This window comes from Aquarana catesbeiana, linkage group LG03, assembly GCF_042186555.1.
Source record: "Aquarana catesbeiana isolate 2022-GZ linkage group LG03, ASM4218655v1, whole genome shotgun sequence".
Classification (NCBI taxonomy): domain Eukaryota; kingdom Metazoa; phylum Chordata; class Amphibia; order Anura; family Ranidae; genus Aquarana; species Aquarana catesbeiana.
This window is the reverse complement of record NC_133326.1, coordinates 488,318,414-488,390,502: the sequence shown is the minus strand read 5'-3', so window position 1 is coordinate 488,390,502 and position 72,089 is coordinate 488,318,414.

Here is a 72,089-nt window from a genome sequence, read left to right as displayed (position 1 = left end):
TATTCTATTCTGCAATGTTTTATTGTTATTATGTTTTATCATGTTTGCTTTATAGGTATGCATTTTTTTTATACTTTACTGTTTACTGTGTTTTATTGTTAACCATTTTTTTGTTTTCAGGTATGCCATTCAGCTGCAGAGCGGATTTATTTATCTTGACAGCAACAGTGTTTGCTCCCATGATACATAAAGCCGTGACTCCAGTGCTGTTGGAGGTGATTTCACCACCACAGTTAAAAAAAAGAGCATATATGCCGAAGCATGGGGGCAGCAGGGGAGGAGGAGTGATTTGCTCCTACCTTTTGCGGGTGGATGACCCCATGCTTCGGCATATATATATTTTAGGCACAGGTTGCGTTAAAAAATGTTTTATTTTTTACTATGTTTTTTTGTATTTGCTTTGCAGGTATGGCAGGTCTTACTGTTATACTGTAATGTTACTTTGTTTTATTGTTAACCATCATTTGCTTAGCAGGTACGCCATTCAGTTGCAGCGTGGATTTATTTATCTTGACAGCAACGGCGTTTTCTCCTACTATACACAAAGCCATGACTCCAGCGCTGTAGGAGGTGATTTCACCACCATGGTTAAAAAAAATAGCATATATGCCGAAGCATGGGGGCAGAGGAGCAATTTGCTCCTACCTTTTGGGGCGGATGCCCCCATGCTTTGGCATATATAAATGGTGCATGTATGCCCATCATTAGAAGTAGGTGGATGAAGGGAGGTATTTTAATGGTGGGCATACCCACCGATCAATCTCTTTTGTTCGTTCAGCCCACAGGCTGCATGTAAAAAAAGTTTACAATATATGCCCAACAAGGACCAGCAACATACTGGTATGTTGCTGCACTTTGAGTGGTTATACCAGAATGATGCCTGCAGGTTTAGGTATCATCTTGGTATCATTCTTTACAGCCAGCAGTCGGCTTTCATGTAAAAGCAATCATGTAAAATCCTAGTGGCTAATTAGCCTCTAGACTGCTTTTACAAGCAGTGGGAGGGAATGCCCCCACCGTCTTTCATGTTTTTCTCTGGCTCTCCTGTCCCAACAGGGAACCTGAGAATGCAGCCAGTGATTCCGCCAGCTGACCATAGAGCTGATCAGAGACCAGAATGGCTCCAATCATCTCTATGGCCTAAGAAACCGGAAACTACGAGCATTTCATGACTTAGATTTCGCCGGATGTAAACAGTGCCATTGGGAAATTGGGAAAGCATTTTATCACACCGATCTTGGTGTGGTCAGATGCTTTGAGGGCAGAGAAGAGATTTAGGGTCTAATAGACCCCAATTTTTTCAAAAAAGAGTACCTGTCACTACCTAATACTATCATAGGGGATTTTTACATTCCCTGAGATAACAAAAAAAATGATTAAAAAAAAATATGAAAGGAACAGTTTAAAAATAAGATAAAAAAGCAAAAAAATAATAAAGAAAAAAGGCGAACGCAAGCGTCGGTCTTGCGTCAAATGTAAACAGCAATTGCACCATGCATGTGAGGTATCACCGCGAAGGTCAGATCGAGGGCAGTAATTTTAGCAGTAGACCTCCTCTGTAAATCTAAAGTGGTAACCTGTAAAGGCTTTTAAAGGAAATTTGTGAGAAACAAATTGTCACGATCAAGGGATCAAGCTCGAAGACCAGTTGCTACAGCAGTGGGAAGCTCACACAGAAACCAGGAGGATAGGAACACAGGTAGGTCACCCTGGCGGATGACACGGGCTCATCTGAGGTGCGTAGTCTAAGTACTAACTGGTGTTTACCAGAGCTCCTGATAGTGGAGATAGATTTTGCTGCGTGTAGCACCAGGTCGTGATCCTCAGGATCGCCCCACCAGGAGGTAAGCAAGTCGGGGTCCAGTCGCAGATTAAGCAGGTAAGGATCAAACAGAATTGTAAGTAAACAAGCCAAAAGGTCCGTAACAAGTAGTTGCCAGGTGGGATCCGGCAGAAAAAAAGTCGGGAAAAAAAGTCAAGGATCGATAAAGAGTGGTAGCAAAATATGGACAGCAGCAGACAAGAGCAAGATATTGGCTGGAGAGAACACAATATCTGGGAAACTGGAAGTGCAGAGACATGGCTTAAACCAGGAAGTTCATGGGAGAAACAAAGAGTTCAGGGTTTAAGACAAACACGGTTTAAGACAAGATCATTCAGGGAACTGTCCAGCATTCCAGGTAGCTTGGTAGGAAGAGACATTGCCTGACGCAGCAGAAGTTCCAGGTTCAAATACAGACCCTGACACAAAGGCCACCATTGCCTACTCCTAGCATGTTCAGAGGGAGGCCAGCAATGGCAACTGCTGTTTTTCTGCTATGTTTACTTTAAATATTGAGGAACACAACATTCAACACAAGCTGGACATCAAGTCTGGACTTTTTTGCAGATCTTTCCTATGTAGTTTGACATTCTGCTTTATTTGAGTCTGATCTGCTTAGTCTACATGGTTATCTTTCCCCCAAACTGAGCATGATGGAGTTAACTGATTAACATTTACAAAGTCGGAAAGAATTTATATTTGAGAACCTCTACAAATAATCTTCACATTTGTGTGGATTAGACTTCTGTTTGCACTGATTAACTTATTTTTTACAGTGTAATTTCTCTCTGCATTGCAATCTAGATTCCTTGCCCAGAGCATTTAGAATGTGGAATCTGACGAACCGACATTCCCTCATTGAGATATATGCAGGTGATTAAACATTACACTCATCCTTTACATCTACTTTACTTGAAAATTCTCACCTTGGATTCAGGCTGAAAACAGCACTTATAACACAAAATAGAAAGTTATATTTGCAAAAATCCCATAACTGACATTTTCTAAAAATCCTCAAACCTTTTACTGGAATATAACTGGAGAGGGATTTGCCGGTCGATTTCTTCTCCAATTTATTTAATTTGCACAGAAATACTATGAATTACAAAATATACAGTATATTATAAACGGTACAAAAAAGAAGGTATGGAAGTCATGCAGACACACTTGTTATGTGTGTTAATATGGGGGTAATAAAATGTTGTGTTCTATTTAAAGTGGAGTTCCACCCAAAAGTGGAACTTCCACTCATCAGATTCCTCCCCCCCTCCGGTGACACAGTTGGCACCTTTCAGGGGGGAGGAGGGTACAGATACCTGTATATTACAGGTATCTGTACCCACTTCCGGCATAGATAGCCGCAGAATCTGCGGTTATTTACGCCACTTCCTGCTCCCTCCCCGCTGCCTGCTGGGAAACACACGGGTCCCAGAGGCAGCAGGGACCATCCGTATTGCGCTGCGCGACTCGCGCATGCGCAGTAGGGAACCGGGAAGTGAAGCCGCACGGCTTCACTTCCTGATTCCCTTACCGAAGATGGAGGCGGCAGCACCCGAGGACGGAGAGACGCTTCGGCCTCGGGTGCCGACATCGCGGGCGCCCTGGACAGGTAAGTGTCCATGTTTTAAAAGTCAGCAGCTGCAGTATTTGTAGCTGCTGACTTTTAAAAAAAAAATTTTCGGCGGCGCTCCGCTTTAATCAAATATATTATGAGGTGATACAGTTCTTGTACTCCACATTCATAATGCATTGTTTGCAGGTATTTTAATAAACCACATTCCTATATTATTTAATTGAACCAGCTAATCGTGAACAAAAACGGGTCCCAATAAGCCTATTGCAAGGCATGGTTTACTTTTTTTTTTCTTTGTAACTCTATTGAAGTATCACAAAATAACTTTTCATTTATTTTCTATGCAACACAGCTGGGGTGTGGTGTCCGACTGAGACTCTCTGCAGCAGCATGGAGGAGCGCAGGATTTGGTAATGGAGTTCTGTCCTCCCCAAGGTGGGGGCAAACAAAGGGGTTGCTGCAGCCGCAGGAGATGTGCACGGGCCACATGAAATGGCCTGGTGGGCTGAATTCAGCCTGCGGGTCTTGTGTTGGACACACGTGCCCTAGAGGATACCAAAATTCTGACACCATGAAAGAAATCATTTGTTTTGATATTCTGCAATTTCCTGGAAGTAAACAGCCAGTTTGTGTCTGTAACAGTAATGGGGCGTACACACGGTCGGACTTTTCAGCTACAAAAGTCCGACAGCCTGTCCGACAGACTTTCGACGGACTTGCGGCGGACTTTCTAACGAACAGACTTGCCTACACACGATCACACAAAAGTCCGTCGAATTCTTACGTGATGACGTACACCGGACTAAAATAAGGAAGTTGATAGCCAGTAGCCAATAGCTGCCCTAGCGTGGGTTTTTGTCCGTCAGACTAGCATACAGACGAGCGGATTTTTCGACCGGACTCGAGTCCGTCGGAAAGATTTGAAGCATGTTTCAAATCTAAAGTCCGTCGGATTTGAGGCTGAAAAAGTCCGTTGAAAGTCCGGAGAAGCCCACACACGATCGGATTACCAGCCAGCTTTAGTCCGTCAGCGTCCGTTGGACTTTTGTAGACGAAAAGTCCGACCGTGTGTACGCGGTATAAGACTAGACTAGTAAAACTAGAGTGGGTTGTTAATACCAGCAAAGTTTAAAGGGTATATAGTAAAATCCCTTTTGAGGAGAGCCCAGATGTAATTGGTTTGATCAGTCAGTTACTGAAACTCAATAACTACTCATTGGGTGCTATCCTATAGCTGTGAGTAGGGATGAGCTCGATATTCGCCTTTTCGCCGAACAGCGAACATTATGCGGTGTTCGCGGCAAATTTGAAAGCCGCAGAACACCGTTAAAGTCTATGGGACGTTAACATGAAAAACCAAAAGTGCTCATTCTAAAGGCTTATATACAATTTATTGCCATACAAAGTGTTTGTGGTCCTGCCCCAGGGGACATGTATCAATGCAAAAAAAAGTTTTAAAAATGTCAGTTTTTTTCAGAAGCAGTTATTTTAATAATGCTTAAAGTGAAACAATAAAAATGAAATATTCCTTTATATATCATGCCTGGGGGGGTGTCTATAGTATGCCTGTAAAGTGGCACAGTTTTCCCGTGTTTAGAACAGTACCACAGCAAAACTACATTTCTAAAGGAAGAAAAGTAATTTAAAACTGATCGCGGCTGTAATAAATTGTCGGGTCTCAGCAATATAGATGAAAATCATTGAAAAAACACATGGGTTCCCCCCCAGTCCCTTTCCAGGCCCTTTGGGTCTGGTATGAATATTAAGGGGAACCCCGGACCAAAAATTGGTGGCACGTGGCATCAGAGGGGGGCAGGGTCACCCGTTTACGTCACCGGGTCGCCCTGCCCTCAGCTATATAACAGCTGTCACCGAGAAGATGTGTCACTCGGCGGGAGCCTCCCATGGAGGCGGAGCTGCTACAGCTTTTTTTTTTCTTTTTTCGGCTCGTCGGCGGCGTGAGATGGATTTACATTGCGGCACATTTTTATTATTTATCTTTTAATAAAGGACTTGTCCCAAAGTGTCTCCTATCTTTTTTACTATTTTTGACACTTTTTTTGTGAAATGGTAGGGGTACAATGTACCCGCTAACAATTCACATGGGGGAAGGCCTGGATCTGGGGGTCCCCTTGTCCCCTGGGTGTCCCCTTCTGATAAGCCCCCAGCCCGAATACTCCCACAACCACTGGGCTAGGGTTGTGGGGATGAGGCCCTTGTCCCCATCAACATGGGAACGAGATGCTTTGGGGGGCTACTCCAAAGCACCCTCCGCATGTTGAGGGCATGTGGCCTGGTACAGTTCAGGAGAGGGGGCGCTCTCTCATCCCCCCCCTTTTCTTGTGGCCTGCCAGGTTGCGTGCTCAGATAGGGGTCTGGTATGGGTTTTGGGGAGACCCCTACCCCTTTTTTTTTCATTTTGGCACAGGGTTCCCCTTAATTTCCATACCAGACCTGAAGGGCCCGGTATGGATTTTGGGGGGACCCCCACGCAGTTTATTTTTAAATTTTTGGTTTGGGGTTCCCCTTAATATTCATACCAGACCCAAAGGGCCTGGTAATGGACTGGGGGGAACCCATGCCATTTTTTTTCAATGAGTTTTATCTATATTGCAGAGACCCGACAATTCATTACAGCCGCGACCGGATTTAAATTACTTTTTTCCTTTCGAAATGTCATTTTGCTGTGGTACTGTTCTAAACACAGGAAAACGGTGCCACTTTACAGGCATACTATAGACACCCCCCAGGAACGATATTTAAAGGAATATTTCATTTGTATTGTTTCACTTTAAGCATTATTAAAATCACTGCTCCCGAAAAAACGGTAGTTTTTAAAACTTTTTTTTGCATTGAAACATGTCCCCTGGGGCAGGACTCATGTCCCTAAACACTTTTTATGACAATAACTTGCATATAAGCCTTTAAAATGAGCACCTTTGATTTTTAATGTTCGTGTCCCATAGACTTTAACGGTGTTCGCGTTTTCGTCCACATTTTTTGCCTGTTCGCATGTTCTGGTGCGAACCGAACCGGGGGTGTTCGGCTCATCCTTAGCAGTGAGTAATCAAAAGAAATAAAGAAAGGCATACCCCTCAGTTTCAATCACTGTTTATTATGTGGAAAAATGCTATGAATTCAAAATTTGAGACTGGGTAACTAAGTAGAAAAACTCTCTACCTGTGCAATGACTAATGATAAACTGTGATTGCAGGAAACTTGTTGCATGATTTGTATGCCTTGCTTTTCTTTTGAGTTCAGATTTTCACATTTTTAAATCTTGCAAAGGTATAATAAAATAACAGACATTAACACAGGCCTAATAATGATGTAGCAGGGAGCTGGCTATCTTACCTGCAGTATCAAAAGACACTCTGCAACATTGTTGCAATGAGACTGTTTCCCTCTAGTGCCAGCTATCACTGTGTCATCACATCCTGCCAACAGAGTGATTAACACCAGGAAGCAAAGCATACAGGAAAATGTAGTTCCAGGACTCAATTTTCACATTAAAATTTAACTGTATGGAACTACAAAAGACCGGCATGCTCTAAAAGCAGGAAAGGAGAGACTCCATTTTGATTTCCTGAGGAGAATTCAGACAGCATGAGGCAGAGTTAGAGATCAGACCTGAGGGAGAGATGATGTCTCACAGGTGATTTCACCATGCGATTTAGGCCTCCGCCACCAGTCAGGACATCCAGCGTGAGAGAGGGGGATCCCAGGTGCACATTCAGGCGCACTTGCATCGATGGTAAAGCGTTCCAGTGTGAGGTGACCAGTCGGAGCCTGCTGTTCCAGGACCTTCGTTTGGGCATTGACCACAGGGTTGGATGAGAGGGCTTTTGCCCATTTGCAAGAAACAGGGACACTGCACCACAGAAGAAGTTAAATGGACACTGTATACAGACATCATTGCTGTTAGCCATCTTGCTGACACTTGTAGTGCCACAGGGCTAAAGGATGAGGCCATCCATTTCCAGGGACACTGTATACAGACACCATTGTCCTTTCACCTTGCTGAGAAAGATCCCGCCTTCTTCACTTGATAATCCGGGCAAGTTGTGTTGTTTGGCCCTGTTATTCAGGAGTTTAAGTGCACCAACGAAAGTGGCTAGCTGCAGACACAAAGTTTTATCTGTTCTTCATAAAGACTGAAGCTACTAGTGCCATATGGACCGGAACACAAATATTCAGGGCTCTGTATATGCAGTGGGTGTGTGGGACAGTTTATCTAGGTAGTTAAGCCATTACATGTTGATTTAAATAAAGTGTTTAAAGTTGGGCCTGTGGTGTCAGGGGACAGAAGAGAGGCCTGATACAAAGAGGGTCATTCCTCTGCTCTCCTCCTGCCTGGACTCATAGAGCCAACCTGAGTAAAGGTAACCAATCTGATACGGATTGCCATATTGTGATTTATTTGCCATGAAAGTGTGCCTCTGCACTTGAGGTTATTCTTAGGTTTTGAATTCCCTGAAAGCAGCCTAAATATAGTATTAAGCTATATTGCTCATAACCTCAGTTATTACTCTCCCATTGCATTCCTTGAACAAATATATTGTTATTGTGTGTTACTTTTCCACAGAAATATTGCGGTAAAGACAATTTCTGTGTTTTATCATAACATGTGTGTTTCTCACTGGTTATTGCACTTACACTATTGCCAGGTGTGCCAGAGGGGGCAGAGACTGTTACTGGGATTGAGATGCAAAGTAACAGACTGAACAAACGTAAGCAGCTCCTCCGGGGGTAGCGCTACATGTGGGGGACTCGTCCAGGATGATCTCGCTCTCTGCAATCAACTCCTCAAGACAGCACCCCTACAAGTGCCAAGATGGACCCCACTGCTGCGGCCCAGTGGTGTAATGAAGAAGGCACTCCCCCAGAGTTGAGTGTAGTGATTGAGCTTCCTGGGAATGCCTAGACGGAAGAACAGATCAGCCAGGAGCTGAAGACATTGATTCCAGACCAGAAGGCGTGGTTGATTGCTGTCAGACCAGACCAAGATGCCTCTTGCACCAATGCGCTGCTAGAATGGAAGCAGGGGATCCCAGACCATTTCCAAGGGTCTAGTGTACAGTCTGCTGACCAGGCTGAGTTTTGTTTAATTCAGTCACGGACACCTGAGAGGCGCCCGGCAAGTACTAGCCGAGTTAAGGTTACAAAGGAAGAGGTCCATTCCACACAGTCCTTGGCCACAATCGGGCTGGAGTTTTTTGCTGCTTTGGGAGACTTTGAGTCAAAATTTCCAAGGGAATTGCTCCTATGTGCTTTGGACATAAGTACCACAAACTCAGGCCTTTCTCTGGAAGACAACCAGTACCGACAGGGGAGGACAGTTTTAAAGAGTGACTGTACCAAGACACCCAGGTTCTGGATGAATGGGATGTCTCTAAAACACCCACAAGAAGCAAAGAATTACAGAGAGTGTAAGGGGTCCCGTATCAGAAGCTATACGCAATCTGAAGCTCAGCCAAAGGGATTGTGTTGCTCAGGACTACCTGAATATTTTGCAAGATGCGTTTGGCAGCACTGAAAAGGCCTCCAATCTCTTGTACTGGTTTGAGCACACTTACCAGCACAAAGGGGAGAAATTATCCAATTTTGTAAGGCGTCTGGATAAGATTTTGCATCAATCTTACTTAAGAAGGGTTTGGACCCCCATGAAGTGGATGTGGTCCGTGCACAACAAGTCTTGCGGAGTGCCCAGCCATTAGACCCCATCACCATTTTTTCTAAGGACTGGGCAGGATGGTGGCATATTGAAGTATCCAGATCTGATTCGGATTGTGCAGGAAAAGGAGGCAATGTTGGAAAACAAGAAGTCAGGAGTAGATGTCAGGATCAGGGTGGACAGTGTAGATGATGGTAACTCAGAGTCTAGGCTCTTCAAGACTCAAGTTGCCAAAGTGGACACCATTGCTACCTCCAGATCATGCAAGGAAGAAGAGTTGTTGGATCTCAGGTCTGAGATAGCTGCATTGAAGATGCAGGTATCCCAGATGTTGGAGGTGATGAACCGGCTGAAAGCGATACGTACTGAGTCATCCGATGAGGGTGCTACGGGGCAGAATGTACCTCCGGTTTTGCCTGCTGTGCCTGGTCAAAGGGCAATAATTCCAGATGTCCGTTTAAATTGTGGAGGTGTAGGTCACTACCAGCGAGAATGTCTTAGTCCACTGAGGTGGACAGAAGACTGGCATGGACCAAAGAGAAGTGACCCAAGGATGGAGAGAGGGCCTGGGCATTCAAGAAGAACCTTCACTGATTCCACAAGAGCACAATGGAGGATGCCTGCAGTTTATGCTGTTTCAGTGAGGGATGCCTATCAGCCTAAAAAACGACGCCAGAAACAAAATTCTCAACGTAGGAAGCTAAGGGAAGCACAAATCCAGTCATGCAAACCTGCTGTTCCAGACGCTCCCACCAAGCCTCCTGCCCAGTGGGTAGGCCCTTTGCCTGTAGTGCCTGTTTTGGTGGAAGGAATCTATACAAGATGACAAGAGACTTTTACAAGAGGTATTTGTCGTATATGCCCCCGCAAAAGTTGGAAGATATAGAGATCCAGGGTATTCAGATGGAGGATTACCCTTGTGATAGCTACCTGCGGATCAAGTTATCGTGTGATGCATTGAGGGTTGGAAAGCCTCAGAATTTTGAGACACTGGTCATTGTGTGTCCTTGGCTGTCAGGGTCTACAAGAATTTTGTTGAACATAGGGACGAGCACAGATCTGGTGAAGCGGTTGCTAGTCCCTGTTGTCCCCAGATGTGATCTCTTACCCTCAGTGTCTGCAGGAGGGCCAGAAGTTTCTCCCTCTCCCACAGTGGATGAAGAAGGATCCACAGCAGAAGAGAAAGACACTGATCTGTAGAAGGCGGAAACAGTCAAACAGGAATAAAGTGAGCCTACTGTTCCAGAGCCAGTGGAACAGAGGAAACAACATCATTTCCCATTTCAGGAGACTGAACTGTGACGCGTTGGGTGAGAGCTCCAAAGAAATTGTCCTCTCCCCACAAGGGACTCTTGACATTCCTGACCTGTTCACCGCTGCTTTAGTGAAGGGCAACCCTGACTCACCCCTTGGTACAACTGGTAGGGTCATCCCTATAAAGGGCGACCTGTGGGCAGGACAACCTCCCTTCCTATGTTAATTGGTGGGAGCTTCCTCTGCCAGGTTCTTGCGAAAGTGTAAATTGTTGTTTCATGTTTACATTAACCTTTTTCCTTCCGCATGTGTTTGAAAGCATGTACCAGATCGAGAACTGTTACTTCCTTTGGAGGGACCAAAGGTTCTTTAGTGGGGAGAGGATGTAGCAGGGAGCTGACTATCTTACCTGCAGTGTCAAAAGGCACTCTGCAACTTTGTTGCAATGAGACTGTTTCCCTCTAGTACCAGCTAAGACTCTGTGTCACCACATCCTGCCAACAGAGTGATTAACACCAGAAAGCAAAGCATATAGGGAAATGTAGTTCCAGGACTCAAGTTTCACATTAAGATTTAACTGTATGGAACTACAAAAGACCAGCATGCTCTGAGAGCAGGAAAGGAGAGACTCCATTTTGATTTCCTGAGGAGAATTCAGACAGCATGAGGTGGAGGAAGAGATCATACCTAAGGGAGAGATGCTGTCTCACAGGTGATTTCACCATGCGATTTAGGCCTCCGCCACAAGTCGGGACATCTAGCGTGAGAGAGGGGGATCCCAGGTGCACATCCAGGCGCACCTGATCCAACGGTGAAGTGTTCCAGTGTGAGGTGACCAGTCAGGTCGCCAGGAGAGCCACACCACAGAAGAAGTTAAATGGACACTGTATACAGACATCATTGCTGTAAGTCATCTTGCTGACACTTGTAGTGCCACAGGGCTAAACAATAAGGCCACCCATTTCCAGGGACACTGTATACGGACACCATTGTCCTTTCACCTTGCTGAAAAATATCCTGCCTTCTTTACTTAATAATCCAGGCAAGTTGTGTTGTTTGGCCCTGCTATTCAGGAGTTTAAGTGCACCAACGAAAGTGGCTAGCTGAAGACACAAAGTTTTCATGTTGATTTGAATAAAGTGTTTAAAGTTGGGCCTGTGGTGTCAGGGGACAGAATGGAGAGGACTGACACAACGAGGGTCATTCCTCTGCTCTCCACCTGCCTGGATTCATAGAGCCAACGTGAGTAAAGGTAACCAATCTGATACAGATTGCAATATTGTGATTTATTTGCCATGAAAGTGTGCCTCTGATTTTGGGGTTATTCATAGGTTTTGAATCCCCTGAAAGCAGCCTGAATATTGTATTGGGCTATATTGCTATGTGTGTTTCTCATTGGTTATTGCACTTACACTATTGCCAGATGTGCCAGAGGGGGCTGAGACTGCTACTGGGGTTAAGAGGCAGATTAACAAACCGAACAAACTTAAGCTGCTCCTCCTGGGGTAGCGCCACAATAATAATAGTAATTGTAGAATTGAATAAAACCTTGAGTTCCTTAATGATAGAGCTGAACTGGCATAACCCTTCACCTGATGCACAATTGATGCATAAAGAAGTATAAAGCTTCAAATTCTTAAACAAGGATCACATCTATATGGTCAGCGGCGTATTGGACAATGTATGTTTTCTAACCAGTTCATATGACGTTCTCCTCGAATACACCTGCTGCCCAGTGGCGTGATCTGTCACCGGCTGTGTCCACCGGACACTGCCAATGACTGATCACTATACTGGCCTGCTGCCAGTACCATGTGATCACTGTGACCAATCACAGCAAATCACAGGAAAAACAATGGATGGCTTCCTTTCAGGGCATCAATTGTATACAATTGTGTTGCTAGCTGTGATTGGTCAAAGTGATCACATGGTACAGACAGGGCCAATCACAGCCCATCTGTACCATGTGATTAGCTTTGGCAAATCACAGCTAATCACACCAAAATACTCTGAATCCATTTTATTCAGTAAAAATGGTTGCTTATACTAATGAAATTCACTGGTATAAGAAATCATAATGTTAAAACAAATTCTGATCACTTCCCCAGAGTAGTACAGTGTTACTATGGTAACACTGTATTGCTCTGGTAACAGTGTGTTAAAAAAAATCGTAAAAAAAAAAAAAAAGATTTTAATAAAAAATAAATAAAAATTTGAAAAAAAATTTGCATTTTCTTGTTTTACATACTGTCACACGTCAGTGTCCCTGATCACCCAGCACTGTACTGCACTGGTGACAGTACGAAAAAAAATTGTGAACGTTTTTTTTTTTTTTTATTAATTCATTTTCCAAATAATTGTGACAAAAAAATTACAACTTCAAAAACTCGCCATGCCTTTTACTAAATACCTTGGACTGTCTACTTTCCAAAAATGGGTCATTTGGGGGTATTTGTACTTTTTGGGCTTCAAGAAATTAGATAGGGTGTCAGTACATCATAACTGAGCAATTTTCAGATACATACATTTGTGTGGACTGGTACAAAGAGGACTTTACAAATAGAAAAAAAATGTTTATTACAAATATGCTTAAAAAAACAGCTGAAAAGCATTCAGAAGTTGATCATATGTATATCAAAGAACCACTGACTATTATGTCCAAGAGGTTGACACGTTTCACATTACTTGCTTCTTCAGGACCTTAGTTCCTTGGTGGCAAAGATGAACAGTCTAAACATGACTTCTAAATCACAGGAAATGGCAGCGGGCTTGTGGCGGGTATCCCTAGTCACCAGGCAGCTACTTGTCACTAACTAGTCCTTATCCAAACATATGGAACACACAGGTATAATTCTGTTAATAACAATCACAATGACCATCGTTGCTGGCGTACCAGGAGGGGCTACTTGTAGCAGGCTACAGTGATGACTCTTCCGTCCAGCGTAGGAGCCATAGTTGTGGCTACATGTTGATTGTCTCTTGGCTAAATTAATCTCTTAACCCATTCTAGCAAATTGCCAGTAGTAAAGAGCTGAGTGGAGATCTATTTAACTAGCTACCAGATGGTCTTTTTCAATTTCTGGGTTCTCCTCATGCTGGATGTTCTGTAATGTTGTTCCACTGTAATGTTGGCCCCCTGCCGGAATAGTCATTGTGATTGCTATTTACAGAATTATACCTGTTGGTTCAATATGTTTGGATGAGGACTAATTAATGACAAGTAGATGCCTGGTGACTAGGGCCACCACGTGTGTGTGTGTAGTATATATACATACAGTACAGAAAGAAAGAGAGAGAGAGAGGGAAAGAAAAAAGTCAAAGAGAGAGAGAGAAAGAAAAAGTATGAAGAGCCCCCTTTACATCAGAGTCCCTCTTACATTAGAGTACTCATTGGAGGCAGGAGAAAGAAGGGAGAGGGGAGACTTCATCCACAGTGGATGGATTGGCAGGCTGCACCTTTCTTCTTCTGGCTGCTGGGCTTCAAACTCTTTGAAGCACAACACTGCAGGGGAGTGTGGGCAGGGCAGACACAAAAGGAGAGAGGAAGGAAGAGGAGCAGAACCAGCTAAAGTCTTGCAGGAGGTGCAATGTGCCCCCTTGGAATATGATCAGGCAGCATTTTCTATTTATTTGATCAAGTTTGAAATATACTGAGATAACTTTGAACATATTACAGGTAGTTGGTACCTTTATGCCCCCTCCCTCATATGTCCCTTCCCTTTCCTTGGCACACCCTGGTGATATTCTGAATGTCATATCCACATAATGGGTTGCTGATTGTTATGTTGTAATAATTGCATAATCATATGATTTTGTTCAGACTATCCAATGTAAAACATTAATGGCTCCTGAAGAAGTGGACTAAGTCCAAGAGACCCGTCGGCCCACATGAATTACTACTCAAGGATATAATTCAATATATTATTCTAATGGTTTTAGAATTCTGTACTTAAGTATATTATATATAGATTTTATTGTTATGAAAACGTTTTGTATAAAGTCTTGTTAAAGATGTACTAAATAAAAGATAGTTTTTTAGAAAATGGTGTGCCTCAAAAGTCCAATTTCTCCACTAGATGAATGTTAATAATCCTTGTAGAATGTACAACTTATAGAGATGTGGCACTTTATTTTTATTTTTTAAAGCTCCATATCTTCTGAGTTGTTATTGAAAAAGAAAGGGGGAGATTGGGACTTTATATGAGGCATCGAACATAATGGAACAGATGCCTCCCTGTTACATGAAGAGCATGGGGAAGGTTTGGGACTTTATATTAAGCATGCAGCCAGGGAGATGACACAACCAAATTGTGTCTGGTGGGTAGTAGAAAAAAGATAGAACCACATATGTTACATATACATAATTCATAACAATTTGGTTGTGTCATCTCATCTCCCTGGCTGCATGCTTCATATAAAGTCCCAAACCTTCCCCATACTCTTCACCCCTTGAGTTGTACCCTGTTACATTTGAAAGGAAACCAGGCACCCAGGGGAAACACACAAATACAAAAAGAACAAGCCAACTGCACATGTGCTGCCACTGCAGCCTATTTTTTAAATGTATGTTTGTGTTTTAGTATGCTTCTCTCCATATGCCCAGTTCATTCTTAGCACAGCCTTTAGCTACTTCACCTCCAGTCTCAAAATGCTGTTTAGTTTACTTTCCCTTTAAGACTGCAGAGAATGGGTTGGGAAAGACACTGTTTTCTTAGACTGGAATAACATTCTCTTCATTGTACTGATTTGAAATAAAACTGCATGTGATTCAACTTCTGTGTTTTCCTGAAGAGTTAAACTGCCTTTGGATCTTGTCAAGTCAGCTAGTGCCACACAGCCTGGTTTTTAGGAGGTATGCGTTTGTGCATATTGGCATTTGAAACAGAAAAGCACACAAACAGTGTCCTGGTTATGACATAAACCCAGGGCTTTATTACTCAAAACACATGCATTAGCACTACCTGACTTTCATGTTCAAAGAGGGCTTGGACTAATGCATGGAGAGTGATACTAGCTACCAATTGTTGAGTGTCATTTGGGTCCTTAGGAGCTGCTGACACTCTGATAATAATATCTATAATAATAGTAATAATATCTGTAATAATAATGAACAACTTCATAAATATTCCCAAAATATTAATATTTGATTTTGAAAGCTGAACAAGCCCAACTGCTTCAATGTGAAATGTTGGAATGTGACAATCTTTGAATTAAGGTCAGTTTAGCAGAGACAGTGTTAAATTTGCATGCGTTCCTCCACTCCATCCACTCCCCACTCCTGCTCCCTTTTTTCTCTGGGGCTATAAATCACTGTCTCGGCAGAAGCACTGGCGGCACATCCTCATTTAGGGTATGTATGTATTTGTGTATTTCTTTTGACATTTTTATTATTACAAGATAGTTCCCCTGAAGGGGAAATGAATAATGAAACATAAGCTTTTGCATTTATGGAAAACTGTAAGCAAATTTGGAAAGTGATCCCGTACAGTAGGTGAAGAAAAAAAAAAACACTGGGAAATAAATGGATCCCATCTATTGTTTTACTCTTTAGTCACCAAGGGATTCTGAGATACGCTTTAAGTAATTAAAAGCCTTTGGAAATGTACACTGGACTTCAAAGAATGAAATACGTCTAGGATTAGTCAATGTTACAGTCTAATAACAATCACTTACCAGTCTTTCTAATGATGCCCAGACACCCTGTAAAATAGCCAATTGACGTAATTGCTAAATAAATCGGATCACTGAGCAATTCGGTCACACATGTAGATGGACAAACTGTACTCATCCATTTGGTTTTGTGTTTGCCAAAATAGCCGTAATGCAAACCGAGCTTCTGTGACAGATACTAACCCTGTGTCAGTATAATAGTGACCTTTGGCAGGCATGGCAAGGATTATTTCTTCTTTTTAAAACCCAGAAAATCCAACCCAGCAGGGTAGACTTGTCATAGAGAATTAGAAAAATATAACTGTCCTTTGGGAGCCAACAAGAGAGTGAACTTTCTGAATAAAAGGATAGATAAAGGAATTTGACTGCATTTTTTGTTACTAGCGTCGGAAATAATTTATGTATGTGTTAATTGTTTATTGCTATATTTGTTGACTTTTTAATGTACAGTATTTATCGGCGTATAACACGCACAGGTGTATAACACGCACATTCATTTTAAGAGGGAAGTTTCAGGAAAAAAACTTAAATTTTTAATAAGGAACTTTGAAGCAAAATAAGGGTCAGTGCCCATCTGCAGCCTCACCAATGCCATCAATGCAGCCTGATCAATGCCCATCTGCAGCCTCACAAGTGCCATCAATGCAGCCTCATTAGTCTACATCAATGCAGCCTCACCATTGCCATCAATGCAGCAGCCTCACCACTGCCATCAATGCAGCAGCCTCAACACTGCCATCAATGCAGCCTGATCAATGCCCATCTGCAGCCTAGAGGGGACAGGGAGGGGGGCGGGACAAGCGCCGACAGATTACATACAGTGAGAATCTCCTATGATAGACAGAACAGTGGCCCAATGGCGGCCCAGGAGACGGGACTTCCTATTACAGAGGCCACCAAGTAAACAGGAGATTCTCACTGTATTTAATCTGACGGCGCTCATCCCGCCCCCCTCCCTGTCCCCTCAGAGGCAGCTAAAATTGAAGTATTGGCGTATAACATGCACATGCTATTTGCATCTGATTTTCATGGTGAAAAAGTGAGTGTTATACGCCAATAAATACAGTACTTTATTAATTTATATAGCAATAACTTTTCAATGTTTTTCCATTATTATGTCTGTGAAATAGAATAATCCAAGAGTTAGGTTTTTTTTTCTTTTTTGGAAGATGCTGAAGAGATTGAACTACATGCAAACCACTGAATATATAGATATAACAATACATATACATGTGAGCTCTTCTACCTGCCAAAAGATTTTTATTTCTGTTTGTCCAGTCCTGGGAATTTACACAACTTGTTGAAAGTGGGCTGAGTTGGTGACTTTACTTTTCTCTGCTGCAGTTAAGTAATACAACCTGGTCACCTCCCTACTCCTAGGCCTGTGGTTGGACAGTATAGGAGCAACAGACTGAGTCCACCCCTCTGTTCACTCTGCAGTGTGTTTTATGTTAAAATACATTCAACAACTTTTAACTTCATTGCATTGGTTGGTGTTTCCTTTGAAAGTGAACTGGAGTTCAGCTTTAAACTATCTGACATTTTTTTATCTCTGAAGAATTCTGTTGGTGAGATCTCTACTCCATATTTCCTCGTCTGCACATCTGCTGTGCCCATTATGGGGGTTGGCCGGAAGTTGCCACTTTTCCCTTTTGGATATTTCAATTATTTTATATCATACGCAGTGTACCAGGAGGTCCTTGTAGGGAGAGAGCAGGTGTTGGATTGTTGCCCCCTAGGGGCAACTTATGCCCCTACAAGCCATCTTTAAAGCACTTTACTCTGATCCATCACAGAAAGACACACTGGGGCTGATTTACTAAGCAGAATGCGTTGCGCCAGTTCATACCTTAATTGGTGCGCTGGAAAAGTCATTAACCGAACGTGCGAACTGGCGCACTTTGAAGCACAAAACAATAATAAATATGTAAACTGCAACTGCTGCTAGAGTAACTGTGGTTTTCTCATTGATAATTGCGCAGGCCCAATACAATTGGTTAATTTCATCTCATTGGATGTGTCTTGTTAGACAATGAGTAGGTGTTCTCAGTTAATTAACCCTTTTGATGCTAATCTCATTCCTATCTTTGAAATGTGTTTTTTTTTTTTTCAATTTTTACCTAAATTTTTCAATACATTACAAAGAACAGAGAAGTGTTTCTAAACCCAATAAATTAATATTTTCAGATCTTGATATTTAAAGGTGACCATACACTGCAATCAGTTATCAGGGGTCTCAAACTAGTGGCCCTCCAGCTGTTGTGGAACTACAAGTCCCATCATGCCTCTGCCTGAGGGAGTCATTCTTGTAACTGTCATCCTTGCAATGCCTCATGGGACTTGTAGTTTCGCAACAGCTGGAGGGCCGCCAGTTTGAGACCCCTGAGTTAGATCTTAAAAAATTAGATTTAGAGCAAGAGCTTGTTTGATTTCCTATTATTTGAGTTAATTGTTCAAGTGCATCTTCCTTTTACCTATTTTGCTGAAATATCAAGTTGTACAGAGATTGCAATCAGATTGCATAGTGCATGACCATCTTAAAGCAGGGGTCCACCTATCTATCGTTTTTTTTTTTTGGAGTTCATTCACAAACTTTTCTTCTCATGATTATCTACTCACATGTTCTGTGTAATAAGTCCGCCTGTGTCCGATTTCGTTGTAAAGAATAACTTATAAAATTCACTGAAGGCGGTTTCCATCTTCATTGTGGGCATTTGAAGCCCATAAGCATGTATTTCCTGGATGCGGTGAATGCTGTGCTCCCAGCATTCACCGAGATGTTGTGATGACGCTGTTGCACAATGCATGCTGGGAAGCCTGAGTCTAGCTCCCAGGGGACTGTGGGAGGTCTGAGAGAGGCTAGAAACACGCCTACTCCCATGGGAGGAAAACCAGGAAGTGCTAAGAAGATTAGAAAAAAAAAGGTAATTACTGCTTTTTAAATTTTTTTACACAGCATGTCAGCATCTAGGCAAGGAAGAGAATGCATAGAGATAATGTTCAAAATTTGGGTGGAACCCCGCTTTAAGTGCCAAATTTGGAATGTAGATGTGTCATGACTAGGGATGAGCCGAACACCCCCCGGTTCGGTTCGCACCAGAACCCGCGAACGGACCGAAAGTTCGCACGAACGTTAGAACCCCATTGACGTCTATGGGACTCGAACGTTCGAAATCAAAAGTGCTCATTTTAAAGGCTAATTTGCATGGTATTGTCCTAAAAAGGGTTTGGGGACCCGGGTCCTACCACAGGGGACATGTATCAATGCAAAAAAAACTTTTAAAAACGGCTGTTTTTTCGGGAGCAGTGATTTTAATGATGCTTAAAGTAAAAAAAAAAAGTGAAATATTCCTTTAAATATCGTACCTGGGGGGTGTCTATAGTATGCCTGTAAAGTGACGCGTGTTTCCCATGTTTAGAACAGTCCCTGCACCAAATGTCATTTTTAAAGGAAAAAATCTCATTTAAAACTGCTTGCGGGTTTAATGTCATGTCGGGTCATGGCAATATGGATGAAAATCAGTGAGACAAACGGCATGGGTACCCCCCAGTCCATTACCAGGCCCTTTGGGTCTTGTATGGATATTAAGGGGAACCCCGCACCCAAATTAAAATAAGGAAAGGTGTGGGGCCACCAGGCCCTATATACTCTGAACAGCAGTATACAGGCGGTGCAAACAAGACAGGGACTGTAGGTTTGTTGTTAAGTAGAATCTGTTTGTAATTTTGAACATTTTTAACGTGTTTAGCTCCAGCCAAAAAATCTTTTCTAAGCTTTTTGGAAAACATAGGGAAGGGTTATCACCCCTGTGACATTTGTTTTGCTGTCTTTCCTCCTCTTCAGAAGATTTCACCTCACTTTTTTGTCCCAATGAAAAATGTTTTTTGAAAATTTGGGTTTTTTTGTGGAACAAGGATTGGAAAGCATCAGTGGAAAGGAGAAATTGTTTTCCCATATTAACTCTTACAGGAGAGAATTTCCCTTCCTAGGGGTAGATTTCATCTCACTTCCTGTTGTCTCCTTCCGTTTGCAAGTAGGAGTCGTTTGTAAGTTAGATGTTTGAAAGTAGGGTCCTGCCCTATATACTCAGCAGAAATTTGGGCCTTAGGTGTTGCTGTGGCCACAACACTGTAAGCCCTCACAGGGCCCTGCTGTGAAATATTAGATCAAGAATTGTAATTACATGCCCCTGTTGAACAGGAGCTGAAAAATTAGGCCTTAGGCACTGGTGCTGGTGCCACAACACTGCAACCCCTCACAGACACTCTAGTTGGAACGCAGGAACGAGCCCTGCTGCAAATTATTGCTTCAAAAATTGTAATTACACGCCCCTGTTAGACAGGGGCAGAAAAATTGGGCCTTAGGCACTGGTGCTGGTGCCACAACACTGCAACCCCTCACAGACACTCTAGTTGGAACGCAGGAACGAGCCCTGCTGCAAAGTATTGCATCAAAAATTGTAATTACACGCCCCTGTTAGACAGGGGCAGAAAAATTGGGCCTTAGGCACTGGTGCTGGTGCCACAACACTGCAACCCCTCACAGACACTCTAGTTGGAACGCAGGAACGAGCCCTGCTGCAAAGTATTGCATCAAAAATTGTAATTACACGCCCCTGTTAGACAGGGGCAGAAAAATTGGGCCCTAGGCACTGGTGCTGATGCCACAACACTGCAACCCCTCACAGACACTCTAGTTGGAATGCAGGAACGAGCCCTGCTGCAAAGTATTACATCAAAAATTGTAATTACACGCCCCTGTTAAACAGGGGCTGAAAAATTGTGCCTTAGGCACTGGTGGTGGCGCCCAGAACCAAAAATGTTCTTACAAGCTATCAGCGTGATGATTGAGGAGGAAGAGGATAATTACTCAGGGATAGTCACTCAGCATCAGCATAGGCAGTCTTTGAAGGGATCTGAGATTTCAAAAAAAATTATTCGGTTACATCAGCATCAGGTGCTTGGTAGCTGGTGGTGATCCAAGACTCATTCATTTTTATGAAGGTCAGCCGATCGACCGAGTCGGTGGACAGACGCACCCTGTGATCGGTTACCACGCCTCCAGCAGCACTGAATGTGCGTTCCGAAAGAACGCTGGATGCAGGACAGGCCAGTAGCTCAATTGCATACTGTGCAAGCTCTGGCCAGTGATCCATCCTCAAGACCCAGTAACCCAGAGGATTTTCGGTGGGAAAGGTGTCCAAGTCTGATCTTGCCCCTAGGTATTCCTGCACCATGTAAAACAGACGCTGGCGATGGTTGCTGGAACCAATCATACCTTGGGGCTGCGGACCAAAAAATTGTCTGAACGCATCGGTCAGACGGCCACCTTCTCCACCGCTCCTTCTTTGACTGACCGAAGCCTCAGCAACACGTTGTCCAGAAACAGGAGTTTGTAACCTCCCAGTCTCTGGGAACGCGTTGCACAGACCTTTCTGCAAGGCCTCCCGAAGATGTTTCATCCTCTGCTCCCTCTGCGATGGCAAGATAAGGTCCGCAACCTTACCCTTGTAACGTGGATCAAGGAGGGTTGCCAGCCAGTATTGGTCCTTCTCCTTGATACCACGAATACGAGGATCCTTACGCAGGCTTTGCAGGATCAGGGAGGCCATGCAGCGTAGGTTTGCTGAGGCATTCGGTCCGGAGTCCTCTGGGTCACTAAGAACGACATGGTCCACAGCCACCTCCTCCCAGCCACGTACAAGTCCATGTGTTTCTTGGGACTGATCCCTTAAAGACTGCTGCTGATGCTGAGTGCCAGGCTCCACCTCCATACTGACACAATCTTCCTCCTCCTCCTCTTCCTCCTCGTCCTCTTCCTGTGTGATCGGCGGGCACGCAGGAACACTGTCTGGATAAAGGGGGCCTTGAGAGCTAAGGAAGTCCTCCTCTTCCTGCCTCTGTTCTGCCTCAAGTGCCCTGTCCATTATTCCACGCAGCGTGTGCTCCAACAGGTGGACAAGGGGGACAGTGTCACTGATGCATGCACTGTCACTGCTCACCATCCTCGTGGCCTCCTCGAATGGTGACAGGACAGTGCATGCATCCCTGATCATGGCCCACTGGCGTGGGGAAAAAAAACCAAGCTCCCCTGACCCTGTCCTGGTGCCATAGTCGCACAGGTACTCATTGATGGCCCTCTGCTGCGTGTGCAGCCGCTGCAGCATGGCCAACGTTGAGTTCCACCTGGTGGGCATGTCACAGATTAGGCGGTTCTTGGGCAGGTTAAACTCCTTTTGGAGGTCCGTCAGCCGAGCACTGGCATTATATGACCGGCGGAAATGCACACAGACTTTCCTGGCCTGCCTCAGGACATCCTGTAAGCCCGGGTACCTGCCCAAGAACCGCTGCACCACCAAGTTAAGGACGTGAGCCAAACAGGGCACATGGGTCATTTGTCCCTGTCGGAGGGCAGAGAGGAGGTTGGTGCCATTGTCGCAAACCACCATTCCTGCCTTAAGTTGGCGTGGCGTCAACCACCTCTGAACCTGCCCCTGCAGAGCTGACAGAACCTCTGCCCCAGTGTGGCTCCTGTCCCCCAAGCACACCAGCTCAAGCACCGCATGGCATCTTTTGGCCTGCGTACTTGCGTAGCCCCTTGAACGCCTACGGAGCACCGCTGGTTCCGAGGAAGAGGCCATGGAGGAAGAAGAAGAGGAGGGGGTGGAGGAGAGAGGTGTGTCACAATCAGCATTTTGGAGGCGTGGTGGCGGAACAACCTCCAACACTACTGCACCTTGTCCTGCATCCTTCCCAGCTGCCAGCAGAGTCACCCAATGCGCCGTGAAACTTAGGTAACGTCCCTGTCCATGCCTGCTGGACCATGAGTCAGCGGTAATATGCACCTTACCGCTGACCGCCCTGTCCAGCGAGGCATGGACATTGCCTTCCACATGCCGGTAGAGAGCCGGAATCGCCTTCCGTGAGAAAAAGTGGCGTTTGGGTACCTGCCACTGAGGAACCGCACATTCCACAAACTCACGGAAGGGGGCAGAGTCTACCAACTGAAAAGGCAGCAGTTGAAGTGCTAGCAATTTTGCCAAGCTAGCATTCAACCGCTGGGCATGTGGATGGCTGGGAGCAAACTTCTTTCGGCGGTGCAGCAGCTGGGGCAGGGAAATTTGCCTGGTACAATCTGACGTCGGTGTACCAAAAGCAGATTGCCCACAAGTACTTGGCTGTGACACACCTAATTCTACACCTTCATTCCTCTCACTGCAGGTCTCAGAGAGGACTGAAGGTCTAGTGGGGTTGGAAATCTCAGCTGATGAGGAGCAAGGAGAGATCCTCTTTGTTCTTTGGTGTGGGTCTTTTAGATACGCTTGCCAACGAACTGCATGGCAGGTCAACATATGTCTGGTCAAGCATGTGGTACCCAAGCGGGAGATATTTTGGCCACGCGAGATACGCTTGAGACATATGTTGCAAATAGCAGCGGTGCGATCTGATGCACTCGTCTCAAAAAAGGCCCACACCAAAGAACTTTTTGAATAACGCGCAGAGACTGCAGCGCCCTGCACATGTGGAGCTTTGGGGTGTGATGCAGTCAATGTGCTGCCCTTAGGCTGGCCCCTGGAGGGCATCCTGCCTCGTTGGTGATGTGCTGCCGCCTCCTCCTCCTCCTCCTCCTCCTCCTCCTCCTCTCTCCTATCAGGCACCCACGTTGAGTCAGTGACCTCATCATCCCCTCCCTCCTCATCACTGGAGCAAACCTGGCAGTATGCTGCAGCAGGGGGAGCATGACTGCCAGATTGCTGTCCTTCTTGGGCACCCCCTCTGTCCGCGCTCATGTTACTGCCTTCATCGAGCTCAGTATCGTCATCAGAGCCTTCCAAACGCTGGGCATCCTCCTGGAGCATGTACCCAACACTGTGGTCAAACAGTTCGAGGGAATCCTCATGAGGACATGGTGGAGCTAGGGAAGGAGTCACTGATGACATTGAGCTGAGGGAAGAGGCCGGTGCTTTGCCAGACAAAGCACCCTGGGCATGGGTGAGAGAGGATGAGGAGGATGAGGACGGCTTGGTCATCCACTCGACCAAGTCTTCCGCATGTTGCGGCTCAACATGGCCAGCTGCCGAAAAAAAGGCCAAGCGTGTCCCATGGCCACGTGCTGATGAGGATGCACCGTCTCCACGACCAGCACTAGACACAGAGCCTGCTTGCCCTCTCTTATTGGCTTGTGACTGTCTGCCTCTCCTTCTTGGCCTTCCAGACATACTAATGGCCTGTAGCTGCACTAAGCTGGGATAGAACACCTGTAATTTTCTTCAAGTAGCTTTATATACTGTAACCAGACAAGCCTGCCTGTCAGTAGGAAGATAACAGGAACGGATCTAGCTGAACACTGTGAGCAGGACGCACTGTACTAAATGTAAATAGTCTAGCTGCCTGACCGTGGTACTAATAGGATCAAATAGAACACCTGTAATTTTCTTCAGGTAGCTTTATATACTGTAACCAGACAAGCCTGCCTGTCAGTAGGAAGATAACAGGAACGGATCTAGCTGTACACTGTGAGCAGGACGCACTGAACTAAATGTAAATAGTCTAGCTGCCTGACCGTGGTACTAATAGGATCAAATAGAACACCTGTAATTTTCTTCAGGTAGCTTTATATACTGTAACCAGACAAGCCTGCCGGTCAGTAGGAATTTAACAGGAACGGATCTAGCTGAACACTGTGAGCAGGACGCACTGCACTAAATGTAAATAGCAGGAACGGATCTAGCTGAACACTGTGAGCAGGACGCACTGCACTAAATGTAAATAGCAGGAACGGATCTAGCTGAACACTGTGAGCAGGACGCACTGCACTAAATGTAAATAGCAGGAACGGATCTAGCTGAACACTGTGAGCAGGACGCACTGCACTAAATGTAAATAGCAGGAATGGATCTAGCTGAACACTGTGAGCAGGACGCACTGCACTAAATGTAAATTGCAGGAACGGATCTAGCTGAACACTGTGAGCAGGACGCACTGCACTAAATGTAAATAGTCTAGAAGATAACAGGAACGGATCTAGCTGAACACTGTGAGCAGGACGCACTGCACTAAATGTAAATAGCAGGAACGGATCTAGCTGAACACTGTGAGCAGGACGCACTGCACTAAATGTAAATAGCAGGAACGGATCTAGCTGAACACTGTGAGCAGGACGCACTGCACTAAATGTAAATAGCAGGAACGGATCTAGCTGAACACTGTGAGCAGGACGCACTGCACTAAATGTAAATTGCAGGAACGGATCTAGCTGAACACTGTGAGCAGGACGCACTGCACTAAATGTAAATAGTCTAGAAGATAACAGGAACGGATCTAGCTGAACACTGTGAGCAGGACGCACTGCACTAAATGTAAATAGCAGGAACGGATCTAGCTGAACACTGTGAGCAGGACGCACTGCACTAAATGTAAATAGCAGGAACGGATCTAGCTGAACACTGTGAGCAGGACGCACTGCACTAAATGTAAATAGCAGGAACGGATCTAGCTGAACACTGTGAGCAGGACGCACTGCACTAAATGTAAATAGTCTAGAAGATAACAGGAACGGATCTAGCTGAACACTGTGAGCAGGACGCACTGCACTAAATGTAAATAGTCTAGAAGATAACAGGAACGGATCTAGATGAACACTGTGAGCAGGACGCACTGCACTAAATGTAAATAGCAGGAACGGATCTAGCTGAACACTGTGAGCAGGACGCACTGCATTAAATGTAAATAGTCTAGATAGAAGATAACAGGAACGGATCTAGCTAAACTGAATACAGTGTATATATATATATGCAACACCTGGGATGCATATATATACACAATACACTGTAAGTGCAGCTAACTGACTGACTGTTCTGCCTAATCTATCTAACTCAAATCAAATGACACTGTCTCTCTCTCTCTCTCTATCTCTCAGCACACCGGAACACACACTACACAGGGCCGCCGTGCAGGCGGCCTTATATAGTGTGGGGTGTGTACTAAATCCCCTGAGCCATAATTGGCCAAAGCCACCCTGGCTTTGGCCAATTACAGCTCTCTCTACTGACGGCGCTGTGATTGGCCAAGCATGCGGGTCATAGTGCATGCTTGGCCAATCATCAGCCAGCAATGCACTGCGATGCCGCAGTGAATTATGGGCCGTGACGCGCCACACGAATTTAGCGCGAACGGCCCATAACGTTCGCAATTCGGCGAACGATCGAACAGCCGATGTTCGAGTCGAACATGGGTTCGACTCGAACACGAAGCTCATCCCTAGTCATGACCCACTTATTTTCCTAACAATATTTCTCAGGCATTATACAAGGCACATGAAATATCACCTTTTTTCAAGACATGCTAGAGTGATCAGCAATCTTCCAACTACGGCTCTCCAGCTGTTGAGGAACTACACATCCCATGAGGCATTGTAAAACTCTGACATTCACAGACATGACTAAGCATGATGGGAATTGCAGTTCCTGAACAACTGGAGGGCCATAGTTTGAAGACCCCTGTGCTAGACCATTATTATGCCTCCAGAATTGGGAGTGTGGCATCTACCCAACTTCTCTCTTCTCTACAAGAAACTACATCTCTAGCTATATATTTGGGCAGCACAGTGGTGTAGTGGTTAGCAATTTCACCTAGCAGCAAAAAGGGTCACTGGTTCAAATCCCACCAGTGACAATATCTGCCTGGAGTTTGCATGTTCTGCCTGTGTGGGTTTACTCCGGTCTCCTCCCACTCTCTAAAAATATGCTGGTAGGTAAACCGGATCCTGTCTAAATTGGCCCTAATATGTGTTAGGGACCCACACACATAACACCCCATGTTAAAAAAAAATGTTTTTCTTAATTTGCAAATAAGGATCATCACTTCCTTAGAGAACAGTGAGCGGGGCATGGTGGTGGGAAGAAATTAGCAGCAGTACAAACAACTTCCTGGAGGGTCGGGATGTCATTCCTGTGCTGGCCACCGCTCACGGGAACCAGATATATGCCATGGGTACATACCTCCGTGCACACAGCAGTTGCGCATCTCACATACACAGCAGTCACGCATCTAGATGCATTTGGGGCATCTAGCTGCAGTAATCCAATTTTTATGGAAATTAATAGTAAAGCAGATGCAGATTTCCAGGACTGGACTAACAAATGTGAAAGGCAACTGGTGTTTTCTATTAAACAAGGTCTAAATGGGCCATTGACATGCATCAGTTGATCTTAGGAATGTGTCTTTGCAAAGTTAAACAAAATGAAATCCTTTCTTTATTTTGGGGATAGAGGGATTAGAAATCTTATCAGTTTTTGGGGATGGCTGCACCCCTGATAGGGTGAAGACACCTCACAAATTTTGCCACTTTCTCCTTCAAATTGATTTACCTCCTGTCACATAGGAAAACAGAAAGTGAGGGTAAAACCCAACCAATGTTTTTCCTTGGGGACACACAGGTCAATCTAAATAACTTCCCCATTAGGTAAATTGCACTCTAGCATTTTGCTCTGTACACCCCAAATTGTTAGGCATCTTGGACTTTGGGGTTTATTTACTAAAGGCAAATCCCATTTGCACTACAAGTGCACTTGGAAGTGCAGTTGCTGGAGATCCAAGGGGGACATGCAAGGAAAATAAAAAACAGCATCTTTGCGTCTACATGATTGGATGATAAAATCACCAGTGCTTCCCTTCAGATTTACAGCGAGTACACTTGTATTGCAGAGTGGATTTGCCTTTAATAAACCCCAAAATACCTAATGTGGGGTGTATACAAAGTGCTAGAGTGCAATTTGCCTAATGGAGACACTAGTTAGACTGACCTGTGTGTTCCCAAGGAAAGACATTGGTAGGGTTTTACCCCCACTTCGTGTTTGGCTATGTGACAGGAAGGGAAGCCAATTTTAAGAAAAGGGACACAAAGCCCAACCTAAAAAAGACAAGCAGGGGTTCTAACATTCACTTGGTTTCCCTCAAATGCCCATAATTAGAATAGGATTGTCTTGAGGTCGATTTTAGCTCAGTGCTCTAAATCAGTGGTTCTCAACCCTGTCCTCAAGTACCCCCAACAGGCCATGTTTGCAGGTTTTCATTCATCTTGCACAGGTGCTTTAAATCAAAGTCAATGGCTTGGTATTTTGGACAGCTATTTTAGCTAAGATAAATTCCCAAAACATGTCCTGTCAGGGAAACTTGAGGACTGAGGCTGAGAAGCACTGTGCTAAAATGGAAAATTGAATACTTACCGCTCTAATTTTCCTTTCCTGGTGACTATCCATGGCAGCATACGCACAATCCATGCGTATGCTACCATGAAGGCACCAGGAAAGTAGCTTAGACAAATCACACCTTTTTTTGTTTTGCCATGCTAATCAGAATAGTTAACCACTTCCCACCTGCCGTATGCAGAATGATGGCCGGGAAGGGGCTCTGTTATCCTGACTGGGTGTCAAATGACGTCCAACAGGATAACATGCCGGCACGCACCAATCACGAGTTCGGAGGGTCATTCTGACTCCCCGCATCTCCGATCATGATAGAAGCCTCTGTCAGAGGCTTCTTACCACGTGATTAGCTGTGACCAGTCACAGCTGATCATCGCATGAACCTGAACCAGGAAGTGCCGGTAAATGGCATTTCTCGGTTTGCGCTGACAGAGAACCGATCGGCGGCTCTCCACTGATAATCAGCACATTGATTATCAGCACAGTCCCCTCAGATGTGCCACAACACCTTTTAAAATTTGCCCATAAGCTGTCAGTCAGTGCCCCATAAAACCACAGCTCACAGTGCCAATCAGTGCCCATATCAGTGCCCACCACAGTGCCAGTCAGTGCCCACCAGAATGCCCAGCAGTAAAACCTGTCAGTATCTCAGCATCAGTACTGCCCATCAGTGCCGCCTGTCAGTGCCCATCACAGCCACCAGTCAGTGCCCATCACAGCCGCCAGTCAGTGCTGCCTATTGGTGCTCATTAGTGCTGCATATCAGTGCTGCCTATCAGTGCCCATTAATTCTACATATCAGTGCCCATCAGTGTTGCCTCATCAGTGCCCGTCAGTGAAGGAGAAAACAAAATTTTATAACCGAAACGAATAAAAACTTTTTTTTTTCAAAAATGTTGTTCTTTTTTCGTTTGTTTAACAAAAAATAAAAACCGCAGAGGTGATCAAATACCACCAAAAGAAAGCTCTATTTGTGGGAACAAAATGATAAAAATTTTGTTTGGGTACAGTTTAGCATGACCGCGTAACTGTCATTCAAAGTGCGACAGCGCTGAAAGCTGAAAATTGTCCTGGGCGGGAAGGGGCGAAAGTGCACGGTATTGAAGTGGATAAGCTGCAGCTGGGAAATCTGTTCCATGAAAATTAACAAATCACGTAAAACATAAAAATTTGCTACAAATTTTATTGGTCAACAAAACAGGACTTAGAAAAGAGCAAGGAAAGCAAAAAAAAAAATGTATGTTAATTTGAGACACTAACAGAATATGGTTTTGAGGTCTGACCATTTTGCAAAGGAAATTAACAGGAGTGCGCCCACAAATGGAGACATCTATTAAGGATTTAAACATTTAAACATTAGTCACAACATCTTGGAGGCAGATATTGCAAAATAATGCAGAACAGACAACTAAATCAAAGTGAAACAACCTACAAACGAGACACATTGACAACATCAAAAAATATTTCAGGGGAAAATATCCCACCCCCAAATAAAAATACAATAAACCAAAGTAAAAAAAACTTGCTCTAATACACATCTGTTTTGCAAAGACATAACAAACAAAATACAAAGAGAAAATACGTGTTACAAACTCTATAAGGACACCCAAATGTACTCTCTTGCTGGCCCCACAGACAATCATGGCTCTTTTCAGAGCAAGGTAAAGAATGCTATCTGCGAGGGGCATGGTCAGGACAGGCATGTGAGAAGACGTGTGTCTCACAGCTCCTACACAGCAAAGTCTATTGATCCTCTCCCAGCAGCAATCAATCGGTGAGAAACGGCTATCCAGCTGGCTACCGAACAGGGCAACCTCCCGGACCACCCGCCGGCCCTCTGTACCAGAGGAAAAGCTAAAAAGAAGGAAGATTCCATGAGCTCCGAAATCCAAGATGGCACCGCCGCGGCCCTGGCTCAGCGCACACCAAGAGGAGCAGACAAATTCAAGGGGGATCCCAGCAAAAGACTACAAAAGATTTAGGGTAAGGAATACCCGAGGGACATGCTTTATTATGCACAAAAGCTGGGGGGTTCCCTGGAGCAGATAGCAGAGGGGGGCTCTGTACAAACTCTTGTGCCACCACAGGGCCCAGCAGCAATGGGCGCCATGAGGCAATCTGCAGGAGAAACAGAGGGACAGGGGGAGCAGGACTATATAACTGAGCAACCTCATCCCCTGCACACAGAAACGGCAGCAGATGACACTGAGCAACCAACAATGGCAGAGATACATGTCTGCACTGCCTCAGTGAATACCCTCAAGGAGCAATTTGGGGGTCTAAGAGAAGACGTTTCCCTACTGAGACCTGCAAAAAATTTGTGAACGCACGACAGCAGTGGAAAGCAGGGTGAGCGAGGTTGAAGACAAACTCCCCCCTGTTGCTCGGTAACCCATGTCGCACATCAGCTGGCCAAAGATACCAACAATAGAGCATATGACATCGAAAACCGTCTGAGACGGAATAATATACGCATTGTGGGGTTACCGGAAAAGACTGAGGGGAGAGACCCTACCACCTTTGTAGAGGGATGGTTGCAGGAGTTATTTGGAAAAGAGGCTTTCTCCCCGTTCTTTACTGTGGAGAGGGCCCATCGTACACCAGGACGCCCACCACAACTGGGCGCCGCCCCCAGGCCCATCCTTGCTCATCTTCTACATTACAGAGACAGGGAGGCTGTGCTGAGACAAGCCAGAGAAAAGGCTAATGTTCAAGTGAATGGGGGCCGGGTGTCCTTCTACCCAGACTTTCCTGCGGAGGTGCAGTGATGCCGGGCCAAGTTCTCGGATGTGAAAAGGCATCTGCGATCATTGCAACTCCCCTACACCATGTTGTACCCTGCCAAGTTGAGGGTTACTGCAAATCGTCAAACTCATTTTTTTGAATCAGCTCAAGATGCTGCACTATGGCTAGATCGTAATGAACAGGCCCTACGACATCGAGATGAAGAGGTGGAAGGCAATTGATTTGTTAAAAGCTGTGGAAAGGCAACACAATGAAAGCTGGATGTCCTAGAAATGCTGGCTGATTATACACGGAGAGCTCATTTTTTGTTCACTTTTTGCCCCTTTGTTTTATCCCCCTTTTTTAGTATCCTTTACCCCCCATTTTTTCTTTTATATTTTTGAGAGGGGAAACCTATACCTTGTTCTACTGGGAGGAATTATATTAACATGTGAACCTTGAGCTATCTTGTGAAGGTGCAAGAAAAATGTGTTCTATCTACATGCGTTGTAGAAAAGCAGTGCTGAATATGTTTTTGTTCCGAGTTGGATCATTCTGTCCTGTCCTGTTGATGGTCTGGACTTGTGTTTGTTTTTTTATGTTTAACTCTTACTCCCCACAGGCTTCGACATAAGGGCATTAAGTTATGGAACTGTCGCTATGCAAATTTTGGTATATTGATTACATTTGTCCTATGGCTTACAGTAACTACCGTGTGCTGGGGCTTACCCTGGCAGATGATGGGTTGGCCTAGCGTCCCTGATAGGGGTCATCTAGTCTCACTTTTCATATTGATAAGCTTCTATATATATTATTGGTTTATATGCACCCTGATGTTCCCAGATATCATGGTCCCAAATGGCTGAGGTACACGTGGTGTCTTGGAACGTTAGGGGGTTAGGTTCCCCACTTAAACGTATGATGATCTCTACTTGCCTGAAAAGCTGCATCCAGCAATATTGTGTTTTCAGGAAACACACCTAACTTCAGAGACACAGATCTGTTTAAAATATTCTTGGGCAGGGAAGGTGTACCATTCTACACACACCTCCTTTTCTAGGGGGTGAGTGTACTGGTACACAATGCCATAGACTTTCAGGAGTTTGACAAGAGTATAGATTCTGAGGGGCGATATATTTTCTTGCATTGTCACATTGGGTCTCTACATTGTATTTTGGCATGTATATATGTTCCTCCCTCGTTCACAGCGGAGGTGCTCAGGACTCTGTTGACCTAATTGGCGGGTAGACCTGACTTGCCATTGCTGATAGTTGGAGATTTTAACTGCTGGCAGAGTCCCTCCATGGACAGACACCCCAGTTTGGGGGGGTCTGCTTCGTCAAGGGAGTCGCCATTGCTGAGGTTGATTAATGAGGTGGGCTGGGTGGATGTTTGGAGACACAGAATCCTCTGGATAAGCAGTTCTCCTGTTTCTCCAAGACGCATGGGACATTGTCCAGGATTGATTTGGCAATATGTGACCCTACCATGCTCCCATCCATCTCGGAGGTGATGTACAAACCGCGTAGTGTATCTGACCACTCCCACATGGTGCTTAAGCTAATCGTGGGTCCGCTATCTGGGTTTCTCAGGGCACCCTGGAAATTTAATGCCTTCTGGCTGAAATTGTTTCTGTCTCCGACGGACCTGGAGGGGAGCATGCGGGAATTTCTAGCCAGACAGGATTTTTCTGATTCTCCATTGACCCAATGGGAAGCTTTTAAGACCCACTTGAGGGGTCTATTAATTGCAGAAAAAACAAAGGTTAAGAGGCACTCCTCTGGGCAGAGGGAGGAGCTGGAGAAACTAGTGCAGGATTTGGAGGAAAGATTTGTTCAGGACCCCACAGACTCTGCCAGGGAGTCATGGCAGTCGGCTCAATCTGTTTACGAGCGGCTGCTGTCCTCCATGGCAGAGAAGAAAAGATTCTTCTCAAAGGCGGCATTTTTTGAAGAAGGGGAGACCACTGGCCGTCTTTTGGCTAAGATAGCAAACTCACAGCAATGGTCCCCGGTAATAGGGGCAATTAGAACATCGGAGGGCAGCTTAGTGAGCTCCCCTGATCTGATTTTGCAGGAACTAGCGGGATTCTATGAGAGATTGTATCTCCCTACTGGGGAACATTCTGTGGAGGAACTTATGGGATACCTGCAGGGTATTAACTTCCCACAACTTACTAATGAGCAAAGGAGGGACTTGGATGCTCCACTTATAGTGGAGGAGCTACAAATAGCGCTGGCTAACTGTAAGGCCCCCGGGTCGGATGGGCTTCACATGGAAATCTATAAGCAATATGAGACAATCCTTCTCCCAAACTCTTAGTGGTCTTTAATGCAGCCAGGGAACAAGGGGCTTTGCCCCCTTCTATGTCTACAGCTAATATTGTGCTAATTTGCCTGGGAAAGATCCTGTCGACCCCGGTTCATATCGACCCATTTCCCTGCTACAGAGCGATATCAAGCTCCTAGCCAAAATTTTAGCGATTAGACTTAATAAGGCAATCACATCTATTATACACCCAGACCAAGCAGGGTTTATGCCAAATAAGTCCACGGCAGTAGATCTCAGGAGACTATATTTGAACATCCAGTCCCAGGCAGACAACAGGGGATAAAGGGCTCTGCTTTCGTTAGATGCTATGAAGGCCTTCGATAGCATTGAATGGCAGTATTTATGGGGTGTCCTCCAGAGGTTTGGATTTGGGAAGATATATGTCTCCTGGGTCCGTCTGCTATATTGCTTCCCCCAGGCAGCTATTAGGGCATTGGGTAGAATGTCTCACACTTTTGCGCTGGGACGGGGTACGAGACAGGGGTGCCCTCTGTCTCCCCTTCTCTTCGCGCTAGCTATTGAACCCTTGGCAATTACAATTAGGGATCACCCGGGTATTACTGGCTTCCGTTGTGGAGACAGACAAGAGAAGTTGATGCTCTATGCGGATGATACTATGATTCTGCTGGGGGACGTTGAAGGTTCCCTTCGGGAAACTATGTCAACCATAATGGAATTTGGCACTTATTCAGGGCTCCAGATCAATTGGACAAAATCCTCCCTAATGCTTATAGATGAGGAGGGCAGGAAGGCCTCACGACAATAATTCCATACCCTTGTCCACATCCTTTGGGTACCTGGGAGTCCAGGTAACGCCCACGGTAAGAGACTATGGGAGATTGAACATCTCCCCACTACTGCAGAAATTCCGAGACCGAATTAAGACATGGAATTAATTGTGCCTGTCGATAGCTGGTAGGGTGAATCTGATGAAGATGATCCTCATGCCTCAGCTCTTATACGTACTCCATTATTCTCCAGTAGTGGTTCCTCTAAAAACGTATAGTATAGTAAACTCCTTATTCCGTCTGTTAATTTGGAAGAATCATCCCCCCAGGATCAAACTCAAACACTTACAGCGCCCTAAAGATGAGGGGAGACTAGCCCTACTGAACCATTGGTTATATTATTTAGCAGCGCAGCTCCAACACCTAATAGGGGTTATGGGTGGGGAGACAGATAGGACGAGTATTACGTGTAGCTCTTCAGAGACTGTGATGCTACACACAGTAAAACAAGATTCAGTGCCAGCAGCACTTGAAGCTCTAGCCTTTGGGAAACCAAATAAGAAATACCCAACCTATAATCTTCTACAGAAAACCTGGAACAAAATTAGATACTTACAGGGAGTGACAGGATACATGGAATTCAGTCCGATATGGTCCAATGGGACATACCCTGAAATAGCGCAGTTACAGCATGGGGCCTTATGGAAAAGATTTGGAGTGATATACATTAGAGACATTTTTCAGAATGGTATTCTATTACCCTTTGAGACTCTGCAATAAAGGCACTGTTTGCCATCCCATATGCGATTCCACTATATGCAATTGAAACATGCTGTGAAGGCTCAGAGCAATGCTTCAGAATGGTCCCCTTCACCAACACCATTATTTAACCTAGTTATGAGAGCCACAAACACTAAAGGTTTCATTTCTCAATTTTATAATATGCTCTTGCAGAGCTTCTTGATTAAACATCTCTTGAGAATGATGGAAAAGTGGGAAAAAGATGTGGGGCAGATAGATGGAGACCAGTGGGAGGAGATTCTACAAGCGGTGCCCATAAGCTCGTTGAATGTGTCAAAAAGGCTAACACAACTGTACTTAATTCTGAGAGTGTACTATACTCCACATAAATTACACAGAATGGGTCTTAGATCTACTCCAATGTGCACCAGATGCAAAAGGGACCATGGGGATCTGATCCATCTACTGTGGAGGTGCCCGAAGCTTCACTCCTATTGGGGTGGAGTGGTGGATACCATAAACAGGGTATTTCAGATCTCTATGCCCACTGACCCAAGACAATGCTTATTAAATGTGCTGGAGGTCTTTGAATGGGAGGAAAGCATTAGAATAGCAGTTACCAGGACCCTATTATTAGCACGTAAGATGATAATGCTCCACTGGATATCAGAGGACCCTCCCATAGTTAAGGAATGGATTTCCGCAGTTGGGAACATGATCAGAATGGAGAGAGTGGTATATCAGCACAGGGAATGCATTTAAAAGTTTGAGAAACTCTGGGGCCCGTGGTTGGATGTAACTGGACTAGCTTCGGTGGATCTGGTGATGGGGAGACTGTTGGGTATAAATGCTGATTAACTACACTTATATAGTTTATTGTTTTGTACGAAAGACCCCACTTAGGCAGGGAATTCTGCCAATTAGGGATGAGAATGTAACAATATATGCAATGTAACTGTGTATTGTCGAAGTCTGGTTATGTTTGTTAATGTCGAATTCAATAAACTTTTTTCTGGATAAAAAAAAAAAGAATGCTATCTGCAAGCTTTATATAACATAGGGTTGCCTCCCAATGAGGCAATTGAAAACACATGCACAGTCCATGAAACACACAAAATGCAAGGTCACCCAATGTGGAGACAGAACTTCTAAGTGGGTACACCTGCTAAGGATGTCCTTAAATTATTAACCCAAAAAACACACTCTCTGAGCATGCCCAGAAACATCCAAGTGCTGTTCACACACAAAAAGAAGGAAAAAAAAGCAAAGTCCCTGAGCATGCCCACACCAACCCAAATGCATTTCAAATACCAAAAGGCACAGGAAAAAACCAAAGTCCCTGAGCATGCCCAGACCAACCCAAATGCAGCTAGCACAAAATAAACCACCCCCTGTCCAAAATTAAGCACATCATCCAGCATGCTACAAAATTACAGATGGGACAAACACCCCTGGTCCAGGGGGGCAAACAAAGAGCCTAACATGGGCATAAATTATACAACAAATACCATTGCAGTCTATGGGAACTGACTTGTGAATTTTGCTAGTCCCCACTTGGCTGGCTTATCTTCTAGTTATTGGCCTTAAAATGGGTATGGGGGCCCAGGTCCCATCCTGAGGGACATATATCAATGTCACCAATTTGGACAACCCCAAAAATGAAACAAGGAGAAGTGCCTTTAAAAATGCTAAATTGCTTAAAAGCTAGTAACTTGGGGGGTAGGGGGTTACTCTACCTGTAAGCCCTTTAAAGTGGTGCATCTGTAGCATGTATCCAAAATAGCTTCAAAGATGTACGGCTTTAGAGAAACGTTACAAATCTACATTGCAGCTGCAAGATTTTAACACAAAACAAAAGCTTAAAGCGGACCTTCAGTCGTTTTCTCAACTTTCCACCTATTAAATCTTCTGCCCTTGTTGTTTAAACTTTGGATAGTAAAATATTTGTTTTTCTGCCAGTAAATACCTTATACAGCCCAACTTCTTGTTTCTTGTCTGGTAAAAAGCCTAGGCTTATGACATCATGCACAGCTCTCTCTCTCACTCTAGTGAGAGTTTGCCAGGAAGGGAGGGGGGAAAAGTCATAAGAGGGCCAATGAGAGCCAATAAAATAGATGCAGCCAGACTTAGTGGAGGGAGATTTCTGCAGCATAATTGGCAAGTGCAGAATCACAGTATATATAAAATAGTATGCAAAGTGGTTGGAGGGAAGCTTCAGAATGGCAAAGATGTCTTTATTACAAATTATGTGAGCCGACTGCAGTTCCTCTTTAACTTCCATGACCTCCAGGCCAGGTCTAGGCAAGCCTTGTGTCGAGCCATGAGGCAAAGGAACGCAAGCATATCAGTCCCCCACTAACAACAGAGTTGCCCACACCTACCAAGTCACCTGCGTTCTAACCAGCCGGCTGATAATTGTTCAGTACCCCTGCACACTAAATCCACCTCATTCCCTGCACCCTGCACCCACCTCACCCCCTGCACTCTGCACCCACCTCACCCCTTGCACTCTGCACCCACCTCACCCCCTGCACGCTGCACCCACCTCACCCCATGCACTCTGCACCCACTCCACCCCATGCACTCTGCATCCACCTCACTCCCTGCACTCTGCACCCACCTCACCCTCTGCACTCTGCACCCACCTCATCCCCTGCACTCTGCACCCACCTCATCCCCTGCACTCTGCACCCACCCCACCACTTCACCTAGTGCACCCCTTAACCCTGCACTCTGTACATAGCTCACCCCTGAACTCTGCACTCTGCACGTAGCGTACCCCTCAACCCCACACTCTGCACATAGCGCACTCCTCAACCCAGTACTCTGCACATAGCACACCCCTCAACCTTGCACTCTGCACCTAGCACACCCCCCCAACCCTGCACTCTGTAAATAGCACATCCCTGCACTCTGTACCTAGCATACTCCTGAACGCTGCATTCTGTACATTTTGTGTGCACACTTCAACTCTGTATGTAGCACAGCTTTCAACTATGCACTCTTTATGTAGTGCACCCCTCAACCCTGCACTCTGTACATAGCGCACTCCTCAATACTAGTGCAGTTTGGCCACACCCACAAGTTATAGCATCGACAAAATAGGTGATAGATTTATGTTATTTTATTATTATTTTTTTATTAATAGTAATGGCAGCGATCTGCGATTTTTATTGTGACTGTGACATTGCAGCGGACACATCGTCATTTACACAGCAATCAGTGCTATAAAAATGACACTGGCAGGGAAGGGGTTAAACACTAGGGACGATCAAGGGGTTAAGTGTGTCCTAGGGAGTTATTCTAACTGTGGGGGGGTGGGATCACTACAACATGACAGAGATCACTGCTCCCAATGACAGGGAGCAGTAGATCTCTGTCATGTTGCTAGGTGGAACAGGGAAATGTTTACATAGGCATCTCCCCATTCTGCTTTCGTGACACAATCGTGGGACACTGGCAGACATTGAGTCCACAGGACCCATGGGCACGGTCACGCTGGCGATGCGTGCGCCCACTAGCCTGCAAATTAAAGGGGACATACAGGTATGCCCATTTGCCCAGCGCTGCCATTGTGCTGGCGTATATCGGCATGCAGCGGTCGGCAAGTGGTTAAAGTACTTCAATAAACGTTAATATAATATAAACGCCCTAAATTGTTTGACCTATTACTTCAAGGTGGTGTAAAGATGTCTGAACCCAGTGTATCAGGTGGGATAGTATGTTTACAGGGTCATGGTGATGCAGATGAGCAGGTAAATCCAAACAGTCCCCAGGGGGGTCGTGCTACATACTGTAGGGTAAAGCTAGACATAAACACCTAGATTTGTCTTGTTCAGCCCCACAAGCTGAATGGGGGAAATCACTTGATCCCCCCCTCCCCACAAAACAAATCTCCCTTGGCTGACTTTTTCAATAAAAAAAAATGTTCGATGGGAGCTTTTTGTCGGAAATTCCAACCGTGTGTAGGCTCCATCGGACATTTCCCATTGGAATTTCTGTCACACAAAATTTGAGATCTGGATCTCAAATTTTCCGACAACAAAATCCGTTGTCAGAAATTCAGATTGTGTGTACACAATTCCGAAACACAAAGTTCCACGCATGCTCGGAATCAAGCTGAAGAGCCGCACTGGCTATTGAACTTCATTTTTCTCGGCTCGTCGTATGTGTTGTAAGTCACTGCGTTCTTGACGTTCACAATTTCTGACCAACTTTGTGTGACCGTGTATGCAAGACAAGTTTGAGCCAACATCCGTCGGAAAAAAAACATGGATTTTGTTGTCGGAATGTTCGATCGCGTGTACGCGGCATAACAGTGTATTGTCGGTATTTCCACTGGCCTACAGCTAGCTGGCTGCAAAGGCAATGGGGCAGATTTATTGAGAGGTTTGTGCTAAGAATTTTGTTTAACTCTACTGCAAAAATGACTGCTCCTAAATTCTCATTTTGATTGTGCTTCTACCTGTGTCTTGTTCCAGCAGTTTTCTGGCAAACATACAATGCCATATGAAAATAGCATTAAACTGTTGAAACATTGGTAGAAGTAGTTTTTTCACTAAAACTGGCACAAATAACTGGCTTGCAGCATGCTTCATTTTCATTCAACTATAAATAATTGTCCTGATTTCACTAATTTCAGCTACTTTATTTAATAATAGGCAAAAATAGGTATGCAATACCTTTGAGTGAATAATCAATAGTGCAAAAACAACAATATCAAAATCAAAACAATCAGCAAACAAAGTGTAAACCAGAATTCTTTAAATATAAAAAAAAGTGCATTTCCCCATTAAATGTGACTCCAGAAGTGAAAAAGTCAGTGAAATCCAAAGATGCATATCCTCATGGCAGTAAATGCCAGGAGCCTGGCAGACAAGATGGGTGAACTAGAGATACTGTTGAATGAGGAGGATTTAGATTTTGTGGGAATTTTTAGAGACCTGGTTCAACAGCTCCCATGATTGGCTGGCAACCGTTCAAGGGTATACCCTTTATCGCAGAGATAGAGAGGGTAAAAAAGGGGGAGGGATATGCCTATATATCAAGAATAATGTACAAGTGAATGTGAGAGATGACATCAATAAGGGAGCTAGGGAGAAGGTGGAATCCTTATGGGTAGAGCTCCAAAGGGATGAAGCTAAGGGGAAAATAGTACTGGGAGTATGCTATAGACCCCCTAACCTGAGGGAGGAAGGGGAGACGGACCTCCTATCACAATATGGATTAGCAGCAAGAATGGGAAGTGTTATCATAATGGGGGATTTTCATTACCCAGACATAGGGCTGGGCTCAGCCCTCTCTTCTCTGAGCTGGCCGCTCAGCTGTCGGCTAATTGCCAGTTCCTATCTCTCCACAGTTACTCAGCTCTTGATGATATCCTACTCGTCAGTCCTGCCTACTTAAGCCATCCAGCCCAGAGGATCTCTGCCTTTGCCCTAGTCAACATCACAGAGACTATCGCCTGCATACCTTCCTTCCAGATCCTGTTTGCTGTTTTACTATGCTCATTTCCGGCTTCCTGACGTTTGGCTTGTCTGACTATCCATTCTGGTTCCTGAACTCTGGCTATGTTTTGACTACGTTTTTTCTTTTTACTTTTATTATTAAACAAGTGTGATTTAACTGTACTTCTGTCTCGGGTCTGATTTCATGGTTTCTGGCACACACATAGGTTGGACTTGATGGACTGATGTGTCTGTTTTCACCCTCACCTACTCTGTAACTATGTAACTATGTCCAAAGTTAACACACTAAACACATGTGTAAGGTTTGGTGTCACATCAAAATAGGGCACAAACTGCTTACTGAGATCTTAGTGATCTCTTAGTGATTATAAGAGATCTATAGCACATATATGTGTAACCAGCTTCATGATCATAATCAGCAAATCTCCTCAGGTGTCAATACCAGTATTAAGGACATAATAATCTGCAACAAAAAGGTAAAAAAGGGCAAATTTCATAGTGTAATACTGTATATAATAATGTTTATTAAAAAAAAAAAACACTCACAAAGACTGAAGAGAGACCTGGCAAAAAAGAAACACCACTACCTCCGATGGATGTGATGCCGTCACTGGATGTGATGCCGTCACGCTTCGTCACAGAATGGACGTCATCAAGGGAGGATAGTGCACCTATTTTTGCCTACCATTTTGGTTAGTCCTGTATTTGGATATTTAAAGAGGTTGTAAAGTCAGAATGTTTTTTATCTTAATGCATTCTATGCATTAAGATAAAAAGCCTTCTATGTGCAGCAGCCCCCCTAATACTTACCTGAGCCCCATCTTTGTCCAGCGATGTCCATCCGGGACTCTCCCTCCTGATTGGCTAAGACACAGCAGTGGCACCATTGGCTCCCGCTGCTGTCAAGCAAACTCAGTTAACCCATTGGGGGAGAGAAAGGGCCGGGCCACAGCTCCATGTCTGAATAGATACACAGAGCTTCAGCTCAGCTCGGGTGCCCCCATAGCAAGCTGCATGCGGTGGGGGCACTCAACAGGAGGGAGGGGCCAGGAGCAGCGAAGAGGGACCTGAGAAGAGAAGGATCTGGGCTGCTCTGTGCAAAATCACTGCACAGAGGAGGTAAGTATAACATGTTTGTTATTTTTATGGAAAAAAAAACAAGACTTTACAATCACTTTAACCACTTACGGACCGCCCGCTATCGTTATACTAGCTGCCATAACCCCGGTATCTTGTTCTTCAGTGGGCGGTCCGCTTTCTGATAAAAGTGGTCCCTGTGGCAGATTCGCCGCAAGATCATATTTATCGGCGGCTGGAGAGGCCCCCCCCTCTCGTCGTGCTCCGGTGCCCTCCGCCGCTTACCGGAGCCGCTGGCAGTGGCAGAGGCAATCGCATCCGCTCCTGTGTGTGGTATGGAGCTGAGTGAGGGGAAATGGCCCCCACCCATCTCCATACCATTGCAGGGCGGAAGCAACTTCAAAACTTCACTTCTGCCCATAGCTCTTAATGAGACATTTTTTTATATATTTTTTTTCAAACAACATTTTTATTTTTTATTTTTTTTATTGCATTTTAGTGTAAATATGACATCTGAGGTCTTTTTGACCCCAGATCTCATATTTAAGAGGTCCTGTCATGCTTTTTTTCTATGACATGGGATGTTTGCTTATTTCATGGGATAAATATGCCAACCAAACATTATATGAGAACCCTATTGCCGCCACTTTTAAATGCAGCCAAAAGTCTTATACCTAGACACTGGAAGGAACCATTAAGACCTACAATGAGGAACTGGTGCAACAAAGTAAACGAGATTCAAAACTTGGAGTATCTGAGGTTCAGCGATAGTGAAGGGTTGGAAGCCTATGAGGAAAAATGGCAGGAATGGGTTAAATACAAACTAACAATGAGATACGCCGAAGTCATGGGAGCTTAGGGACGAGGATAGAAAAGAACAGAAGAAAAAATATAGGTAAACAATAAGAGGAACACTGAAGAGAAATTGAGAGAGAGGTCCGGAATCAGGGCTGGTAGATAGAGGAGCCGGGGGGGGGGTATAAGATTTAGTGTTGGTGTGGGGGAATAAAGGTATTTATATACACTATATAAATTTTCAATACAAAATAAAAGGGGGAAAGGGGAGATTGCATAATACTAATAAAAAAAAAAAAGGGAATAAGAGCTACTATGATGTGACTTGAGCGGGGAACAGAATGAACTGACAAGGTGAATTTAGTACCCCAGAAAAACCGAAGTAGCAAAAAAAAAAAAAAAGGAATAAAAGTGACAGATTTTTTTTTTTTAAACAAACAGTGTAAAAATAAAAAATAAAAGGTAAAATAAATGAGAAAGAAAATATAACTTTTTAAACGCGCCCCATCCCGCCGAGCTTGTGTGCAGAAGCCAAAGCATACGTGAGTAGAGCTCGCATATGAAGATGGTGTTCAATCCACACATGTTATGTATCGCCGCGATCGGTAGAGTGAGAGCAATCATTCTAGCCCTAGACCTCCTCTGTACCATAAAATATGCAACCTGTAGAAATTTTTAAACGTCGCATATGGAGATTTTTAAGGGTAAAAGTTTGTCGCCATTCCACGAGCGGGCGCAATTTTGAAGATAAACATGTTGGGTATCAATTTACTCGGCGTAACATCATATTTAACAATATTAAAAAAAAAAATGGGCTAACTTTACTGTTGTCTTATTTTTTATTTTTTTTTATTTTTGTTTTTACCTTTTATTTAAAAGTTGCCTCCTCGCTGCCTTTTTTAACCCCTTAAACCCCAGAGCCATATGTACACCCACCTCCGCTCCCTTTGCAATTTATTTTTACTGCTTCAACCATAAGTGTAAACTATGCCTAAATCGCACACTGTAAAATGTAAAAAAACAACAACAATTCATGAGAAGTTGCATTGCATTAATATGCTCTGACCTGTTTTTATGCAGGTTGATGAGCCTTTTAAACCTCTTCATTATTGAAGGTAAAGCTAGCTTAACCATATTTCAATGTTGAAGTAAAATTTGAGAAACCCCCACAATTTGTTTCTTTGTTGTTACATGTTCCCATTCACACAGATTATCTAAAAAAAAAGGTTTTAATAATATTTTTTACCTATTAGATGTTTTTCAGGAGGAGGTGGAAGTTTTTTCGAACACTGTAGCGTGAGCCTTTCCCATGTCTGTCCTCATTAGCATACAATGCAAGAAGCCCAGCCCCTAAACCCTTAATCCCTTTTAGGATAGACAGTGTTCAAATCTAGTTTCGTTTGATAATTAACCACTTTACCCCCCGGAAGATTTTACTCCCTTCCTGACCAGAGCACTTTTTACAATTTGGCACTGCGTTGCTTTAACAATGACAATTGACAATTGCGCGGTCATGCAATGCTGTACCCAAAGGAAATTTGCAGCCTTTTTTTCCTACAAATAGAGCTTCTTTTGGTGCTATTTGATCACCTCTGCGTTTTTTATTTTTGCGCTTTAAACAAAAAAGAGCATCAATTTTGCAAAAAAAAAACAATATTTTTTACTTTTTGATATAATAAATATCCCCCAAATTAAAAAAAAAAAACAAGTTTCTTCATCAGTTTAGGCCAATATATATTCTTCTACATATTTTTTGTAAAAAAAATCGCGAAAAGCATATATTGATTGGTTTGCGCAAAAGTTATAGCGTCTACAGACTATGGGAAAGATTTATGGCATTGTTATGGAATTTATTTAATTTTTTTATTTTTTACTAGTAATGGCCATGATCTGCGATTTTTAGCAGTACTGCGACATTGCAATGGATAGATTAGACACTTTTGACACATTTGTTGGACCATTGACATTTATACAGCGACCAGTGCTATAAATATGCACTGATTACTGTGTAAATGTCACTGGTAGGGAAGGGGTTAATACTAGGGGGCGATTAAGGGGTTAACTGTGTGTTCCCTAGATGTGTTCTAACTGTGTAGGGATATGACTGACTAGGGGAAGAGACATATCGTTGTTCCTACTTAGTAGGAACAAACGATATGTCTCCCCTCACTTGACAGAACAGGGATTTGTGTATTTACACACACACATCCCTGTGCTGGCTCTCGTGCATGCGATCACGCGCCCTCTGGCGGCTCTTAAAAGGAAAGACGTACCCATACGGGGTTTCACCCAGGAAAGCCATTGTATACTGTATACTGTAAGTATGTGAGCCGGTTGGGAACCGGTTAAGATCTGCTTGCACAGTACAGACAAGGTTAATTATGGCAAAAACAGCTGCCCAGCAACCTCATAAACAAAGAGAACTACCTAGGATTTTTTCTTGCTGGAAGGTACAGAATAGAGCATCTTAAAAAGATAAGCTGCAATTTGTATTTTTTAATAAGTCATACTAAGTGAACATGTAACATACTGTATATAAATTGGGTTTCATCCCAATTTTGCTGCAAAACTGAACACTTTAAGCAGTTGTGCAACTTTGGCACGTGTTAGTAAAACTGTATATACTGCAACTACTTTGTGTATTCAGGTGAATTATACCTTGTTTTTCCAAGACAAATTGTGATGATAAATGGTACTGGATATGTTTTTTATTACCAATGGAAAACTGTCCCAAAATTGTAAAAAAAAAAAAAAAAAAAAGGCTGTGTATTTTTTGCATTATAGAGAAAGGGGAGGTGTGGAGGCGCCAACTGTAGTAGCCTATTTATGCAAAATGAAAGTTAGTGTAAAAATTACACTTACTAGGTTCGCAGAGTGGAAGTGTCCTTTAAAATTGGCAGTGTCCTGGGATGTGTTGGTGTCCTGTTGCAGGCTCGGATCTCGTCCCTTCAGCCGTCTGGGTGTAGAATCTGGTCACAGGCTGAACCGCTGCATCCAGTGTATGGATAGCTCCACGCTGACCACTCTGGAGCGTGGAAGCGGAAATGACGTCACTGGTGCACGGCAAGCATCCAGGCTAGTGTTGGGGATAGTGCAAGCTATGAGCTCGGGGCTTACAGCTCCTTCTACTGGCCTTTTTGCTCTCAGGAGGAGAGCAGCTTGAATATATGGTGGAGGCAATTAGGTTTAAGTGTATGGGCTGGAGGTCCGTGGCTGTGGAACCACAACAGCCAGCGGACCCAAAACTTCCAAAAAGCACAAAAAAATTGAAAGTAAAAGAGTAAAGAATTAAAAATATGATGAACTGGGGGTAAATTTAATCAATATATGAATAATAATTATAGATGGAATTGGAATAAAACATTATTTAAAAAATGAAAAATAGAAATAAAAATAAAATTAATAAAAATAAAAATGGAAATAAAAATTAAAAAATTAAAATAAAATGAAAAATAAAAAATAGAAAAAATAAAAAATGAAGAAAGATGGAAAAATTGTAATAAAACAGAAAAATAGTGGATTAAAATGCACTGGAATACACATTATGAGGATGAGCTCGGGAGAGACATGAGGGGAGGAGGGGGGGAGTGGTTGTATTAGACGGGGAGTTGCTATCTTTCTTGCATTGATACATTCCCACTAATGGAATTAGGGGAATATGTGAGGCTGGAGTGGGTGGAACATTACGGATTTTACTGGGTGCTATCTTACTTTTTATATTTTTTGCTTTGCGATATGAAACCTTGGGTAATTGGGTAAGGGAGGAACCTAAAAAGGGGTCTCCAAGCAAGATGGACCAATGTTTGGCTATGATGTTCTCCATCTTCTTGTGACAATCATGAAATTGGGTGGTGAAACGTGTTGGTTGTAGATCATCTGATGTTTTGGGTTTGGGTGGAGGTTTCTTTGCCTGTTGGAGGAAGGCCTCTTGCACCAGATGTGGTAGGTATCCTTTGTCCTGAAATTTGTCAGAAAGGAGTTTACCCTGTGTGTAGTAATCTTCGTCCTTGGTGCAATTCTGCCGAATTCTATGAAATTGGCTCTTTGGTATGTTATTAATCCATGTTGGATGGTGACAGCTCCGGTAATGAATATAGGAATTCCCAGCGGTAGGTTTGACAAAGTTTGTAGCATGTATTTCAGATTCACTATGAAAAAGTTCTAAGTCCAAGAAGATTAGTTTTTTGGGGTCTATGACATGAGTGAAGGATAACCCTAGAGAGTTGCAGTTGCAATACATGACAAAGGACTCTACACTCTCTGATGTGCCCTCCCAGATCATAATAATGTCATCGATGTAACGCCCATAGTATATGATATGGGCGGCAAAAGGGTTGTTGTGTGAGACGTACTGTAGTTTCCAATAGCTCGTAGTCAAGTTGGCGTAGTTTGGGGCAAAATTGGCACCCATGGCAGTACCTTGAGTTTGTACATAGAAGGTGTGGTCAAACTCAAAGTAGTTGTGTTCTAGACAGAATTGTGTGGCCTCCAGGATGTACTGTGCCTGTCTGGGATTGATGAGGGGGTCCTCAGAGAGGAAATATTCTACTGCTCTGAGGCCTACTGCGTGGGGGATGGAAGTGTATAAAGATGTAACGTCCAAGGACACCCACTAGTAGGTGGGTTCCCAGGTGTAGAAGGAAAGCATTTCCAATAGGTGGGTACTGTCTCTAATATAAGATGGAAGGTGTTGGGCAAGGGGTTGGAGAAAATGGTCTATGCTTTCCATAGCAGCTACTATGGGACGGCCTGGTGGGTTAGACTGATCCTTATGGATTTTTGGTAAATGGTAAAAATATGGAGTCTTACGAAAACCTTTGATGAGGAATGACAGTTCAGCTTTGGAAATAATATCATCTTCTAGGGCTCTGTGGGCTAAGTTTGTAGCTCTCAGGGTGAATTCTGGTAAGGGATCATGGGTAAGTTTAGAATAAGTGTTGGTGTTGGATAACAGTCTGAGTGATTTCACCATGTAGTCTGAACTATTCTGTATTAGAATGCCGCCTCCCTTGTCTGCTGCCTTTATGATGATGTTGTGATTGTTGGTTAATTCATCCAGGGCCTTCTGTTCTGTTTTGGAGAGATTAGCTCTTTACTTGAGAGCTGATTTACACATTTGAACAAGGTCGGTATGCATGACTTGATAGAATGTTTGTAAATAGGGGCCTTTTTTATGTACTGGGTTAAAGATGGACTTAGGTTTGAATTTTGTATGTTGAATCGGAGGGGATGTTTGATAGTGTTGAGTGTACAATTCCATATCTGCAAAGGGATTTTCTGTATGGAGTTCATCTGGGTCCAAGATGATGGAGGAATCTGTGTCTGTGTCTATCAAGAGGACATCATGGTTAATGGTTTCAATGGTTTCTTGCGAGGGAGGGGGTTTCAGAGAGGATTGGATATTGTAGAATCTTTTCACTGTCAAGTCTCGGATAAATTTATTAAGGTCTTTGAATAACATGAAAGGATTTGGGCGGATGGTTGGTGCAAAGGTGAGACCTTTGCTCAAAAGTGAAGTCTCTTCCATAGATAATGTATGGGTGGATAAGTTGAAAATCTTTACACTTTCCGTATTTTTCCTTTTGAGTTTTCCTCTGCCCCCCTTGCTCCTCTCTTGCGTACTTTCTTTTGAAGGTGCCGAGTGGGGGGGCTGACCCTAAAAAATCATCCTTGGTTGTTTCTGGGTTTGTGGTCACTGTGGGGTTGTGGGATGAAGTAGGAAAAGGGGCGGTGACCTGGTTGGACTGTATATTTGTTGCATTACCATGACCCACCACCAAAAAAACCCAAATATTATCTTCTGAATTTTACAAAGATACCACATATCATTAGTGTACATATTTTTTTGTTTACACCTGTACTAGGAACAAGAAACAATAGTGCACAATGAGAGAAATTTCCTAAAATTGGAATAGACAGAATCCTGAGCAGAAGGGGAATGGCAACCAATCAGATTTTAGCTTACATTTGTTCTGTTAAGATTTGAAAATGGAAGCCTGATTTGATGCCATGCACAGCTGCTCCGTTCTTAGTATCTGTGTACCTTTTATCCATTCACAGGTGAATGAAGCATATTTTATTGAGTGATCACTGTGACAGCCAATCACAGGCTATCACAGGGATTATTTGATTGGATCCTTCCGACTCTTAATTATTAGTCCAAGAGCTGTTGGTGACAGCTTGGTCTCTGTGCTGGGAGGGTCCAATGGAATGTGCTTCCCACACCAATGCAGCAGCACATATATGCGGTGCCTCTGTGGTACCAAAAGGTACAATACAATAAATTTGCATATTCTTTGTGTATGGCAATTTGATATGTTATGGATTTGTTTAGCGTTTCTCTATTTGCTTACCTATTTCATATACTCAATCATGAAACCTACATGAAAAGGGATACTATTAAATTTGTAGGGGTTTTGTAGTTTTAATTTTACTGATATACAGTATATCTATTATCTGTTTTTTTGAGAACACAGTTTAGATTTTTTTCTATACGAAATGTTTTCTTTTTCATAACTGAAGCCAAAATTGAGAAATTGTATTTAAGTGTTATCTCTGGGCAAAATAAAAAAATATATATATTTTCTTCAATCCATGTGTATTTTCCTATGTTTTCTTCTTTTAAAAATTGCGAAAAGTATAAAAAAATAAATAAAATGTTGCTCCTGACAGAAATGCATTGGGCTCCTAACTTCCCAATTCGGCTGACAACACAGTGCCTTTGCTGAACCAAAATCCCAAGCAGCATTGTCAGCTCTGCTTACTGGACAAAAGAACTATCACTGCTCCTGATTACAGAATTAAAGAAGAAATTTACTATTAAAGTGGTTGTAAACCCTTACAAATACCCAATGGAGTGACTGGCCTCAGGTGATACACAAAGATGAAACAAATCCTCCTATACAAGTTAAATCTGTTTATCTGCAGTCTTCTCTTCTCTAAATCCAGAATTCAAAAAGCATTCAAAATCCAGAATTTATAAAGCTTGTCTGAACTGTTAGAAAAAAGGTGCGGGTAGCTGAAATGACACTCTGCAGAGCTCAGTGAGGAGAGTTCTGAGAGCTGATTGGAGGGAAGGGACACACCCCCTTCACAAAACAGAGCTGAGGCTGTCAATCAGCTGGAGGTCCCTCCCTGACACCATTTTTCTCTTGGTGTCAGGAAAACTCGTCAGAAGTGATTCATGTTTTTAGCAGCAAAATGAAGCGGCAGACAGAAATTACACTTGGTGATCTTAATTGAGACACACTAAAGAGGGATATGCTTTGTTCATATTTCATATCTGAGGTTTACAACCACTTTAAAGAAAAGTGTGCCTCTTTAACAGAAGCATGCAGCTCCTGGGCCAAATCCATTTTACACTGAGATCTTGGTACTAGAAATCTGTTTTGACATGCACTTTTTCGATACCTGCTGTTGCTAAGCAGGACAGGCCACATTTAATGTAGGACTTTGGTTAAAATAAATCACCAAGGATCAAAGACCACACAGTCATTGATGATTTTGTTTCTTCATTCAGTACGTTTACCTTGTAAGAACTTTTATATTGTCATGATTCAAATTACAAAATGGCCACCTGCCTCCATTAAATGTCCGTACAGCTTAATATTGGCACATTTTACATTTGCTGTCTCTTGCCCCACATGCGGCTTTGAAGAGCTTAAGAACCCTACCAGATTGATCTTATTAAAAAATCCCCTAGAGGGGCATTTTTCACTGTCTTGTTGTGGCAAAAAAGACAGTAACTCTTTAATAAACAAGATGTGCATGCTGACATGGCTTCCAACTGAAACATGGTGCGTTTTTGCAGTCCCAGTTTTCAAGCATTGAAATTTTAATTGCTTCCATTGGGATTATGGTTGTGTGGGGAAAAAACGAAAACAAAACATTATTTACACAGGTTATTTTCTCATTTTTGGCAGCTGAGGAATAATACTTTAATAGTTAATTTTATCTTCTTCAGGCACCATCTACCATGTAAGTGTTAAGAGTGTACCTTCAATAACAGATATATGATACTGTTGCATACATTAAGTGTGCCTGTCCTAGTAGAGTTCAGTATGCCCACTAAGTGGACCTTTTCTATGTTGCTGTATAACCAAAGACCTTTTAACTTGTGGAAGAGAAATACAGTAAAAATGCCAATGGCAACTAATTACAACTTGGCATTCATTTTCTAATATGTGATAGAAAAACAAATAAGAAATAGGATTTCGTTGTAGAGCACACCAAGGGCATTTCAATTTTCTCTCAAAATGTTTTTACACAAGGTTTTCAAAGTTTAAAAGGTTCCGGTCACTCCTACCAATAATATAATATAATATAATATAATAATAATAATAATAATAATAATAATATGTGATATGTCAAAGCCAAACTCCACGCTCTTTAAATTGTGTCCCAAAATGTAGGTAGTGAACAAAAAGCAGCCTCAGGAACAAAGTATATTGGACAGCCGTACTCCAAAATTCAACTTTCATTGCATAAACAATGTCCAAGACATCCAAGTAAACATGTACCAACACGTACAGCTAATGTTTTTCACAATCATAGCTCAAAAAGCAGCCTCAACTACAATATTTATATCCACTCCAGTGTAGTCCCCTGCAGTAATTATTTTTCAATACTTCCAGGTTGAATAAAGTCCAGAGTTATTAAACCCAACAGATGACTGAGGACATCCTTTGAGTGCAAGGCCTCAAAAACTTGTCTCCACCACTCACATGCAATGATGCAAAAAGCCGAGCCGATATCATCATATGAATCACTGGGGACTGCCCAACCCAGAAGATCAAAAGAAGAAGAGTGCGCACAAGTACTGTGACAGGGCTGAAGACATATGAAAAAAATATATATGAGTGGTCTTTATAAAGTTTTATGCACTTTTATAATTTTGTTGGAAATGGTGAGGGGGAGGAGTTGTAATTGGTCATGTCTGAAAGTGTCATGTGACTAGTCTGTCTGGCAAGCAGGCTGACCTCACGCTGTGGCACAACTTATAAAATAAGAGCAGAAACTTTTTGAAGAAGCCTAATATATATATATATATATACAGGGCTTTTTTTCAGCCGGAACTCACCGGAACTGCGTTCCGGAACCTCTGGCAGTGACATGTCTGCTGACAATCATCAGATTCTTCGTGTCTACCGCCCCTACAGCAGCCTGTCTCACTCACACACAGCAGAACAAAGCTGTCTCCCCCCCTCCTCCTTCTCATTCAGCTCTGTATACACACAAAAGGAGGGGGAGCAGGAACATGCGCTGACTTCAGGTCTGTACAAACTTTTCTATGCTTTATAGATAGACTGGGAGGAGGGGGGAGAATGGCTGGGATTGGGAAGGAGGAAACGAAAAGGATGTACACTTGGTGGAGTGATTGGGGAATTAGGAGGATATGTGCTTTGGTATGGGAAAGAAAGGACATATGCCAGAAATCAGTGTGGGATTAATTTGAAACCTGACAGCCCCTTCCAGCACTAGCCCCCCTCTCCCCCCAGCACATTTCCAACCCCCCCTTCCAGCACTAGCTCCCCCCTTCCAGCACTAGCTCCCCCCCTTCCAGCACTAGCCCCCCTCTCCCTCAGCACATTTCCAACCCCCTCTTTCAGCACTAGCCCCCCTCTCCCCATACCACTAGCCCTCTCCCCCTCCACCTTCCAGCACTAGCCCTATCCCCCCTCCCCCTTCCAGCACTAGCCCTCTCCCCCCTCTAGCACTAGCCCTCTCCCCCCCTTCCCCTTCCAGCACTAGCCCTCCCCCTTCCAGCACTAGCCCTCTCCCCCTCCAGCACTAGCCCTCTCCCCCCTCCCCCTTCCCCTTCCAGCACTAGCCCTCTCCCCCCTCCAGCACTAGCCCTCTCCCCCTCCCCCTTTCAGCACTAGCCCTCTCCCCCTTCAGCACTAGCCCTCCCCCCTCCCCCTTCCCCTTCCAGCACTAGCCCTTCCCCCCTCAAGCACTAGCCCTCTCTCCCCTCCCCCTTCCAGCACTAGCACTCTCCCCCCTCCCCCTTCCCCTTCCAGCACTAGCCCTCTCCCCCCTCCAGCACTAGCCCTCTCCCCCTCCCCCTTCCTTTTCCAGCACTAGCCCTCTCCCCCCTCCAGCACTAACCCTCTCCCCCTTCCAGCACTAGCCCTCCCCCTCCCCCTCCCCCTTCCACCACTAACCCTCCCCCCCTCCAGCACTAGCCCTCTCACCCTCCCCTTCCCCTTCCAGCACTAGCCCTCTCCCCCCACCAGCACTAGCCCTCTCCCCCCCTCCCCCTTCCAGCACGAGCCCTCTCCCCCCCTTCCAGCACTGGCCCCTCTCCCTCCCCTTCCAGCACTGGCCCTCTCCCCCCTCTCCCTTCCAGCACTAGCTCTCTCCCCCCTCCCGCTTCCCCTTCCAGCACTAGCCCTCTCCCCCCTCCCCCTTCCCCTTCCAGCACTAGCCCTCTCCCCCCTCCAGCACTAGCCCTCTCCCCCGCCTCCCCCTTCCCCTTCCAGCACTAGCCCTCTCCCCCCCTCCAGCACTAGCCCTCCCCCCCCTCCCCCTTCCAGCACTAGCCCTCTCCCCCTCCAGCACTAGCCCTCCCCCCCCTTCCAGCACTAACCCTCCACCCCTCCAGCACTAGCCCTCTCCCCCCTTCCCCTTCCAGCACTAGCCCTCTCCCCCCACCAGCACTAGCCCTCTCCCCCCTCCCCCTTCCAGCACTAGCCCTCTCCCCCCTTCCAGCACTGGCCCTGTCCCCCCTCCCCATTCCAGCACTAGCCCTCTCCCCCCTCCCCCTTCCCCTTCCAGCACTAGCCCTCTCCCCCTCCAGCACTAGCCCTCTCCCCGTCTCCCCTCTCCCCCTTCGCCTTCCAGCACTAGCCCTCTCCCCCCCTCCATCACTAGCCCTCTACCCCCTTCCAGCACTAGCCCACTACCCCCCCTTCCAGCACTAGCCCCCTCCCCCCTTCCAGCACTAGCCCCCCCTTCCAGCACTAGCCCTCTCCCCCTCCCCCTTTCAGCACTAGCCCCCCCTTCCAGCACTAGCCCTCCCCCCCTCCAGTACTAGCCCTCTCCACCCCCCTTCCATCACTAGCCCCCCCTTCCAGCACTAGCCCTCTCCCCCCCTTCCAGCACTAGCCCTCTTCCCCCCTTCCAGCACTAGCCCTCTCCCCCCTTGCAGCACTAGCCCTCTCCCCCCTTCCAGCAATAGTCCTCTCCCCCCTTCCAGCACTAGCCCTCTCCCCCCTTCCAGCACTAGCCCTCTCCCCCCTTCCCTTTTCAGCACTAGCCCTCTCCCCCCTTCCAGTACTAGCCCTCTCCCCCCCTTTCAGCACTAGCCCCCCCTCCAGCACTATCCCTCTTCCCCCCCCTTCCAGCACTAGCCCTCTCCCTCCCCCCTTCCAGCACTAGCCCTCTCCCCCCTCTTCCAGCACTAGCCCTCCCCCCCTTCCAGCACTTGCCCTCACCCCCCTTCCAGCACTAGCCCTCTCCCCCCTTGCAGCACTAGCCCCCCCTTCCAGCACTAGCCCTCTACCCCCTCCCCCTTCCAGCACTAGCCCCCCCTTCCAGCACTAGCACTCTCCCCCCCCTTCCAGCACTAGCCCTCTCCCCCTTCCAGCACTAGCCCTCTCCCCCTCCCCCTTTCAGCACTAGCCCCCCCTTCCAGCACTAGCCCTCCCCCTTCCAGTACTAGCCCTCTCCATCCCCCTTCCATCACTAGCCCCCCCCTTCCAGCACTAGCCCTCTACCCCCTGCCCCTTCCAGCACTAGCCCACTACCCCCCCTTCCAGTACTAGCCCCCCCTTCCAGCGCTAGCCCTCTCCCCCCTTCCAGCACTAGCCCTCTCCCCCTTCCAGCACTAGCCCTCTCCCCCTCCCCCTTTCAGCACTAGCCCCCCTTCCAGCACTAGCCCCCCCTTCCAGCACTAGTCTTCTCCCCTCCTTCCAGCACTAGCCCTCCCCCCCCTTGCAGCACTAGCCCTCTCCCCCCTTCCAGCACTAGCCCACTACCCCCCTTTCAGCACTAGCCCCCCCCTTCCAGCACTAGCCCTCCCCCCCCTTCCAGCACTAGCCCTCTCCCCCCTTCCAGCACTATCCCTCTCCCCCTTCCAGCACTAGCCCTCTCCCCCTCCCCCTTTCAGCACTAGCCCCCCCCTTCCAGCACTAGCCCCCCCCCCCTTCCAGTACTAGCCCTCTCCACCCCCTTCCATCACTAGCCCCCCCTTCCAGCACTAGCCCTCTCCCCCCTTCCAGCACTAGCCATCCCCCCTTCCAGCACTAGTCCTCTCCCCCCTTCCAGCACTAGCCCTCTTCCCCCTTCCAGCACTAGCCCTCTCTCCCTTCCAGCACTAGCCCTCTCCCCCTCCCCCTTTCAGCACTAGCCCCCCCTTCCAGCACTAGCCCCCCCTTCCAGCACTAGCCTTCTCCCCTCCTTCCAGCACTAGCCCTCTCCCCCCCTTGCAGCACTAGCCCTCTCCCCCCTTCCAGCACTAGCCCACTACCCCCCCTTCCAGCACTAGCCCCCCTTCCAGCACTAGCCCTCTCCCCCCCTTCCAGCATTAGCCCTCTCCCCCCCTTCCAGCACTATCCCTTTCCCCCTTCCAGCACTAGCCCTCTCCCCCTCCCCCCTTTCAGCACTAGCCCCCCTTCCAGCACTAGCCCTCCCCCCTTCCAGTACTAGCCCTCTCCACCCCCCTTCCATCACTAGCCCCCCTTTCCAGCACTAGCCCTCTCCCCCCTTCCAGCACTAGCCATCTCCCCCCCTTCCAGCACTAGCCCTCTCCTCCCCTTCCAGCACTAGCCCTCTTCCCCCCCTTCCAGCACTAGCCCTCTTCCCCCCTTCCAGCACTAGCCCTCTCCCCCCCTTCCAGCACTAGCCCTCTCCCCCCTTGCAGCACTAGCCCTCTCCCCCCTTCCAGCACTAGTCCTCTCCCCCCCTTCCAGCACTATCCCTCTCTCCCTTCCAGCACTAGCCCTCTCCCCCTTCCAGCACTAGCCCTCTCCCCCTTCCAGCACTAGCCTCTCCCCCCCTTTCCCTTTCAGCACTAGCCCTCTCCCCCCTTCCAGTACTAGCCCTCTCCCCCCCTTCCAGCACTAGCCCCCCCTTCCAGCACTAGCCCTCTCCTCCCTCCCCCTTTCAGCACTAGCCCCCCTCCAGCACTAGCCCTCTTCCCCCCCCTCCAGCACTAGCCCTCTCCCTCCCCCCTTCCAGCACTAGCCCTCTCCCCCCCTTCCAGCACTAGCCCTCTACCCCCTTCCAGCACTAGCCCTCTCCCCCCCTTCCAGCACTAGCCCTCTCCCCCCTTCCAGCACTAGCCCTCTCCCCCCTCCCCTTTCAGCACTAGCCCCCCTCCAGCACTAGCTCTCTTCCCCCCTTCCAGCACTAGCCCTCTCCCTCCCCCCCTTCCAGCACTAGCCCTCTCCCCCCCTTCCAGCACTAGCCCCTCTCCCCCCTTCCAGCACTAGCCCCCCCCTTCCAGCACTAGCCCTCTCCCCCTCCTTCCAGCACTAGCCCTCTCCCCCCTTCCAGCACTAGCTCATTCCCCCCTCCCCTTTCAGCACTAGCCCCCCCCTTCCAGCACTAGCCCTCTCCCCCCCTTCCAGCACTAGCCCCCCCTTCCAGCACTAGCCCTCTCCGTCCCTTCCAGCACTAGCCCTCTTCCCCCCTTCCAGTACTGGCCCCCCCCCTTCCAGCAGTAGCCCCTCTCCCCCCTTCCAGCACTAGCCCTCTCCCCCCCTTCCAGCACTAGCTCTCTCCCCCCTTCCAGCACTAGCCCTCTCCCCCCTTCCAGCACTAGCCCTCTCCCCCCTCCCCCTTTCAGCACTAGCCCCCCTTCCAGCACTAGCCCTCTCCCCCCTCCCCCTTTCAGCACTAGCCCCCCTTCCAGCACTAGCCCTCTCCCCCCCTTCCAGCACTAGCCCCCCTTCCAGCACTAGCTCTCTCCCCCCTTCCAGCACTAGCCCTCTCCTCCCTTCTAGCACTAGCCCTCTCCCCCCTCCCCCTTTCAGCACTAGCCCCCCTCCAGCACTAGCCCCTCTCCCTCCCACCTTCCAGCACTAGCCCCCCCTCCAGCACTAACCCTCTCCCCCCTTCCAGCACTAGCCCCCCCCTTTCAGCACTAGCCCTCTCCCCCCCTTCCAGCACTAGCCCTCTCCTCCCTTCCAGCACTAGCCCTCTCCCCTCCCCCTTTCAGCACTAGCCCCCCCTTCAGCACTAGCCCTCTCACCGCCCCCTTCCAGCACTAGCCCTCCCCTTCCAGCACTAGCCCTCTCTCCCCCATTCCAGCACTAGCCCTCTCCCCCCCTTCCAGCACTAGCCCTCTCCCCCCTTCTAGCACTAGCCCCCCCCCTTTCAGCACTAGCCCTCTCCCCCTCCCCCTTTCAGCACTAACCCCCCTTCCAGCTCTAGACCTCTCCCACCTTCCAGTACTAGCCCTCTCCCCCCCTTCCAGCACTAGCCCCCTTCCAGCACTAGCCCTCTCCCCCCCTTCCAGCACTAGCCCTCTCTCCCCCTCCCCTTTCAGCACTAGCCCCTCTCCAGCACTAGCCCTCTCCCTCCACCCTTCCAGCACTAGCCCCCCAGCACTAGCCTTCTCCCCCCTTCCAGCACTAGCCCCCCCTTCCAGCACTAGCCCCCCCTTTCAGCACTAGCCCTCTCCCCCCCTTCCAGCACTAGCCCTCTCCTCCCTTCCAGCACTAGCCCTCTCCCCCCCTCCCCCTTTCAGCACTAGCCCCCCCCCCCAGCACTAGTCCTCTCCTGCCCCCCCTTCCAGCACTAGCCCCCCCCCCTCTCCCTCCCAGATTTACACTTGGAGGCCCACACAAGCTCCTGCTTGACAAGCCTAGTGCCAGAACTTGTTCCAGCACTGGGCTCCAGGACTCAGCCTGGATTCATGGGATGTTGGGATTTTGTTTAAATCTCAGCAAAGGCCCATTAAAACTGGGACAGTATGGAGGTTTGAATTTGGATTAGAAAGGGGGAAAGGATTTGTGTTTGTGGGGGAAAAGTTTGTACTGGCAGGGGGGATTTAGGTGGGAAGATATGTGATGGAACTGGGGAGAGGACTTGTGTAGGAGGGGCTTGGAGGAATGAAGACAAGGGGAGAGGAATTGTTCCAGGATGGGGAGCATGTTGTGCTGGAGGGGGAGATTTGGGGGAGAGAATTTGTACTGGGAGGAGGATTTATGCTTGGGGTATGTTGGGTGGGCTATTTTTGCTGGGATGAGGAGCTGTGCTGGGATATGGATTTGTGGGATGGAAAGAGATTTGTGCTGGGAAAGGGGGATTTTTTTTTAGGGAGAGTTTTGCAGAGACTGAGTTGATTCAAAGAGGAGTGCACTGTGAAAGTGTGTGGGGGAGGGGGAATATGTGCAGAGAGGTAAAGTTTGTGTGTGTTTAGCAGAGGGGAGAGCATTGTACACAGAGGAGAGCTGGGGGGAACTTGTGATGAAAGGGGAGCTGAGAAAGTATGTGGGTGGAGAGCGAGGTCAGCAGAAAGGAGAGCTGGGGGGCTTTGTGATGAGAGGAGAGCTAGGAGGGGATTTGTGATGAGAGGAGAGCTAGGAGGGGATTTGTGATGAGAGGAAAGCTAGGAGGGGATTTGTGATGAGGAGAGCTGGGGGGGATTTTGGGGAATTTGCCTTATGTGATACATTTGGCGCCACTGTAAATCTCTCCTCTAAGGAAGGTGTGTCTGGGGGCGGGGTTTGAGCATGGTTGGACAGAGAGGGTGAGTACCTGCACCTTTTCTCTGAGAAAAAAAGCCATATATATATATATATATATATATATATATATATATATATATATATACACACACACACACAGTATTTCACACACAAAAGTGAGTACACCCCTCGCATTTTCGTAAATATTTTATTATATCTTTTAATGTGAAAACACTGAAGAAATGAACTTTGCTACAATGTAAAGTAGTGAGTGTACAGCTTGTATAACAGTGTAAATTTGCTGTCCCCTCAAAATAACTCAACACAGCCATTAATGTCTAAACCGCTGGCTAAAAAAAGTCAGCACATCCCTGAGTGAAAATATCCAAATTGGGCCCAAAGTGTCAATATTTTGTGTGGCCACCATTATTTTCCAGCACTGCCTTAACCCTCTTGAGCATGGCGTTCACCAGAGCTTCACAGGTTGCCACTGGAGTCCTTTTCCACTCCTCCATGACGACATCATGGAGCTGGTGGATGTAAGAGACCTTGAGCTCCTCCACCTTCCATTTGAGGATGCCCCACAGATGCTCAATAGGGTTTAGGTCTGGAGACATGCTTGGCCAGTCCATCACCTTTACCCTCAGCTTCTTTAGCAAGGCAGTGGTCGTCTTGGAGGTGTGTTTGGGGTCGTTATAATGTTGGAACACTGCCCTGCGGCCCAGTCTCCAAAGGGAGGGGATCATGCTCTGCTTTAGTATGTCACATTACATGTTGGCATTCATGGTTTCCTCAATGAACTGTAGCTCCCCACTGCCGGCAGCACTCATGCAGCCCCAGACCATGACAGTCCCACCACCATGCTTGACTGTAGGCAAAACACACTTGTCTTTGTACTCCTCACCTGGTTGCTGCCACACACTCTTGACACCATCTGAACCAAATAAGTTTATCTTGGTCTCATCAGACCACAGGACATGGTTCCAGAGAAGAAGAGGCTTTCTTCTGGGTCGACAGCCATGCAGACCAATTTGATGCAGTTTGCGGCGTATGGTCTAAGCACTAACAGGCTGACCCCCCACCCCTTCAACCTCTTCAGGAATGCTGGCCGCACTCATACATCTATTTCCCAAAGACAACCTATGGATATGATGTTGAGCACGTGCACTCAGTGTCTTTGGTCAACTATGGCGAGGTCGCTTCTAAATGGAACCTGTCCTGTTAAACCACTGTATGGTCTTGGCCATCATGCTGCAGCTCAGCTTCAGGGTCTTGGCAATCTTCTTATAGCCTAGGCCACCTTTATGTAGAGCAACAATTTTTTTTTTCAGATCCTTAGAGGGTTCTTTGCCATGAGGTGCCATGTTAAACTTCCAGTGACCAGTATGAGAGAGTGAGAGCAATAACACCAAATTTAACACACCTGCTCCCCATTCACACGAGAGACCTTGTAACACTAATGAGTCACGTGACACTGGGGAGGGAAAATGGCTAATTGGGCCCAATTTAGACATTTTCACTTAGGAGTGTACTCACTTTTGTTGCCAGCGGTTTAAACATTAATGGTTGTGTGTTGAGTTATTTTGAGGGGACAGCAAATTTACACTTTGCAAAATGTAATTTCTTCAATGTTGTCACATTAAAGATATAATAAAATATTTACAAAATGTGAGGGGTGTACTCACTTTTGTGAGATACTGTATATACACACCCATATCATACTTCCTGGGGGTGGGGGGTTACTCAGGGGAGGTGGTGGATTGGGGTGCAGTGCTGGGTTCAAGAGCCTGGAAATTTGACTTTAAACTTTCAGTTTAAATTAGCATAAAACATTCAAAGTGCATCAAAACAACTGGTGAGCTGTCAGGACAAAGGAGGATCCTTTGAAATAATGTTCATGTCTCAAGGAACCCAAGATAGAAATTACTTCATATATAGGGTGACTGACGTGAGTCAGATGGTTTTGAAAAAAGCAGTGCTCTGTAGAATTTCAACTCGAAATGAATTGATTTTTACAAAAACAGAGGTCAAGACATGCCATTTGAGGTACTTATTCAGTTATAAAAAAATAATGTCATTTAGATGACAACCATCTTCTTGAATGTAGATTTCAATCCTTCGCTTGAAATTGTCCATCACTCGGGCAACAGCTGTTGATCAATCGTGAGCACTTCTTGTCGGATGGCATTCCTCAATTCATTTAAATTATGTGGTTTGTGAGTGTACACATGGCTCTTCAGGTACCCCCATAGGAAGAAATCACATGATGACAGGAAACCTTGGGGGCTATGGCACATCACAGAAACGTGAAATGAGGCACCCAGGAAACATGTTTTGAAGAACTTCCATTGGTGCGTTGGCAGTATGCTCTGTGGCACCATCTTTCTGAAAATAAACATTTCTCATGTTTTTTCGTTGTCTTCGCAGTTCTGGTCATAAGAAGTTGTTCAGCATGTGAATGTAACATTTCGAGTTAACAGTCACTGTTAAGCTGTTTTCCTCGAAAAAATAAGAGCTTACAACGCCAAAAGGGGCAACCGCGCAACACACTGTAACATGTTTTGAGTGGGTCTTTCTTGAGTGTTCCTAAGATTTTCAGGAGCCCAGTAACAAAGGTTCTGCTTACTGTTCCATTCAAATGAAAATGAGCTTTGCTGCTCACCATGATTATTGCATTTTCATTTTAATTTTCTTCCAAGATTACTTGCATTCGCACAGGAATCTTAAATCTCTCTGTAAAATGGTTCTCACTGATTCACGACTCAACCATAACTCACTTGCATGTCCTCGAGCAGACCGTTCCAGTTTTCTAACCAGTGCCTCTCTCACCCTTGCAATGTTTTCCGGCACCCTTGCAGTGCGGGCGGGGCCTGGTGGTTTCTTGTTCATAATGTTTCCGGTTGTTCTTAAATGTCCAACCCACCTGAGGACCGTTTTTCTACTGGGAACGGCCCCGTGACAACCAACATTGAATTCTCGACTAAATAGCCGCTGCATTACTGTGATAGACTTACCGCTTCAAACAAAGCTGTCATAAGCAAACAAACAGTGTTGCAACGTCCACTGCTTTACTGTGTCTGAACTGGTATTCAAGTTGGGGGGGAGGGGGAAGATGCGTAGCTTGTCCCGCTCCCATCACCACTTACCATGCATTACCTGTTCTAAAAAGGTCTGACTCCCGACGGTCATCCTGCACAAACCGCAGTAATTTAACCACACCATTTTGGTGGCCAGTGAGAGCTGCCCCTCTTACGCTAGAGGCCAAGGTAAAGAATGTTCCATCCATTAGTGGTCAGTGTAAAGGAGGCCCCCCTTTACAGACAGCTAACTTGTCCACTGGTGTTAGTGGTTATTTACATTTGAAAAGATAGGAGAAGCTCCATTGGCTCCATGCTGCTGGCTTTGCCAAGTGGCATTGGTGCCAGATTCATGCCAGAACCATCAGGTGGAAGTTTAATCTACTACTGCTCAAGGAACCTCTAACAACCTTTGGAGAAACCCTGGCTGAAAAAGGTTGAGCTACAGAATATAAGCTTTAATAAGAGCTCTGTGGAATCTATCCACAATAAACTCAGATTGGGGTAAATCGAGTGTCTTTTTATATTTTTATTCCATACTATTACATTTTCTATACAGATTTGCCAGTAACACATCTGTCATGAATTAGCTTCCTGAAAACATCACACCACCCTGCCTCGGTACTCCTAAAAGCCTCCAGTCCTGATGCAAGCAGTGGGAAATATGTTGGGAGGAGGTATGCAAATATTACTTGATGGGTTGATGTCAGTCTGGTGGAGTGTGCTTTCCTAGGTAGACTGTATTTGCATACAAACTGATCTTGACAACACCCACAAGTGATGCAGAGCCTCCGTGATTAAAAGAACTATAATCCAATGAAAGGAAGGGGTGGACCAGGGTCAGTAAGACAAGGAAGAAAGAGCTAAACAATGCTGGACATCCTTCAGCCAGGAAATGAAGTGGGCTCTATCTGACTTGCTTCAGCTTCTAATGCACGCTGTGAGATACTCACCATGTGCAGAAAAATCAGAAAAAGCAAATTCATTAAAGGAAATGAGCCTGTATAACTGTGCATGACTGAAGGTAAGGCTGGAGTTCAGCTTTAAACTAAGCCCATGAACATTATTGGAAATTTTACCTAAAACGTAAAAGTTGCATTTGATGAAAAAAAAAAATAGCTTTTTATCATTTTTCGAGGCAGCTGAGTCCTCATTAACTTTTGATGATACCGGCCAGTAAATGAAACAGCAAAAATATTATACTTAACCTGAATGCCTCTGATACATTTCAACAGCGTCATCCTTTTAAAGCTCTGTAGATTTTAGGAACGTGGCAGTAATGTCGCTATCTTAAATGTCAGAATTACCTTGTTATACACATCAGTTGCCCCCGTAGACTTTAATAATATCACCCTGTTAAAAGTCATGATCATTCTCTTACATAGTCTACTTGGCTGACGCCATAGATTTTAATAGTGTCACAGTCTTAAATGTCAAAATTCCCTTCTTCGGCATATCACAGTCTTTTCATGACAAATTTAAAGAGAACTGGGCATGGCTTGGCTTACACAAGAATGTTAATATTCTGTCTTAGATTATTATAACTGTACAGGCTTACTTATGAAATATCACCGTCACCTGCAGTCTTCTAGTTTCTGTCTTTTAATGGCCTAACCTCAAATACTGTCTCTGAGCTTCTGTGATAGCATAACCGTACATACACATGGTTCGGAAAATACAGCAACTAGTATACAGCATCTTGCTGGAAGAAGCTTTGTAAACTACATGCAAGTAAGGCTTAACCACTTGCGGACTGCCCCCTTGCGATGTACTGTGGATGGGTGGTCCGTACAGGCACAGCGACGTACCTGTACATTACTGGCCTCTTCCGGGTACAGGGCACAAGTGCACGCCCCTGCCCTACTGTGATTGTACACAGTGGGAATTTGTCAGCAGGTCCTGGCCAATGATTCATGGCCCGGGACCTGCTGATCGCTTGTGTCCAATCACAACCTAGAGCCCTGTGTTGACAATCAGAGGGAACAATTTCTCTGTTTCTTATCCCTGCAAAGCAGGGATAAGAAACAAAGAGATCTGTAGTAAAAAGCAGCACACATTACACAGATTAACACTTGTTAGGCACACATTGAAGCCCTTGATTACCCGAGATGTTATTTCTTTCTTAGCCAGTGTCATTAGTATAGTGACAGTGTATAATATTAGCACTGATCACTGTATTAGTGTCACTGGTGATGTCAGTGGCAGTTAGTTAGTTCCCACTCAGCATCAGTTACTGTCAGATTGCCCACTGCACTATCGCAGTCCCATTATACTGTAAGTCGCTGATCACCACCATTAGTATTATAATTTTTTTTTAAGTTTTAGTATATATACCATAGTTTGTAGATGCTATAACTTTCACGCAAACCAATCAATATTTAATTATTTAATTTAATTATAAAGATTAATTATTTTATTATTATTTACTATATTATAATAAAAAATAATATAATATAATATATTTATAATTATAATAATTATTTAATTATAATAATTAATTATTGGGATTTTTTTACCAAAGACATGTAGCAGAATACATTTTGGCCTAAATTTATGAAGAAAATTTATAGCAGAAATTTTTTCATTTATTTTTTCAAAATTATTATTATTATTATTATACAGGATTTATATAGCGCCGACAGTTTACGCTTCGCTTTACAACATTAGGGCAGACAGTACAAGTACAATACAGGAGGAATCAAATGTCGCCCTTTTTTCACTACAGTGCCCATCTGTGCCACATTAGTCCCACTACAGTGCCATTAGTGCCACTACAGTCCTCTCACTTATCCCAAATGTTCCTCCTCTTCCCACACTTATCCTCAATGTCCCTCCTGTCCCCTCAATGTCTCTCCTGTCCCCTCAATGTCCCTCATGTCCCTCCCCTCCTCCCACTTATCCTCAACGTCCCTCCTGTCCTCCTATTCCCCCAATGTCCCTCCCATTCCCCCCAATGTCCCTCCAATGTTCCTCCTGTCCCCCAATGTCCCTCCTGCCCCCCCACTTATCCCCATTATCCCACTTATCCTCACTTATCCTAAATGTCCCCCCTCCCACTTATTTGAAATGTCCCTCCTCTCCCCCTATTTATCCCCAATGCCCCTCCTCTCCCCCCACTTATCCCCAGTGTCCCGTCACTTATCCCCAATGTCCCTCCTGTCCCGCCACTTATCCCAAATGTCCCCCCCTCTCCTCCCACTTATCCCAAATGTTCCCCCCTCTCCTCCCACGTATCCCAAATGTTTCTCCCCTCTTCCCACGTATCAGAAATGTTTCTCCTTTCCTCTCCTCCCATGTATCCCCAATATCCCCCACTTATCCCAAGTAACCCCTCTCTCCCCACTTATCCCAAACATCCCCCCCACTTAGCATCAATGCCCCCTTTCCAAACTTAGCACCAATGTTGCAACTCTCCCCCAAGTTAGAAATTAGCACATTGCGCCCCCCCCTCCCCCCCATTTAGCACCAGTGCCCTATTAACTTAGCACCAATATCATTGCCTATACCCCCTCATTGCACTAATGCCCCCTCTCCCCACCTAACAACATTGCACTCCTACTGTAAGCTGTAGATGCACTTCTGTAGCAGCCCCTCTCTCTGATACTTTGAAGGTGGGGAAGAGAAGATTTGAGGGTGGGAGGAGAGCTCTGTACTGGAAGGGGAGTTGGGGAGTTTTAAACTGTCCTGTGAGACATGCATTCCTGAGCCCTGCAATCTGTATGTAGCACACTCATGAACTCTTCAGTGCATTCTCTACGCAGTGCACTTCTGAACCCTGCCCACTCTGTGAACTCTTTGCACTTTTGAGCTCTTCACTCTGTATGTAGTGCACTCCTGAACCCTGCACTCAGTACATAGGACAGTCCTGATCTTTGCACTCAGTGCGTAGTAGAATCTTAATATTATCTCTTTGTATTTAGCACACTCCTAATCTTTGCACTCTGTAGGTAGCTCACTACTGAATTCTGCACGCAGTACACTGCTGAGCTCTTCACTCTGTATGAATTGCACTCTGAACTCTGTACCTAACGCTCTCCTAAACTTTACACTCTATACATAGGGTATTCCTGATTTTTGCACTTGGTACGTAGCATAATCTTGATCTTTGCACTTTGTATATAGCACACTCCTTGATCTTTGTACTCTGTACGCAGTACATTCATGAACTCTGTACATACTGCACTCCTGAACTCTGCACTAAGTAGTATTTAACAATGCTCCATTAAGACTCTCCCACTCTTAGGCGGTGGTGGTGTAGTTAAGTTCCTGCACCTATTCTCTGAGAAAAAATGCCCTGCCTATTGAATGTCAGCAGTCTCTGATCATCTCCTGTAGTATGTCGGTAGTCTCTGACCATTTCCTGTAGTACGTCTGCAGTCTCTGAACATCTCCTGTAGTACGTCTGCAGGCTCTGACCATCTTCTGTAGTACGTCTGCAGTCACTGACCATCTCCTGTAGTACGTCTGCAGTCTCTGACCATCTCCTGTAGTACGTCTGCAGTCACTGACTGTCTTCTGTGTACTATGTCTGCAGTCTCTTACCATCTACTGTAGAATCTCTGCAGTCTCTGACCGTCTCCTATAGTATGCCTGCAGTTTCTGACTGTCTCCTGTAGTATGTCTAGCACTAAATAATATGCACAACCCTTACGTCTGGGTTATTATTGGCTGCCTGCTCTGCTGTATATAGGTGCTCCTCGTTATTTACAACCTAGACCTCTGATTGGCTGCCCGCAGCCTTTTATTATTTGGCTGATACTGAGAAGATATCTCTTTGACTACTGGAATCAAAAAGATATCTCAGATCTAGCCAATAATAAAAGGCTGCAGGCGGCCAACCAGAGGCTCAGGCTGTGAGTGGAGGAACCTGGGCCCCCATTCTTGGGTGCTAAAAGCCCATAGGTTAGGGGGCGCAAATGACTTGCCTTGCCACGGGTGCTGACAACCCACGCTACGCCACTGCACTACAGTGCCCATCATTGCTACTACATTGCCCAATAGTGTACATCAGTGCCCATCAATGAGTGCTCATAAGTGCCACTCTATCAGTGGATCCTAATCACACTACAGTACTCATCAGTGCCACATTAGTGCCACTACAGTGCTCATCTGTGCCCTACAGTGCCATGACAGTGCTCTACAGTGCCCTTCAGTACCCATCAGTGCCACTACAGTACCCATCAGTGCCACTACAGTGCTCATCTGCGCTACTAGAGTACTCATCTGCACCACTACAGTGCCATCAGTGCTCATCTGCGCCACTACAGTGCTCTACAATGCCCATCAGTGCCACTACAGTACTCATCTGCACCACTACAGTGCCATCAGTGCTTATCTGCGCCACTACAGTGCCACTATAGTGCCCATCAGTGCCACTACAGTGCCCATCAGTGCCACTACAGTGCTCGTCAGTGCTACTACAGTGCCCAATAGTGCACATCAGTGCCCATAAGTGAGTGCTCACCAGTGCCAACCTATTAGTGGATCCTCATCAGCGCACGTCAGTGCCACCTCATCAGTGCACATTAGTGCCAGCTTATTAGTGCAGCCTCAGTGTGGTGCATTAGTGTACATCAGTGCAACCTCATCAGTGCACATAAGCGCACCCTCATCAGCACCCATCAGTGCACCCTCATCAGATCCCAGCAGTGCAGCCTCTTTAGCACCCAGCAGTGCAGCCTCATTAGACCAACCTCACTAGCACCCATTAGTGCAGCCACATCTGTCCCAGTGTCCCTACCACAGCGGTTTGTCACCACAGCCCACAGTCACCAGTATGGCGAAAATAGTTTTTTTTCCAGTGAGGAGGCATACCAACTTCTTAGCTTGACTGAGGTGCGCAGTGGGGAGCTCTCTGAGTCTGTGTCCAATTCTGATTCGGAATATGAACCTGTTTTATGCAGTGGGTCTGCTACAGAATCAGAGGATTAGGGAATGTGTGCCCATGAATCGAAGGCATTCTGGCGAGGAGCAGCAGGCTACCACAAGTAGAGCAGTGGCATCACCCAGCATCACAGTGCCATCCACCAGTATCGCAGTGGCATCCACGAGAAATGGAGTACCACTGCAATAAAGGCCAAGTGCTAGTGGGGTGTCATCTCAGCCCCAAAGGGTTAAGATCCATGCCAACCTTCACTATGCCCTTCAAAACCCTCTGTGGCTTCCCCCTAATTCAGGAGCAGCAAACACCCAGCCAGGTGTCCAGGTGAACACAGATAACTTTGCCCCTATTGATTTTTTTAATTTATTTTTACCCAAGACCTATTATCCCAAGACCTATTATCTTCCATCATGGCCCAAAATTAATATCAAGTAACCCAGGTTCAAGTTATGCCCGTCCCTATGAGTGGAGAGAATTAAAAATGGAGGAATTTAAAATATTTTTTGGGTCTCGCTTTCAATATGGGACACCAACCCCATCCACTACATGCCAATCTACTCATCCATTATGCCAAGATACCTAATCAAGGATCAATATAATATTATATTATTATTATTATACAGGATTTATATAGCGCCGACAGTTTACGCGGCGCTTTACAACATTAGGGCAGACAGTACAAGTACAATACAATTCAATTCAATACAGGAGGAATCAGAGGGCCCTGCTCGTTAGAGCTTACAATCTATGATATTTGATCAAGATACCTAATGATTATGCGGTTTCTACATTACAATGACAACACCCAGTGCCCTCCCCGAAATGACCCATCATATGACAAATTATTTAAAATTCGTCCACTTCTAAATTTTTTCTCGTAAGAATTCCCCCAGTTATTTACCCCCGACCAAAATATCTCCGTGAATGAGTCACTTGTCCACTTCAAAGGTAGGCTGGGCTTCGAGCAGTTTATCCCCAGCAAAAGGGCCCGATATGGAGTTAAACTCTACAAACCATGAGACAGAGCCACTGGGTACATCTATGCCTTCCTGGTGTATGAAGGGAAGGACACCCAACTGCATCCCCCTGAATGCCCAGAGTACATTGGAGCCAGCGGAAAAGTTGTTTGAGAGCTTGTATATCCACTCCTTGAAAAGGGTTAACATCTATATGTGAATAATTACTATACAAGCTTACCCCTCTTCTGCAATCTTCAACGGAGGAAGACTCCAGCATGTGGTACAGTGAGAGCCAATAGGAAGGGCTTCCCGCTTAAGCTTGTTAATGAAAGACTATGATGAGGGGAGATGGCGTCTTTGCCAAATGATGGTGGAGGGACAGACAAAACACTCTCATCGATTCATAACGACAATTACATGAAAATCCCCAGAAGAAATGTCCCAATCCAGAAACCAGCATGTGTCCACAACTATTTGTTCATGGGGAGAGTCAACTTCAATGATCAAATGATCGCACCCTACCTTCCCACAAGAAAAACCCACCATTGGTATAAAAAAGCCTCCATTTATTTTTTTCAGTTTGGTCATTTATAATACTTATATTATTTACTGTAAATCTACCGAAACCCACGTATCCTATCTTCATTACCAAGAAGAAATTATCTCCACCCTTTTGTACCCTGAAGGCCCACCAGAAAGCATTCACTCAGATTCAGTGAGCAGACTCTGCGAACAGCATTTTCCTGAGAGACTTCCCTGCCGTGAAACAGGCCGAAAACATCAGAATGCCGGGTGTGCTCCAGAGGAGGAGTTAGAATAGACACCACGTTTTATTATCCCCAGTGTCCTTCCCAACCAGGCCTCTGTATAGGTGACTGTTAGCGTCCTTATCCTACTTCTTTAGATTATCAGTGAAGTATGGTTAATGTAATTCTCAATTCCTATCATTTATCACCACACCCTTATGCCACTGCACTAAACTGTACATACCGCAGTCTTCTCTGGAACCGATCCTAGCATGTTATACGACCACGCTTCTGCCTAATGCTAAACATACCTTTACCTGCTCTGGAACTGATCCTGGACTGTTTATTGACCAAATTTTTTGCCTGCCTCTTCGACTGATCTTTTACTCTGCTACTGGAGTAGTGGGATTCATAACACAGGAGTCTCACATATGCGAGGTGATTCAGAATTGTTTTTCTGGATAAAGACAACAATTTTTTTGGTTTTCTAATTCCCGGATTAGGGTCTGGAGGCCAAAGGTTTCAAAGAGATTTGGGTGGGAGAAGCCTCTACCCCTGTCCCCATTCTTTCCTGGCCTGCTACCTGTACTATGGACCATGTTCCTGCCTACTACCAGGAGCAATATTTTGGCACTGCTGGCAATATCTCTACCTGCACTGACAGTGAACTGTATATGGACAGTATCCCTGCCTGTACTGACTATGGACAATATTCCTGCCTGCTGCCTGGACAATTCCATTCACTGTCACTGACCATGTCCCTGCCTGCTGCCTGGACCAATGCTCTCCTGTGGACAACTGCACTATTAAAACCACAGTTTTACCCTTTGCTCAGCAGAATGTATTTTGGGGTGTAATTCTTGGTATGTAGATGCTATGTGTTAAACATATGAAGGGCCTTCAAAAATGTGATAGGTCAGAAAACTAGATGTGTAATTTATGTCCCTAGAACACCTGAAGGTGCTCCTTGGATGTTGGGCCTTTGTATGTGGCCAGGCTTTGTAAAAGTCTCACATATGTGGCATCACCATACTCAGGAGTAGCGAAATGTATTTTGGGGTGTCATTTTTGGTATGTACATGCTATGTGTTAGAAATATCTTATAAATGGACAACTTTGTGTAAAAAAAAAAAAAATGCGTTTTCATTTTCTTTCCACATTTTCCAAAAATTGTGGAAAAAATTACACATTCAAAAGACTAATTATGCCTCATAGATTATACATTGGGGTGTTTGCTTTCCAAAATGGGTCATTTTGTGGGAATTTCCATTGTCCTGGTGCTCCAGGGCCTTCAAAAGTGTAATAGGTGGTTGAGAAATTAGATATTTAATTTATGCTACTAGAATGCCTGAAGGTGCTACTTCAGTGTTGGGCCTCTGTATGTAGACAGACTGTATAAAAGTCTCATACATGTGGTATCGCTGTACTCAGGAGGAGTAGCAAAATGTATTTTGGGGTGTCATTTTTGCTATGTACATGCTATGTTTTGGTGCTCTAACTTTGTGTAAAAAAAAATGCGTTTTTATTTTTCCCACATTTTCCAAAAACTTCTGGAAAAAAATGATGGGCGCTGTGGGGGCTGGTGAGCGGGGGGGGGGGTGGAGAGCATAGAGGGGCTGCAGAGCACTAGGGGGGCTGTAAAGCACTGGGGGGGAGTCTGAGAGCACAGGATTAGGGTCTGAAGAGCATGGGGTGAGCAGAGAGCACCGGGGGGCCTGAGAGCATGGGGGGGACTGAGATCATGGGGGGCTGAGAGTACTGTGGGGGCTGGAGAGTGGGGGGAGCACTTGGAGGGAAGTCAGAGCAGGGTGGAAAGCACATGGGGGGACCTGAGAGCCCTAGGGGGGTCAGAGAGCACTGAAAGTGTGGTGGAAAGCACATGGGGGACTTGAGAGCCCAGGGGGGTCAAAGAGCACTGGGGAGGTGGAGAGCACATGGGGGGACTTGAGAGCCCGGTGGGGTGGAGAAAACATGGGGGAACCTGAGAGCCCAGGGGGGTCAGAGAGCACTGGGGGGTTGAGAGCACATGGGGGACTTGAGAGACTGGGGGGGTCAGAGAGCACTGGGGGTTGGAGAGCACATGGGGGACCTGAGAGCCCAGGAGGTCAGAGAGCACTGGGGGGGGTGAAGAGCACATTGAGGGACCTGAGAGCCCAGGGGGGTCCAAGAGCACTGGGGGGTGGAGAGCATATGGGGGGACCTGAGAGCCCAGGGAGGGTTAGAGAGCACTGGAGGGTGGAGAGCATTGGAGGTGGAGAGCACATGGGGGGACCTGAGAGCCTGGGGGGGTCAGAGAGCACTAGGGGACTAGGGGGCTGAATAGCATGGAGGAGTGGAGAGCACCGGGGGGGCTGGAGAGCAAAGGGGGCAAAGAACACAGGGGGATCCTGAGAGCACAGGGGGGCTGGAGAGCACAGGGGGGTGAGCACTGGGGGGAAGTCAGAGAGCACTGGGGGGTGGAGAGCGCATGGGTGGGGGGATATGAGAGAAAAAGGGGTAGCTGAGAGCACAGGGGGGAGCTGAGAGCATGGGGGGCCTGAGAGCATGGGGGGCTGAGAGTACTGGGGGGTGGAGAGCACATGGGGGGACTTGAGAGCCCAGGGGGGTCAGAGAGCACTGGGGGGTGGAGAGCACATGGGGGGACTTGAGAGCCCAGGAGGGGTGGAGAACACATGGGGGGGACCTAAGAGCCCAGGGGGGTCAGAGAGCACTGGGGGGTGGAGAGCACATGGGGGGAGATGAGAGCATGGGGGGCTGAGAGTACTGGGGAGGCTGGAGAGCAGAGGGAGCACTTGGAGGGAAGTCAGAGCAGGGTGGAGAACACATGGGGGAGACCTGAGAGCCCTGGGGGGGTCAAAGAGCACTGGGGGATGGAGAGCACATGGGGGACTTGAGAGCCCGGGGGGTGGAGAACACATGGAGGGACCTGAGAGCCCAGGGGGGTCAGAGAGCACTGGGAGGGTGGAGAGCACATGGGGACCTGAGAGCCTGGGGGGTCAGAGAGCACTGGGGGATGGAGAGCACATGGGGGACCTGAGAGCCAAGGTGGTCAGAGAGCACTGGGGGGGGTGGAGAGCACATGGGGGGACCTGAGAGCCGGGGGGGGTCAGAGAGCACTGGAGGGGTGGAGAGCACATGAGGGACCTGAGAGCCCGGGGAGGGTCAGAGAGCACTGGGGGGGTGAAGAGCACATCGGGGGACCTGAGAGCCAGGAAAATCAGAGAGCACTGGGGGGTGGAGAGCACATGGGGGGACCTGAGAGCCCAGGGAGGGTCAGAGAGCACTGGGGGGTGGAGAGCACTGGAGGAGGAGAGCACATGGGGGACCTGAGAGCCTTGGGGGTCAGAGAGCACTGGGGGTGCACCCGGGGAGGGTCAGAGAGCACTGGGGGGGTGAAGAGCACATCAGGGGACCTGAGAGCCAGGAAAATCAGAGAACACTGGGGGGTGGAGAGCATATGGGGGGACCTGAGAGCCCAGGGAGGGTCAGAGAGCACACTGGGGGTGGAGAGCACTGGAGGTGGAGAGCACATGGGGGACCTGAGAGCCCTGAGGGTCAGAGAGCACTGGGGGTGGAGAGCACATGGGGGGACATGAGAGCCCGGGGGGTCAGAGAGCACTGGGGGTGTGGAGAGCACATGGGGGACCGGAGAGTGCAGGGCGGGTCAGAGAGCACTGGGGGAGTGGAGAGCATATGGGGGGACCTGAGAGCCCAGGGGGGTCAGAAAG